The sequence below is a fragment of the Corylus avellana genome, chromosome 2 (genome assembly GCF_965113065.1).
Source record: "Corylus avellana chromosome 2, dhCorAvel1.hap1.2, whole genome shotgun sequence".
Taxonomy (NCBI): Eukaryota; Viridiplantae; Streptophyta; class Magnoliopsida; order Fagales; family Betulaceae; genus Corylus; species Corylus avellana.
The window spans coordinates 34988995-35041673 of record NC_142491.1 but is presented as its reverse complement, the minus strand read 5'-3'; the positions used below and the strand labels follow the sequence as shown (position 1 = coordinate 35041673).

Sequence of the window (52679 nt, the reverse complement as noted above, 5' to 3'; positions counted from 1 at the left end):
TCGCTAGAGATGGCTTTCAATGGATAACGGACCATGCAGCTAGAGGACTGAACCCACTCTCTTGTAATAATACCCAATTTTTTAATAGATAGGCCACACAAAAAATCATGCCAATATATATATATATATATATATATATAATAGCAGTTAGTGTTACATAGGCATTCAATTTGCGAATTAACTCTACCTTAGAAACTCTACGTTCACAACATTGAATCACAAATTATTATTTAAAAAATAAAAAACCAAAATTGAGTTTTTTTTCTTTTCTTTTCTTTTCTTTTCTTTTTTTCTATTTTTAAGGGTATTTTCATCATCAAGAAAAAGGACATTGTCAATTGAGCCATAATTTAATTAGGATATGTGGACTTTCTCCAATAACTAAAATAAACTAATTAAAATGGAGTTAAAGGAGACAATTAATTCAAAGGGCACTAGAGCTTCAAGGATTCACTTAGCATTCTATTACATATTCTTGAGACATTTTTAACTCAACTAGGTAGAGAATCAACTTTCCTACTTGAAAAATACACAATTGAGTGTTAATTACAAATAAAATTCATTGAGCATGGATTTGATTAAAAATTTGATTTCAATGATATGTTACAAGAGAGATAAAAACTTGCCATATTGAAAATTTTCTCAATTTAAAAGTCATTCCCCACATTCAATTATGAATATATGAATGGCATTTCACAAAATCTCAAAAAACACATAATAAGACTACTAGGCTTCACCCCTAACCCTACCTAGAGGTTTAGAAACTCATAAACATGAAAATATATTCTTTAATCCAAGTGTTAAGTAAACATCAAATTCAGTTGTAATACCGTAAAATTTTAAATAATATAATTAATTGTTAATTAATTTCACTTTATGAAAACCAATCCTCATAATTTAAAATTTAAAATATGGCATGAAATGAGGGTGTAGTATGTAGCCCGATTAAAAGAAAGGTTCAGATTCTGAGAGAAGCTCCCGAAGTCTCAAGACGCTTTCTGCTAGGGTTTCATCTTTCGCAGAGAGCGCCGTCGGAAGGGGAGAACCCCTGTTCTCCCCCTTCCCCCTCCTCCCCCTCATCCTCTTCTCCCTCCGCCCTAGAGCTAGCCTATTTACTTGATGTCCCTTACTCTTTGGACGTTTTCTTCCTCTCCCTCCCTCCGCCCCTTTTCTGATTTTCGAGTTTTTTGGATGTCAATCTTCCACCCTTCTCCATCCGCCACGCCTGTTGCTAGGTCGGGTTTGGCTCCGGTTCTTGTCCTGCCCGATCGACTGCCTGTCGCCTGGTCCACCTCGACGCGTGCTCCACCACCTTGCTACCCGGATTCGCCAGTGCCCATCACAGCTTTTGCACTAGATCCATCTCTTTGGATGTGGTTTGATTTCGGTTCTCTCTGGCTATTTTTTATTTCGTTTCTAGTTGTTTTATTTCCCTTCCTTTATGTCTGTCTTTTGCCGTGTATTTTGGTGTGTTGCTTTTGTTGCCTAGCCTGTTTGTCACAGTTTGTTGGTGATACTCTTGGGGGATTCACTCAAACTCCCCCTAATTTGTTTTGTATGCGACGCCGATCTCCTTTGCACCTGCTCTGCCACCCACAATCCGCTGTTGAGTCTTTCCTCGTGTCTCCCCTCGATGAGCTCCAACGCCACCTTCCGCGTCGGTTTCCGGCCAGTACGCAATCAGCTTCCTTCCGGCTGCCGTTTCCCGCTTAGTGTGATTCTCCGATTTTTTCCCTATTCTGTTAGTTTCCATTTGTTGTTTGTCTGATTTTTTCTATTCTGTTTGTATTTCTGTTTTAGTCCCTTTATTTCCCTGTATGCTTTTATTTCCTTTTTTTTGCTTGTAATAAGGCTTTTTCCCTTCTCGATCTGCATGTGTGATGCCCTTTAGATTATTTGCTATGGTCCAGACATTTGGGTTGTGGATGTGAACGTTACCCTGGCTTTCAGGTCGAGGAGGGAGAGTTTCGGTTGGGGGTTTGTCTACCCTCAGTTCCGAGAAATAAGCACTATCTATGCATTAGTTTTGATCTGCTTAGCACAGATCTGTTTTTTAATATGTAGATTAGTCATGGGTTAGTGGATTAGTTTTGGGTATGGAATGTTATATGTCATCTGTGACGCTTGTAACCTCGTAACTTTGGCTATGGCTGCTTATAAGAACTTTATGCTCATAATGATTTCTATGAATGAGACTAATATAGATTCCCTTAAAAAAAAAAAAAAGTGTAGTATGTAGCATTACTCTTGGCTTTTATTATGATATTAAGAGACATTTGATATTAATTGTCCTTTTGTAATAATTGACTTATATTTCTTTTTTGTTGGTAAAGATTTCTTTTTTTTTTTTTTTTTTTGACATGTTCGCACAAGAGTAGGGGAGGGGGCTAAATAGAAAACGGCGACCATATCAGGGACATGGTCATAAATTTATTAGGTTTTCCCATCTTATTTTATTGGTTTTGGCTATATTGTGCTCACTAACTTTTTGTTGGTCTACAATACAAAGGTCCCTATTTATAGGGTAATGTCTAAATACAAATATAGTAATCAAATCCCATTGATTTCATTACAATCCTAATATTTAATTACAATTAGCCAATAAATAGAGAATATTTGATATCAACGTAATTATGGATTATACGAAAAATATATTATATTTTCGGTATATTCTAACACTTTCATTTCAGATTATATACATCTACACACACACACACACACATATATATATATATATATATATATATATATATATATATATATATTCCATGTAAGTTGGACTTCGTAGACAATGACTAATCCAATCCCGACGCGTATTATCATTATCATTTGTCCCCACCCTGGCTGCGTCTAACAACTTGTTTATCATTCACAACAAATTTCTTTTTTTGTTCTTACCCGATCCACCTCCATTATTGGCAGAAGTCTTTTTGTTCTTTTTTTGTTTTTTGTTTTTCTTTTCGGATTGTTGGAGGTTTTCATTTTGCATAAGAGGCCCCCTTTAATTGGCATTATTTGTAATTTGGATAGAGTTTCATAAAGAAGAAGGTTGTGAAAGCTCACTTAAATTTACATTTTTCTATTACGAACCTTCTTTAGGAGAACAAAAAAAAGATTTAACGGAGTCTAAAACACAAGAACAATAAAGAAGTTGCACAAATACAACACTATCATATAATTGTGTTTCAAATTCAATAACATGTCACGTATAGATGGTGAATTAAAAACCACACCAAAGACAAATCAAAGACAATATCATGTGCAGAAGATATAATTATCCCACGCATGCGTTTCTTTCGGCGCAATCCAGGACTCTAGGGCAGAAAAATCCAAAAATTTCCTTCTAACTTTCTTGCATATCTTCCCAACTGATGTCACAGCTAATGGCCATCAAATGATTGCTAAATTTACGAGACCTATTCATGGCTGAATATGAAGCAAGTGATGGTTACGTATATATAATAGGTTATTTAATTAATATAGCCAACTATTGTGGACTATATATATATATATATACGTGTCTCTTTTATTAAATATGAAGAATTTCTTAACCATCCAACTGTACATATCATATACTAATGAATCTCTATCTTGAAGCTTGTGGTGATTACCATGCAGAAAAATAAATGGTGGTCTAGTTGCAGAATTGACTTCACCTGGTTGCCAATAGAGTTGTCGTACAACTTGGACCAAGCTGGAAATTCCCAACTAGAAGATATACTTATCCTTATTATAGGGGATATATAATATTATCTTATTCTATCACTCATTTCATACAAAACTATAAATATAAAATTCTTGGAGGGTGCATTTCATAAAAATGCTTAAGATTTAGAAGAAATTTTCAAATTTTTATAACAATTTTTTAGATTTTGGGATGGCACTGGACTCCCATAGCTGGAGGTGGTTTTGCCCCTACTAAGGTGCTTGGAGTCTAAGCAACCATCGAGCCCTCGTCCATTTATGTTATTCTTATTGTAGTCGTTATTTGATGTTCAAGTGGTAGTATTTTGTTTCGTCGACGGTATTAATTAGGTCAAAATCCTTGAACGTGATACATGTATGGTAGTATTTCACAATTTTGCCGTTTTCTATTTTGTGTCCCGTGTAGTAAAACCTATGTCATCATGCACGTATGCCTCTAAATAAAAGAAACACAAAAAAAACGAAAAAAAAGTAAAAAAAAAAAAAAAAAAAAAGAAAAGAAAAAAAGAAGAGAGTGGAGGGGTTGATCGATCTAGTAAGTACCCTCCAATTGCGAAACTAGCATTTGGAGTTTGGAGAGGTAAAATTAAAAAATTTAAGAGTAAATTGAGTTTGGAAGGGCAAAATTAAAACATTTAGGAGTAAAATTTTAAAGACTTTTTTTAAAAAAATTTGGGGAGTACATGGCCCCTTAGGGGAGTTGGGGCCATGTAGTTCTGCCCCTAGTACCCACTAGCATCACAGTTCCTGTGGTTGTAGATGGGGTGGCCCCACCCCCACAGTCGAAGGTTGTTGCCACTAGCCACTCCCTCTATAACACTCCTATCCCATATTGAAAAGATGAGGAAAAGCTCACATAGAGTGAGTGATTTATTAGTTTGAGGAGACCTTCTCAAATCGTGTGGTAATTCAAGAATCTAAAATGAAGTTACCCCTAATTTATTTATGCGAGAACTTGTACTCGTAATATATACGAAATAGAATACATTATTATGTATTAATGGGTCCAACTAAGGTGATCGTTTTTTTTTCTTAATTATTTTTTGGAATTCTCATAATTTAGCCAATAAGTATGTCTAAATATGCATTCCCTAATTCTTATAAGCTAAACCACGCTTCTCTGACATGAAGGGTCTAATGGAACTTTCTTAATTGAATAAGTGACTGGACTTGATTTTTCATGGGATTTAGAATTTTTTTAGTGCATAAAATGTTTTGTCAAGATAGGTCCGAGTGGTTATTTTTTTTAAAAAAAAAAATTATTATTTTTGCTTTAAAAAATGAATTAATAATTTTTTTGGTACCTAGGTGTTAAGGTTTTTTAATTTCCACCCTTAGGTTTTAAAACATGACAAAGCTAATACATTAGATTTTGGAAAAAACCGAATGACTACCTCCAGTTTGAAAAATTCTATAGGGGTTGCCGAACCATCTCAGGCCACCCTTGTTTGACCTTCAGCCACCCCCAAGGCCGGTCGAGAGTGCGTACGTGGCTCCCCTCCAATTGGACAGCCTTCCATTTTCTCCAATATAACGTCAAGATGGTGCCACGTCAACTAAGTATAATATGAAAGGTCAAAATTAAATCAAAAATTTTCATTCCATCCACACATAAATGCATTAATTTTTCTCCTTCGTTACGCCTAACCCAGCCCCAAATTGTCGCAGCCGCCATTAGAAAGAATCATGACAATGAAAAATTATATTTGATTCAAATTTTTTGATTAAAAAAAAAAAAAAACTAAATCGATAAGAATTAGATTATCATAGAGCAAAATTCCCTATTTATTGTATGGTTAAAACGGGAGTATGGGATAAATTCCTTTTAATTTTTTTTTTTTTTTTTTTTGAAAATATTAGGTGTTTTTCTCGTGTTCTTTTCGTGTCCTTTCAACTGTGATATGACTTTTAAAATCACCGTTAAATTTGAAATTATTATTATTGACTTTTAATATATTGATGATTTTAAAAGTCACAGGAGAACATTAAAAAAACACTGTTCTTAGCGTTTTCCAAAAAAAAAAAAAATGTTATCCAAGTGGCAAAATCTCCCAACATCGTTTCTTTTCTTTTCTTTTTCTCCAAAATCTTACAAAATCTTCAAAACACGACTAAAAGAAATGAGAATCTAATATAAAATAAAATAAATTTCTTAGCACCCAACCTTTTTTCATAAAAGAATACTACACATTTTCTTCACACTAGCATAAATTTATGTGGAAAAATAGCTGTCTCCATCTATACTAGATAAAGGAGAAGGCTCCCAACGAAAAAAAGATGGGAGGCAATGGGAGACAAGAGAGATATACGACAGCTTACCGCAAAACCTATAAAATTGTGATACATGTCCGCACAATTAATCCCACGTTGTAAAGATTAATTATCCACATTGAAGAGATGTAACTACTAAGTCTGATATTAATTTCTTAAATGGATGACTGTTGCAAACTAATGACATCTCCATCTCCTCAATGGTCCTTTGAAAAAAAGAAGAAGAAAAACTAGAAAAAGACAAAATGGATTACATTTCGTGGATACATTAATTTGAAATTAATGTGAATCAAACTCTAATCATGTTGCATGTGGTCCACTTGCCATAAAAAAAATAAAAAAATAAAAAAATAAAAAATAAAAAGCATATGCCCATTTTAGGTGAGATGCAATGTTGATTATGGACCACAGAACATGGTTCCAGCGGCAAGTAAAGTAAGTTCACAACTAATACCAACCTTGAAAGTGATGAAGACAAATATTGTGGCCATACATCCACCTTTCTCTTCAATTATATTACCATTATTTTCCCTTTTCTGGACCTCAATAAATTCTGAATTTGAATGCCCACCTACTATACATACCAACAATTCTTATTCAATATTCACTAGCTAGCTTACTCCAACCAAGCATTCAATTGGCATTGATCTGTCCTAATATCAAATATATTTTTTGGTTGTACATGCACTTGTATTAACCCCGAAAAACAGAGATAGGATTTTCATCCATCTTTCGTCCTATTTGTTTTGCGGAGAAACACGTGAAATTAAGAAACAATTATCATGTATACCTTATATATCTCATTAAAAAAATTTATGGGGGTGACTCAAGTTGTCCCGTTTGACATAATGAGGGTGGTCAGCTACCCCATTTGACTAAAGTGGAGGTCGTCTAGAGAACTCTAGCCACCCTCTATTGCAGGCTAGGGGTGATTTTTGTCACTCCTTATGGCCCGCCAAGGGGTGGCTAAAATTAAACCACCCCGGAGGCCATTTGGGGTAGACGAGTTACCCCCTAATTTTTATTTTTAATTTTTTAAATAATATTAATGAGGCATATAAAATACATGGTAGTTGTTGATTGGTATGAGTCACGTGTCTTTCAGTAAAAAAAAAAAGACGGAAGATGGATGAAAGTACCTTCTCCGTTTTTCGGGTTACTACAATTACCTCCGCAACACTTTTGGAAACAAAATGGTCTATTTGATAGAAGGCATTAATATAGGTATTGAAAATGTTTCAAAAAAAAAAAAAAAAAGGTATTGAAAAAGTAATTAACTCTTCCTTTTAATGGTTTTTCTCCTCTAGGTAGTAGGAACCTGAATATTTACTTTATCTCTACTATTTATTATGTTTTCCGACGCCCTTATGAGTTGATGTTATTGTAGACTAAAACCTCGTTTGATTTGTAGAATAGACTATTAGAATGAAATGATTATTCTCATGAAATAGTCATTTTTTTGTTTGGTAAAAGTTTATTTTTAGGAATAGTTATTCTCATGGGAATAACTAATCACTGACATACATGAATAGCTATTCCCGAGAAAATGGACAAAGTTTTCCAAACAACCCGTAATTTTTTTTTTAAAAAAAAAAAAAAAAAATTCTCTCAAACTTAAAAATTAAAAAATAAAAAACAAAAAATCTTGTGGGTGGCTGACCACCCATTGGGGTGGTGGCCAACCACACACAGTAGGCCCTGGGAGTGGCCACGCTAGCCCCGGTGGCAACAGGGCCACACTCAAGTGCCGTCTGGGGTGGCCTAGCCACCCCAGATTCTTGTCACGGGTGGCATGGCCACCCCCATACGGCCACAAAGAGACCCCTTCAAGGGTGGCACCCACACCTTTAATTTTTATTTTTATTTTTTAATTTGAATTTTGAAAAAATTAGAAATTGTATAGGCTTTTTGGTGATTTGGTTTAATTCTAATTATGAAATATGTGTTGCTACCAAACTAAAGAATTTAAATAAGTATTCTATTCCAACATCTTCTATTCTCAGTAATACCTATTCATTTTCCTAACGAAATACCTATTCCGCAAACCAAAATAGGCCTAAGAGTTTCTTTGCAATTGCATTGGGAAATAAAATTTGTCATATAAAAAGTATGAAAGAGCTTTTTAAAAAAGTATTACTTTCAAGCTTCCCCAAAACGCAGTTTTGGACCTTTTTAAGGGTTAATAACTTTTTTGAAACTTGGGTTTTGAGGTTTTTTAATTTTTCCCCATAAGTTTTAAAACATGACAAAACTAGTACCTCAAATTTTGGGAAAAACCGAATCACCACTTCTAGTTTGAAAAATTCTATGGGGGTGGCCGAACTACCCCTAGGGGGTCGCCAGCCACCCCCAGTGTGACCTTAACCACCCCCAAGGCTGGTCTGAGGTTAGCCAAACCACCCCCAGTTTGACCTTAGGCCACCCCCAAGGCCGGTCTGGGGGTGGCCAAACCATCCCCTAAGAGTTTATATGCAATTGCGTTGGGAAATAAAATTTGTCATATAAAAAGTATGAAAGAGCTTTTAAAAAAGTATTACTAACAAGCTTCCCCAAAACCCAGTTTTGGACACTTTTAAGGGTTAATAACTTTTTTGGTACTTGGGTTTTGAGGTTTTTTAATTTTTCCTCCTAGGTTTTAAGACATGACAAAACTAGTACCTCGGATTTTGAAAAAGATCGAATCACCACTTCCAATTTGAAAAATTCTATGAGGGTGGCCGAACCACCCCCAGCCACCCCCTTTTTGGCTCTTGGGAGCCACCCTTAAAGTCAAACTGGGGGTGGCCGGGGGTGGTTTGGCCACCCCCATTCAGCCACCCCCAAGAGCCAAAAAGGGGGTGGCCGAAACCACCCCCATGGCCCTTGAGCCACCCCCAGACGGGCCTTGGGGGTGGCTGAAGGTCAAACAAGGGTGGCCTGAGATGGTTCGGCAACCCTTATAGAATTTTTCAAACTGGAGGTGGTCATTCGGTTTTTTCCAAAATCTAATGTATTAGTTTTATCATGTTTTAAAACCTAAGGGTGGAAATTAAAAAACCTTAACACCTAGGTACCAAAAAAGTTATTAATCCATTTTTTAAAGCAAAAATAATAATTTTTTTAAAAAAAATAAAAAAATAATAATAACCACTCGGACCTATCTTGACAAAACATTTTATGCACTAAAAAAATTCTAAATCCCATGAAAAATCAAGTCTAGTCACTTATTCAATTAAGAAAGTTCCGTTAGACCCTTCATGTCAGAGAAGCGTGGTTTAGCTTATAAGAATTAGGGAATGCATATTTAGACATACTTATTGGCTAAATTATGAGAATTCCAAAAAATAATTAAGAAAAAAAAACGATCACCTTAGTTGGACCCATTAATACATAATAATGTATTCTATTTCTTATATATTACGAGTACAAGTTTTCGCATAAATAAATTAGGGGTAACTTCACTTTAAATTCCTGAATTACCACACGATTTGAGAAGGTCTCCTCAAACTTTAAAACCTTTTAATTTGGACCCCTGAACTTTCAATTGCAGATTTAGACGATAACGTTCCTGATTTACCCGTAAAATGACCAAAATATCCCTAATTTTTTCAAAAAAAACTTTTTTATTTTTTAAATTTGGAATTAAGGGTAAATTTGAAATTTTATAAAAAAAAAAGTCAGGAGTATAAACGTCATTGTCTCACTTTTAATGTTTAAAATCTGACGGAGATGTTCAAATTGATTGCAATTGAAAGTTCAGGAAATTCAAATTTAGAGGTTTTGAAGTTAAGAGCGTCTTGGGTACTGAGGTTGCACAAAAGGTGGCTTTTGTGCCACCAATTAAAAGGTGACACCTAAGCCAATCTTACCAGACTTAATTTTAGAAAGAAAAAAAAAAAAACCTTGCTGCACCAGATTATACCAGGTTTTGTGGAAATAAAACTTCAAAAATTAATTAAAACAAAAAATAAAAAACAAATTAGAAGTGGTGGCTACCAAGTGGGTGGGGGGGGGTGGCTTGCGCAGCCACCCCGCTACCCCACCCAGGGAGAGAGTTCTAGCGGAGAGAGATCCGGCCGAGAGAGAGAGAGGGGAGAGATCCAGGCCACAGGGGGTGGCTCGCGGCCACCCCTAATGACCTAGGGGTGGCGGCCAGCCACCCATCTCTATTGCAAAACCATTTTTTTTTTTAAAAAAAAAAAAAATGATTAAACCTAATATAATGAGGTGGCTTGATTTTATTTTGGTAATGTGTTCCATGTTGAGGTGGCATATGATGAATGATTGGCACAAAAGAGGACTTTTGTGCAACCTCAGTATATAAGTTATTATTTTTAAAGTTTGAGGAGGTTTCTCAAATCGCATGGTAATTCAGAAGTTTAAAGTGAAGTTATCCTAATAAATTACTTAAATACTCGTTTGTCAATGTTTTTAAAACTTCATTTTACTTTTTCTTTTAAAAAAAAAAATTAACAAATAATCCAACACATGAAACACCCGAAAAATCATTTTCACATTTATCCCATTGTAAAAAATAATAATAATAATAATAAGGGAAAAATATAAAAAAACCCTCTAAACTACCAGTCGTTTTCTATTTAGCCACCTAATGTTCCAAAAGTGATAAAGTAGCCCCCCAAACTACCAAACTATTGCATTTTGGCCACTCCGTTAGTCAAAACCGTCAGTTTGGACGAAAATTGCAAAACGACGTCGTTTTGTTATGAGTAAGTTACTACAATGCCCTTTTATGAAAAAAAAAAAAAAAAAAATTCGGGAAAAATATAAAAAAGCTCCCAAAACTATCAGCCGTTTTCATTTTAGCCCTCTAATGTTCAGAAAGTGATAAAGTAGCCCCCCAACAAAACGACGTCGTTTTTCAGTTTCCGTCCAAACTAACGGAGTGACCAAAATGCAATAGTTTGGTAGTTTGGGGGGTTACTTTATCACTTTTGAAACATTAGGGGGCTAAATCGAAAACGGCTGATAGTTTGTGGGGCTTTTTTATATTTTTCCCTAATAATAAAATTAAAAAAAAAAAACTTATAAAAAACTTATAAAAAACTATAACAAACGAGCTATAAATATTTTCATGTAGAAGTCGCTAGCATGGGTCTTAAATCCCTTAAATCCTCGGACAAGGATCCTATTCCTAAATCCTCGGCCTCAGAAATGACAATTAATGAGGATGTTGATTGAAAATCAACTTAACGAACCGTTTTGACTTGCCTGCCTATATCTACTACTTCAATCCAAAGAAGATGTGGCATCCGCAAGTCCCACGTTGAGTTGAGTAGATGATATATGGGCAAAAAACTTTCCAAACTACTCTGAAAAAAATATCTTTTAATTTATTTAAAATAGTATCAAATGTTTATAAATATTTAAAAGGTACAATAAATTTTTAACAGTTTACTAACTTAAACTAAATTCAATGTACATTTAAAAACACTTGACACTATTTTAAATGGATTTGAGGATATTTCCTCCAAAGTTGTTTGGAAGAAATTTCTATCCATGATATATATAGGGTTTTTTTTTTTAATAATTATTATGAGGTGGGCTATTTATATTATATCTTATAATCCATTATCCACACGTGAGAGATAATATTAGAATATAAATTTAAATAAATAAATTTATCATTGTTAATAAGCTTAGCTTTCAAAATAAGTAGGGATTAAAAAAAATAAAATAAAATAAAAAGAAGAAGATAATGATTAACGTGATTCGATGTCGATGGCTTATATATATATATATATATATATGAATAGTAACTTTCGAGTAATGATAGGAACCATCTTTTTATACATTTTTTTATCTTTTTATCTTGGAGAGACTCAAGAGTGACACAAAAATGACTTTTAAAATTACTCTAAAATATGGTTCCTAGCATTACTTTTAAATTTCCCTAAAAGAAAATAAATGCTACTTCTAAACTACTTTAGTGCTTATGCAGCACCCACCAAGTTACCAACCAAAATGCTTGGGCTACAAAAATTAAAAAGGCCAGAAGAAAAAGTCTAAAGAAGCCCAATAAGAGTAATATGGGCTAGCATGTCTAATGGGCCTGAAAAAATTAAAGTAGAAAATATGTACTAAAGAGTACAAAGTAACACTTTCAGTCAAATTTTTGGGGCTAATTTACAAGAAAAACATGTTCCATCAAACTCCTGCTCGTTAAATCTGAACCAAATCCATTATAGTATTTAAGGTTGTAACATATAGACAAATTCTAAAATAATGCTTGTTGTCTCCAAGGGGTAGCTCAATTAGTTGGGGATCACGTCTTATGAAACGAAGGTTATTAGTTTGAATCCACCCTCTCCTTCTTGTGTGGACATGTCAAAAAATAATAATAATAATAATAATAATAATGCTTGGCCACTAAAACCCAGGTTCTAATATTGAAGCCCTTTGTTGCTACAAAAATTCATAATTAAATTACCTTTAACTCAAAATTGCATCAAACCAATTTCGTAACTTTCTTGACTCCTTGTACCAAATTTTCTTAGTAATTTGTAAAATCCTAGTAATTTAGTCACTAGTCTCTGCCAACATAGTGACAAAACGCTAATCCTAATTTTAGGTCTTTTTTGTTTTAATGACTTTGGCCCCTCAAAATGTTTTTTTACTACAGTTTGTGGCCTCCCTAAAATTATCTTTCTAGTTCCGTCCGTGTGACAAATTTCCCTTTATCTTATTGACCAATGCAGAAACATGTGCAGCGTGTTTTTTTTTGGTCAACAAGATAAAGGGGATCCGTGTGATTCTTGCGTTCTAATTAATATTCTATAACCTTAAGTGTAAAGAAAAAAACCATTTCCACTCCTTAATATATAATCTATCATCGAAATTGCTCCTAATGTGTATTACAATGTCACTTTCCTTAAGAAATTATTTACCCCCACCAAAAATGGTATGCAAAAGGGTAAGGTTTTTCTATTCTATTCAATGACAGACTCAGATGAAATATTGAAATATTAAAAATATAGAGAAGAGATTTTAAATTAATTATATAATTAAATATAATTATCCACTCAACCTCTTAATTATAGTCCATTCAACCACTAGATCTATCTAGAAGCATCCTAGGATTTACATCAAACAATCTTAACCGTCCAAAAATGAATGGTCATGACCAAATCGCTTCTATGATTCGTGCCAAGTGCGCCACTAGCACACATCCGGTGTGAAGTATATACTAGTGTACATCCAAGCTTTTTTAATAGCTTAGATTTTGTTGAGCTTTATAAATGTCAATTTCACTTTCTCTCTTTCCAATGTGTGACTCTCTTCATTCAATACTCTTTAAAACCTTCTATTTTAAAATATTACCAAGACACAAAATAATATTTAGGAAAAAATACAAAACCAGTCCTTGTGGTTTACTTGATTTGCAATTAACTCATTGTAGTATCAAAATGAACTCTAAAGTCCCTAAGGTATGCCAAAAAAGTAATTTAGTCCTTACAGTCAAATTACGTTCATTGACTTAACAGATTATGATAACATGAAACATTAGAACCAATAAAATTGTGATACTTGTCATATTTAAGTCAGTGTCACACTAATAGAATCTGTTAAATTAATGGACGAAATTTGACTGTAGAGACTAAATTATTTTTTTGGCATACTTCGAGGACCTTTAAATTCTTTTTGATACCACAATGAGTTAATTGTAAATCAGGTAAACCACAAGGACTAATTTTTCATTTTTCCCTAATATTTAATAACTATTAATTTTGAAAGTATTTCTACAATATATTCTTAAAACACAAAGGAAATTAAAGAGAAAAAAGAGAATGCTTACCTAAATATGTGAAAATTGATTTTGAAGATGTGGAAAACACTTTTTATATCATTGTAGCCGTATGGAGTTGTAGAGAAAAAGAGATGTTCTAGATTGGATACAAGTTTTTCATGATTGTCATGTCTATGTGGCAAATCCAAGGGATAGAGTTTTTAGTAGGATGTTTTTGGACCATTGATGAAGGATTTGTGCCTTACGTATGGAAGAGTAGAAATTTTCAAAATCAATGCATGACCGTGCACATCGATTGATTCTCATTTCAATGCATACTATTTAATTCCCTAAGAATGTGGACAAATATAAGACTAGGTTCATAAGAATGAATTTAAATTATAATTACACCCATTTACTATATTCAACTCAAGGTAAAATTTTGAATTTTTTTTTTTTTTTTGGTGGAATATTCTAAACAGGGCGGCTAGGGTAGATGGAGCTAGGGCTGTCTTTTTGCTTTTCCCCCGTCTAGAATGTACGTAGGTGAAATTAGTGAAAAAGAAGAAGGATTTTGGCTAGCTTTTGTAGAGATTTGATCATATGCCCTCCTAATGTGAATGTTGATAATTAACTACTCCATTAAGCTTCTCATTTCCATCTCTTCTTTTGTGCGGAGATAGACAAAAGATAGGCAAAATTATAGAAACTAAACATTTCTCTAAAATTAAATTATGTATTTTATGCTTATGTTCTAAATCTGATTCACTTAACTAGAGTAATACAATCTTATAATAACCTACCCCCTCTAAGTCCATCTGCTTAGCTTAAGTTAGGGCTAGCAATTTTTGACACAACTCGCAAACTATATACGAACTTAACACGAAATTAAAGGATTAGGGATGATGAGTCTGACTCTTATATACATGTTTCGACACAATCGAACCCGACACACAATGTATTGGCAGGTAATTTTTGACATCATCCACTAATCAGACATGAATTAGGGGGTTAGAGTTGAGGGGTTTGACTCATTTAATTAAATGTGTCGGATTATGATTGATTTATATAGTACACACATATTTCAATACGACCCAAATCAAACACAAATTACCACTCCTAGCTTAAGCCTATGCATCACGTTTTCTTAAGCTTGTAATTACATGGTCTATTAGGGGTATAATAATATAGAGGTATTTTCCCTCATAACCTAAAATTTATTCCCGTTACGTATTCACGTAACATGGTCTATCATCAAAACAGTGATCATGAATTTGTATGCAATGAATATGGTTTATATATATATATATATATACATATATATATATATATATATATAGTGAGAAATGCAACAATCAACATCGGGGTATACACAATTGAGCCCGTCTCATTTGCCATTATACTGTGGTTGAAGTCAATCGTGCACTAGAGTAGCTTATAAGTTTAAATAAATTAATAATTAATTAATACAATAAATAAATTTAAAAGAAGATATAATTATCCCATGCATGCGTTTCTTGCGGCGCAATCCACGACTCTAGGGCAGAAAAATCCAAAAATTTCCTTCTAACTTTCTTGCATATCTTCCCAACTGATGTCACAGCTAATGGCCATCAAATGATTGCTAAATTTACGAGACCTATTCATGGCTGAATATGAAGCAAGTGATGGTTACGTATATATAATAGGTTATTTAATTAATATAGCCAACTATTGTGGACTATATATATATATATATATATATATATATATATATATATATACGTGTCTCTTTTATTAAATATGAAGAATTTCTTAACCATCCAACTGTACATATCATATACTAATGAATCTCTATCTTGAAGCTTGTGGTGATTACCATGCAGAAAAATAAATGGTGGTCTAGTTGCAGACTTGACTTCACCTGGTTGCCAATAGAGTTGTCGTACAACTTGGACCAAGCTGGCAATTCCCAACTAGAAGATATACTTATCCTTATTATAGGGGATATATAATATTATCTTATTCTATCACTCATTTAATACAAAACTATAAATATAAAATTCTTGGAGGGTGCATTTCATAAAAATACTTAAGATTTAGAAGAAATTTTCAAATTTTTATAACAATTTTTTAGATTTTGGGATGGCACTGGACTCCCATAGCTGGAGGTGGTTTCGCCCCTTCTAAGGTGCTTGGAATCTAAGCAACCATGGAGTCCTCGTCCATTTATGTTATTCTTATTGTAGTTGTTATTTGATGTTCAAGTGGTAGTATTTCGTTTCGTCAACGGTATTAATTAGGCCAATTCTTGTTGTAATCGAGTCTTTTATTATCCATGAATGAATTGAATGAAGTAATTTTTATTGAAGCTTTAAGCTATTGAGATGTGATTTCTTTTCGTTTTAATGGTGAGATTTTATCATAACTCATTGTTTGCCGGTGAAGCTTTGTTCAACATGAAATTTATCTGTCTTTTCTATTATTCTTTCTTTTGTACGTATTGCGTCAGGTCTAGCGTAAGAATGGTAGATGTTAGGTATTCTCATGCAAAATAAGTTTGGCCATCTTATTGACATGTACATATAAAATGTGTCCAATCATATTAGGTTGAATAGTAGAATTAAAAGAAGAGAAAGTGACCACCTTTATGTCTATTCCAAGCCCATGGTATTAATATTCTGGTGAATCAGAAAGGGAAAGCAGGATTAGCTTTAGGATTCATAGAAACCAAGCATGATTGAACACTTGCTCTTTTGTGGCCCCTTTATCCAATTTCTAGGATTATATATATAAAAGATGTAGAACAAAAATTATATAGAGCAAGCTTACTGCATAAGATGTCTGCTAACTAAAGCTTCTAGACGCTGGATTGATCTACACGCAATTTCTAAGATATATATCTGCTTAATTAGTTATATCTTATATTTAGAGTCTACAATATTCTTAGTAAGCAGTTTATTTATTTATTTTACTTCTGCAGATTTGCATCAAAAGCTTTGAAAACTTTACATTTCTTCTATCCGACCTTGGCCATCAGGTTTCAAACATAACAGCATTTCTTAAGGTTTTTAGTTTTTTGTTTTTTGTTTCTATTTCTGAAAATCAAAGAGGATATTACTGGTTCTCCCAAAATGGAAATTCAATCATGTTGGACCAGACTATATACAAATGTAGTGTTGGCCTTAGAATTTTGGTTAATTATGGGGAAAAAGAAAAATGCTATGATGGTGTGGCTCTAGCTCGACTCTCATCATTACCAGATTCTATTTAATTTTCTTTCCTCAAAAGTGGTTTACACTACTAACACATGTATCAAGGTGACAATACTTTTAAGTAAACTAAGTGATTAAAGCTTCAATCTCATCCTAGAACATGCTAGGAGGCCTCCAATTTTATATATATATAAACTTCTTTGTGAGCAGGCAGGACAAGAAAGCAAGTGGGGGATGTAACATGTCTTCGACTCCAAATATATATATATATGGGACAACTTGCAATTTTTATGCTTATTTTTAAGCAAATTATTTCGTATCCTATGAAGTTTTGGCCTTGTGAGAGATAAGGACTTTAATTTCTAATTTTGACAATTAAAGATCTAAAAATTTATAATTTTTTTTTTTAAAAAAAAAAATGTGAAGGGGTGATTATATTTCACCCCCTGCCGCCACCCCATTGCAACCTTCTGCCGAGGTAGGGGTAAATGAAGTCACCCACTCTAACCTTGCAAGGGCCTGCGACAATAGCCTAAAATTGCTGAGTGTGGATTGTACCGCTAATTTTCAATAGTGAGAATAGCTTCCATAATCGAACTCCCAACAAAAAGAGTGGCTTGCATGGCTACCCCCTTTTGCACACGCCACCCCTTTGTGGCCCAGCCTCATTAAAGGGTGTAACGACCCAAGAAAAAGAGCTAATCATATTTGCGCTATTACCCAAAAAAGACTAGTTAATTTGAAGTTTCCCTAAAATTCATTATAAAGTCTAATTTCACCTAGTAATTAGGCAATGTGAGACTTAGTACTCATGACTATCTTTATAAACCACTCACTCTATGTGAGCTTTTCCTCATCTTCCTAATATGAGAACGGAGTGTTACAGAGGGGGTGGCTAGTGGCAACAACCTTCGGCTGTGGGGGTGGGGCCACCCCATCTACAACCACAGGAACTGTGATGCTAGAGGGTACCAAGGGCGGAACTACACGACCCCAACCCCCCTAAGGGGCCATGTACTCCCCAAATTTTTTTAAAAAAAGTCTTTAAAATTTTACTCATAAATGTTTTAATTTTGCCCTTCCAAACTCAATTTACTCTTAAATTTTTTAATTTTACCTCTCCAAACTCCGAATGCTAGTTTCGCAATTGGAGGGTACTTACTAGATCGATCAACCCCTCCACTCTCTTCTTTTTTTCTTTTCTTTTTATTTTTTTTTTATTTTTTCACTTTTTATCTTTTTTTGTGTGTTTCTTTTATTTAGAGGCATACGTGCATGATGACATAGGTTTTACTACACGGGACACAATATCATTGGTTTTACGTGGAGAAATACTAGTTGGCCTCTTCTACTGTTAAAAACTTGACAGAAAAATTGACGGTAAGACCTTCTTATCTCATGGTTAAAATTCAAATGTATAACTCATGATTTCTTTATTTACGACGTACGAGAGTGCGTACGTGGCTCCCCTCCAATTGGACAGCCTTCCATTTTCTCCAATATAACGTCAAGATGGTGCCACGTCAACTAAGTATAATATGAAAGGTCAAAATTAAATCAAAAATTTTCATTCCATCCACACATAAATGCATTAATTTTTCTCCTTCGTTACGCCTAACCCAGCCCCAAATTGTCGCAGCCGCCATTAGAAAGAATCATGACAATGAAAAATTATATTTGATTCAAATTTTTTGATTAAAAAAAAAAAAAAACTAAATCGATAAGAATTAGATTATCATAGAGCAAAATTCCCTATTTATTGTATGGTTAAAACGGGAGTATTGGGATAAATTCCTTTTAATTTATTTTTTTTTTGAAAATAGTAGGTGTTTTTCTAGTGTTCTTTTCGTGTCTTTTCAACTGTGATGTGACTTTTAAAATCACCGTTGAATTTGAAATTATTATTATTGACTTTTAATATATTGGTGATTTTAAAAGTCACAGGAGAACATTAAAAAAATACTGTTCTTAGCGTTTTCCAAAAAAAAAAAAAAAAACTTATCCAAGTGGCAAAATCTCCCAACATCGTTTCTTTTCTTTTCTTTTTCTGCAAAATCTTACAAAATCTTCAAAACACGACTAAAAGAAATGAGAATCTAATATAAAATAAAAAAAAATTTCTTAGCACCCAACCTTTTTTCATAAAAGAATACTACACATTTTCTTCACACTAGCATAAATTTATGTGGAAAAATAGCTGTCTCCATCTATACTAGATAAAGGAGAAGGCTCCCAACGACTAAAACAAGATACAATCCCAATCAATTGATCGCTTGTCGTGCCGGGAACTCCAACTTGCTTTTATTTTCAGACGTGTTGGCATGCCCCAAACATCTCTTTTATATATATATATATACACACACATGCATGTTTATTGTTCATCTTTCTCTTATCTAACACCATCTCCTACAACAAGACTCTCACTGTCCCATGGCTTCCAGTGATAAGCCCGACACAGATTACGGAAAGGAAGTCCGGCCACCCCCGCCGGCCACCAAGAACTATTTTGCTGTGGATGTGGCCCTCAGGGTCCTATTGTTTGCATCGGCTCTGACAGCTGTCCTCGTGATAGTCACTAGCAACCAAACGAAGCTAATTCCCGGGTTAGCAGGAAGTCACAAGGCCAAGTTTAGTCATTCCCCAGCTTTCATGTAAGTAAAGTTGCACGCCATGCATTCAAAAAGATCATCTCCATTTCAAAGGAAATTAATGGAGAGCTTTGAAATGGAGAGGAACCGATTAGACAAAAATACGAGGACAAAATGGTCTTTTCAATTAAAAATACCATTTTGCCCTCTTAAATTGTACTAATCGGATTATCTTCATTCCGCCATGCATGCACTCTTATTAATTAGACCAAAAATTTGGGTCTAATTATATAATTAGATATCCATGCATGCAATGTTTAGTTTTATTTCCTTTAAAAATAAAATAAAATAAAAAGAAAGATTACAGTATAGGAGCATATATAGCATATGATTTAATTGCCTGACGTATGCATATATAGAAGGGTAGTAGGGTCTACGGTAGAATTAATATAGAGTCGTAATTACAAGTACAAAGCTTGTTCGTTAAGTAAGTGCAGAAAGGTTCAAAAGATGAAAGGAAAGACATTCGGACTTGTTTTAAGCTTATCCATTAGTGTCCCTGTCGTTTACCAGTTTCAAAATGTATGCTATAAAAAAAATAGCAATTTTTTTAAACACAATTAATAAAAATATAATTTTTGAAAATAAATTTTATTTTAAAATATTAAATAAATAATTGAATTTACTATTTTTTATCCGTTTAAACTCTTAGAATAAATGATGATTTAACATAATATCAGAGTTCAAAATCCTCAATTTGAATATTATCTCTATCAATTTACCTTATATTTTAATTAAATATTTCATGCAGATATTTTGTGGTGGCGCTTTCCGTAGCTGGCCTCTATAGTATCCTCACAATATTGGCATCAATCGCGGTCCTGTACAAACCAATCTCCTCAACAAAGTTCTTGCTCCATTTTGCAGTTTGGGATGTGGTAATTAAGCTTTCTTTTTCAATATTCGTTGCATATATATATATATATATATATGAGGATTATGTATCTAATCCATGTACAATATATATTACTTGTGATGCAGTTGATATTAGGGCTGGTAGCTTCAGCAACGGGCTCTGCAGGTAGTATTGCATATGTGGGGTTAAAAGGCAACGACCACGTGCAATGGGGTAAGGTGTGCAGCACCTACGACAAATTTTGCAGACATCTGGCAGGCTCCCTTGCGGTCTCCTTGTTCGCTTCCGTTGTGCTTGTCCTGCTCATCTGGCTCTCCATTTTCACTCTCCACCGTCGGATCCCCAAGTAGATCGAGCCTCTGAAAGTCCAAAAATATATCCAATTTTCTGGCCATGCACAACCCTCCAGAAAATTGTGTTGCATGTATAAAATCTCTCAACGTTTGCTATTTGTGTATATCTGTACGTGTTGTCCACTTGCCTATTATCTGCACATGATATTGTCTTTGATTTGTCTTTGGTGTGGTTTTTAATTCATCATCTATATGTGACATGTTATTGAATTTAAAACACAATTATATGATAGTGTTGTATTTGTGCAGCTTCTTTGTTGTTCTTGTGTTTTAGACTCTGTTAAATCTTTTTTTTGTTCTCCTAAAAAAGGTTTGTAATATAAAAATGTAAATTTAAGTGAACTTTCACAACCTTCTTCACTGTGAAACTCTATCCAAATTGCAAATAATGCCAATTATGCAAAATGAAAATCTCCAACAATCCGGAAAGAAAAACAAAAAACAAAAAAAGAACAAAAAGATTTCTCCCAATAATGGAGGTGGATCGGGTAAGAACAAAAAAGAAATTTGTTGTGAATGATAAACAAGTTGTTAGAGGCAACCAGGGTGGGGACAAATGATAATGATAATACGCGTCGGGATTGGATTAGTCATTGTCTACAAAGTCCAACTTACATGGAACGCCAGCCTTGATTTGATATATATATATATATATATGTGTGTGTGTGTGTGTGTGTGTGTGTATGTGGGTGTATATAATCTGAAATGAAAGTGTTAGAATATACTGAAAATATAATATATTTTTCGTATATTCTATAATTACGTTGATATCAAATATTCTCCATTTATGGGCTAATTGTAATCAAATATTAGGATTGTAATCAAATTAAGTGGATTTGATTACTATACTTGTATTTAGACATTACCCTATAAATAAGGACATTTGTATTGTAGACCAACAAAAAGTTAATGAGCACAATATAGCTCTTAGGGGTATTCCGAGTGGTGGACGTAGGTGTCTAACACCAAACCACTCGTAAGTTCTTTGTGTTCATGCTCTATATTGCTTCCACTCAATATTCTGCATCATTATTATTTCAACATGGTATCAGAGCCACTTTCTTGTGGCCTTCAACGTCATTAACGTTTTTGGGTGTTCTCTCCAACAATCTCATTGTTCCACTACATCCACCTGCCACGCTCCTACATACGTCACCACGCGCGCCACACACCGATTAGGTTTGATGCGCCAATTCGTCCAAGTGGGCTCATTAACCTTCTTCTCTATGAAACTCTATCCAAATTGCAAATTATGCCAATTAAAGGGGGCCTCTTATGCAAAATGAAAATCTCCAACAATCCGAAAAGAAAAACAAAAAAACAAAAAAAAGAACAAAAAGACTTCTCCCAATAATGGAGGTGGATCGGGTAAGAACAAAAAAGAAATTTGTTGTGAATGATAAACAAGTTGTTAGAGGCAGCCAGGGTGGCGACAAATGATAATGATAATACGCGTCGGGATTGGATTAGTCATTGTCTACAAAGTCCAACTTACATGGAACGCCAACATTGATTTGATAAATATGTGTGTGTGTGTGTGTGTGTGTGTGGGTGTATATAATCTGAAATGAAAGTGTTAGAATATACCGAAAATATAATATATTTTTCGTATATTCCATAATTACGTTGATATCAAATATTTTCCATTTATGGGCTAATTGTAATCAAATATTAGGATTGTAATCAAATCAAGGGAATTTGATTACTATACTTGTATTTAGACATTACCCTATAAATAGGGACCTTTGTATTGTAGACCAACAAAAAGTTAATGAGCACAATATAACCCTTAGGGGTATTCCGAGTGGTGAACGTAGGTGTCTAACACCAAACCACCTGTAAGTTCTTTGTGTTCATGCTCTATATTGCTTCTGCTCAATATTCTGCATCATTATTATTTTAACATGGTATCAGAGCTACTTTCTTGTGGCCTTCAACGTCATTAACGTTTTTTGGTGTTCTCTCCAACAATCTCATTGTTCCACTACATCCACCTGCCACGCTCCTACATACATCACCACGCGCGCCACACACCGGTTAGGTTTGATGCGCCAATCTGATAACCGTCCAAGTGGGCTCATTTTCTTTTTATTTTTGTTCCCTTTTTCGATTTTGGCCCCTCGTCGACCCCTTTCTTTTTGGCTCATGATCAGCCCTGACCCATTGTCGGCCCCTTTTGGATTTTAGCCGGTCGTCGGCCCCTTTTGAAGTTTGGCTCATTGTCAGCCATAGCCCGTTGTCGGCTCCTTTTGAAGTTTGGCTTGTTATCAACCCTAGCCCATTGTCAGCCCCTTTTTGGAGTTTGGCATGTTGTCGACCTTTTTTTGAATCTGCATTCACCAGCCACCTGCCGCCGTTACTGGCCACTCGCCAACCTCTATCTTCTCCAGTAGCCTCCACCATTTACAGCTCGTTCCCAGCCTCCGCCACTGCTGTTACCATTGTTTCGGATTTCAAACTCAAGGTTCCAAAATATTCCACCTTAAGTTTAAGATGAGATGTTAGAATATACGGAAAATATAATATATTTTCTATATATTCCATAATTACGTTGATATCAAATATTCTCTATTTATGGGCTGATTGTAATAAAATATTATGATTGTAATCAAATCCCTTACTATACTTGTATTTAGATATTACCCTATAAATAAGGACCTTTGTATTGTAGACAAACAAAAAGTTAATGAGCTCAATGTAGCCCTGAGGGGTATTCTGAGTGGTGGACATAGGTGTCTAACACCGAATCACATGTAAGTTCTTTGTGTTCATTCTCTATATTGCTTCTGCTCAATATTCTGCATCATCATTATTTCAACAAATGTTGGAATATTTTATAAATTAAGTTTATTGATATTTTCCTTAACAAGTTATTTCTCTTTATGTTAGAATATTTTTATTCTCCGTTATTACATTTTCTTGTAAGGTTTATTTTATTCCTTAATTAGTTTTAGGTCTACTTTAGGGTTTCTTGGTTACTACTCATTGTCTCTCTATAAATAAAGAACTATGTAATATTGTTTGATATAGTGATTATACAAGATGTAGCTCATACGTCTCTTTCCGCTTCCGCGCTCTCTCTCTTTTCTTTCTCTTTAAAAGTCTTATGACACTTCTATGGTGTTTTCTAACATTCTCTTATGACGATCTCTCAATTTTGTTGTGATCGACGGCTTTATTTATTGGCGAATCTTGGCACAATGTGGTTTGGCCCTTCATAGGATTTTTAACAACTAGTTTCCGTTCTCCGGCCTCATTGTCATGAGTTGTGGCTTTGCCCTTCACCAGATTCTTTTAGTGGCTTGTCTCCGTTCTCTGGCATCTCTCCAGCCATCACTTTCAGCCTTTCTAGCTGGCATTGCCTTGATCCAACTATCAACTTCAGATATCTTTAGTTTCTTCTATTTTTCAAACTCAAGCTTACACCTTGAGTTTGAAGGGAGATGTTGGAATATTTTATAAATTAGATTTATTGATATTTTCCTTAACAACTTATTTATCTTTATATTAGAATATTTTTATTCTCCGTTATTATATTTGCTTATAAGGTTTATTGTATTCCTTAATTAGTTTAGGACTACTTTAGGCTTTCTTGGTCACTACTCATTAACTCTCTATAAATATAAAGTTATGTAATATTGTTTAATATAGTGAATATATAGGATGTAGTCTATACGTCTCTTTCCGCTTCCGCGCTCTCTCTCTTCTCTTTTTCTTTCATATTTTAGTATTTTATATTTTATATATATTTCAACAGAAAGGATATCCTTGTCCCCATCTCAGCCTCCGGTAATTTGTGCTCATGACACTACAAGAAAATGAGGAATTAGGGCTCTTTTAGAAAAGTCTACAAATATAAAAAAAATAAAATGTAGTTAAAGTAGTTAGTGACCTTTACTTTAAATGAATACACTTGCAAATGTATATATATCAAATTTGAAGTCTTTAAATAAATTAAGAAGACCTTTTATCCTAAAGGTGTAGAAACCATGACCTTTTACCACAAAAGTTGCAACTTTATTGCAAGACCTTTCTCAAAAGGTTTTTCAAATATTACCAATTTTTTGTAGAAACTAAGCCCAGACATTTGTCAAATGTCACAATTTTATTGCAACCTTTTATCCCAAAATGACCAAAAACAAGACCTATCTCAAAGGTCACAATTTTATGGCTCTTTGGAATGTGACAACTTTTACATGCCTTATGGGTGGAAAAGGCCTAGAATAATAAAACCTGATATAATAATTTTTTGGAAAAAATGCAGTTTACCCTCCTGAAGTTTCAAGAGTTTTTCAATTTTAACCTAAAGTTCAAAAATTGGCAATCTACCCCCCTGAAGTTTCAAAAATTGGCAATTTAAACCTTCCATTACTAATTTTGGTTAAATTGGACGAATTTTTTTAAAAAAAATAAAAAATAAAAAGCCTGAGGATAATGATGTAATTTCATAGATTTCCGTCCATTTAGACGGAAAAATTAAACGGAGGGTTTAAATTGCCAATTTTTGAAACTTCAGAAGGGTTGATTGCCAATTTTTTAACTTTAGAGTTAAAATTAAAAAACTCTTGAAACTTCAGGGGAGTAAACTGCATTTTCCCCTAATTTTTTTGTTGATATATATAAACCCAAATCAAACCAAGTTGCTATTGTTCAAACGACTTGGATTTTTTAAAATGATTTTTTTTTTTTCTCAAAATTCTCCATTAAAACCTGAAATACCCAAATATGAAAACCTGATATATATGCATTTTTTCCCACATAGTCAATAACACTAAAATTAGAACCACAATGCTAGATATATAATACAATATTGTAACATTATACCAAAATGGCTAACTTAATTATTACAATGATAAAAGATTGAGTAATGTTGCACCAAAATAGTGAAATTCAAATTACAATATTTAAGGCTTTGGGTTTACAATAGGAATAACATCCAGCCAAAGTTCAGCAAAGCAAAAGTAAATAACATTCTTCTCAAAAGTAAAGCAAAGTTCAGCAAATAACATCCTTCTCAATTAGCAAAGCAAAAGTTGACATAGCTAATGGTTTATTTGTCAATTTTTTTCTCTCTTTTGTGTGAGAGTGTGATTTGGGTGTATTGGGGCTTTGAATTTTGAGTGATTTTCTCTCTGTTATCTTTGTAGTCCATCTTTTTATAGTGAATTTTCTTCAAGTCATCTCCACTAGTGGATGTAAGCTTGTTAAGCCGAACAACTTAAATCTTGGTGTCATGTGTGATTGATTTATTTTATATTTTGTTCTTTTCTGCTCCTTTTGGATCCTGTATTAATTTTGTGCACAACAAAATTGATATTGTGTGTTAGAATAGTAATTACATGATTGAAAATTACATTTTTTTTGAGCTATCCGTCTTTCCCCTCCCCTCTCTACTAGGGTTTTATCTCTAGCAGAGAGCGCCGGCCCTCCTCCCCTCTCCCTCTTCTGCTTCCCCCCTCCCCTCACATTGCCCGCTTTCTCTTAGCGAGCTAGCCATTTACCTGATATCCTTAGCTCTTTGGGTGATTTTTTCCTTTCCCTTCCTCTCCGCCTCTTCCCCCTCCTTTGGTCCCCTTTTTTTGCTCTAGGCTTTTGGATCGGCCATTCTTTGCCCGATCTACTACCCTTGCCGAACCCACGTCGACGCTTGCCCCTCGGCCTATCCTCTTCGACTCCATCAGGGTTCTTCGTGTTCCGGTCATTTTCCCTTGGCAACCTTCCTCCCCGCCATGGTTTCTGTTTTGGATTTCTTGTTTCTTTTCTTTATTTTCTTGTATTCTCTCATTTTCTTGTTTTTGATAGAGTTTGTGTTTGTTTCTTCCCGTGTTTACTTTTGTTGTTTATGCTTGTTTAAGTACTCTTTGTGGGTGATGCTCATGGGGTTTCACTCAAACTTCCCCCTCTGTTTGAGTGCGCCGCCGATCTCCTCCACGCCTGCTCCGCCGCCCACCGTCCTTTGCTCGGCCTTTTTCTCGCACACCCCATCGCGATGAGTTTCCAATGCCCCCTTCCATTTTTGGTTCCCGGCAAGTGCGCGATCGACTCTTTTTTCCGGTTGCTATCATCCTCTTAGTGTGCTTTTTTTTTGTTGGTTATTTCCCTATAATTTTGTCTGGCTTTCCTTTTTCTGTTCTTTCTGTCTTATTTTGTTTCTCTGTATCAAATTTGTTTTTACTTGTAATAATGCTCAGTCCTCTCTCTCGATCTGCCCGCTTGATGCCCTTCGGGGTAATTGATTTGGTCTAAACCTTTAGGTTGTAGATGTGAACGTTATCCTGACTTTCAGGTCGAGGAGAATGAGTTTTGGCTTGGGGTTCTCTACCCTCAATGTCGAGAAATAAGAGCTACCTATGCATTGGTTTGAGTCTATTTGACTCAAAACTGCTGTTTAATTTGAAAATTAGTTATAGGTTAGCGAATTTTGTCTAAGTCTAAAATGTAATACGTCATCTTTGACGCTTGTAACCTCATAGCTTTGGCTATGATTGCTTTAGAGTTTTGCTCTGTGTTGTTTGAACTTTATACTCGTTTTATCAATTAATGAGATTGAACTGTTTTAAAAGTAAGGGAAAATTACACTTTACCCCCCCAAAGTTTGGGATGATTTTCAATTCAACCACCAATGTTTCAATTTTTGCAATGCACCTTCCCAAACTTGCAAATTTTTTTCAATTCGACCAATTTCATCCAAAAATTCCCATATTGCCCTTAATTTTTTTTACTTTTTTTTATATTTTTTATAAAAATTAAAAAAAAAAGGAAAATTTGGGGGTTGTAAAAATGGCCAGATGGCCAAAGGGGTGGCCACGGCCACCCCGAATATATTTTTTTTAATTTTTTTATAAAAAATAATAAATAATAAATTATGGGTAATATGAGAATTTTTGGATGAAATTAGTTGAATTGAAAAAAATTTGCAAGTTTGGGGGGGTGCATTGCAAAAATTGAAACATTGATGGTTGGATTGAAAATCGCCCCAAACTTTGAGGGGTAAAGTGTATTTTTTCCTAAAAGTAATTACATGGTTAAATTTACTATTTATCATCAACTTAAACTTTTGAAACAAGTGATTTAATATAGTGTCAGAGCAAAAGTCATAAGTTCAAACATTGTCTACGTCATTATTCACCTCCAATTTCAATTAAATAATCTCAAAAAAATTGTAAAAAATTTTACCACAAGATATCTGTGAATCATCTCGTTTTGCCAATTCAATTACTCTGCTTTTCTGTATCTCTTTTCCTTTCTTTTGTCTTTCCATATAAAAAGTTTGGGGCCATGATTCAGAGCACACCAAGCTAATTTTTTTTTTTTTTTCAAAAAAATTAAAATAATAAAATAATAATAATAATAAAAAATCACGGCCGACATGCTTCACTGTTGAAGCACGCCGGGCGTGCTCTATATCTTTACCCGTAAGTTTGGTTAAGAGTTAATACTTTCTCTCCGGATGCCTTTATTCTATTTCCTTCTGATCTCTAGTGGACCAATTTGCGGACCCAACTTAGCAAGACGGGATACCAATATGGATCGGACCAATTGATCTCTATATGGGCCTACCAAGGGCCCAGGCCCAGTACCCAATTGGCATAGTATTTGCATGATTAATGATAGGGGAAAGTCCATATACCCCCCTCAAACTACCACTCAATTGACAATGTCCCCCCTAAATTTTTAATTGTGACAATTGCCACCCCAAACTGCCAAAAATTGTCAATGTTCCCTCTAATGACGAAACTACCCTTAGTAAAATAAAAACAAAAATACTAAAACTTCTAGAAAAAGCCTAAAACTAAAATAAATAAAAAAAAATCCAAAGGGTGGCAAATTTAAAATTTAAAAAAAAAAAAAAAAAATCCACTGTATAAGAAAAAAATTAATTTTTTTTTTTGTTATGAAAAATATTTTTTTTTATAACTTCTTAAAATAAAAATTTCTGTTTCTAAAAAAATTAACAATTTTCGTTTAAGAAAATAAAAAATTTCCGTTTCTTTTAAAATAAAAAATCGCTTTAAAAAAAATTCGTTTAAAAAAAAAATTCGTTTTTAAAAAAAAATTAAAAATTTTCGTTTAAAAAATTATTATTATTTTTTAAAAAAAAAATCTTTCTTGTTAAATTAAAATTTTCGTTTTTTAAAAAAATAATAAAAATTTATTTATTGAATTTATAGGGGTATTTTTGTCTTATTGAGAAATACATAAAGGCATTTTTATCTTTTTGCTAGCTTTAGGGGGGACATTGACAAGTTTGGGGGGGACATTGTCACAATTGATAGTTTTTTAGGTACATTGTCAATTGGGTGGTAGTTTGAGGGGGTATATGAACTTTACCCCAAAAGATAATATAGTAAACATGATGAAAATGATAAATTATAAAGGTCGTAAAGGTGGGACAATAACACTCTTTATTTCAAATGAAATGAATATAATTCATTTTATGGTTAGAATTTAAAATTGGTATATTTAACGGTTTATATAATTTCACATTATTTAAATTGTTTAAAAGACGTGTCAACATTAACTTCATCTACACCGTTAAATATACTAACTTTAAATTTTGACTACGAAATTGATAATCTCCATTTCATTTTACTTATAAATAAAAATTACATGCCTTAAAACATAATTTGCATTCAATTTCTATGGCTAGCTCGCTAAGTAGACTCTTACATTTACTGACTTAATAGCCCACCATTCGGTGGAAAAGGATTCTCTCCATTTCAAATTCACTCCATTTCCTCCCGTTAGTGCATTTAGAAGGGTAGTGTTATCCAAAAATTTTAACCTCAAAAACATTTGGACAATTTTCCCCTTCTAAATGCACTATCGAGAAAAAATTGATGGAATTTGAAGTAGAGAGATCAATTTCCCCATTCAAGCCATTGACCTTAATTGTCTTCTTTCTTTTTTTTTTTTTTTTTTTTTTCTGTGGAAGGGTTTAAAAAAAAAAACTATATTAACTACAGACTAAATATTGCACTATTCATTATGGATTTTTTATACCGATTTTATTCATTATGGATATTGCACTAAATATTGCACTATTACACTATTTCATTTTGTGGTTCGAAAATCGGTATGAATTTTTTATACTCATTACTCGCTTCAGTTAATCAGTATAAAATTATTTTTTCAGTTAAGCGGTTTTGCATAGTAAAACGGCATCGTTTTGACATTTTTTTTTAAAAAAAAAAAAAAATTGCAAATGAAACTCAAAACGGCGTCGTTTTAAGCTTGAATATAAATTAAACTTTCATTTCCTAACTCCTCGCCCCTGCTGCCCTCTTCACTCTCCACTCTCCTGCGGCCCTACCTCCTGCCCCCCTCTCTCACGCCGCGCCGCCGTCTCTCTCCGGCTGCCTCTCTCTCTCTCTCTCTCTCTCTCCCCTCCGCGGCCGTCTGTCGACTCTCTCTCGCTCTCTCGTTGCAAGCGGCAAGCCGTTGTGTGTCTCTCTCTCTCGTCTCCCGTCGTGTCCGGTGGCCTAACTTCACCGTCGTCTCTCTCGCTTTCTCGTTGCAAGCGGCAAGCCGTCGTATATCTCTCTCGTCTCCCATTGCCTCCCATCTTTTCAGGTATAGATTTTTCGAGTTACTTCATTTTCTTTGATTTTTATTTTTTGAACTAATTGAGGGTTTAGATTTTGATTCTTTGATTTTGAACGCTTGATTCTTTGATTTTGCATTTATTTTCGAGTTTGTTTATATTATTAGGATTTAGGAATACTTAGGAATGAAAATGATAGATTTTTAGTTTTTTACGCAACCTTGATCTGATTTACGCTACCTTGATTTTTCCTGCAAATAAATTTTCTTCTTTTGGATAAGGATTTGCTAATTGCTGTAATTATTCTTGAAATTTGTATTGCTGTTGGGCCCTTGTTTTTCTTCTCTGTTTGTGTCAGGTTTTTGTTTTTTAGGACCTTTAGGTATGATGTATAGTCTGGGTGCATGGGTTGCATTCATTGGCTATATATATATATATATATATATATATATATATATATATATATTTTTTTTTTTCAGAAGATTGATTGTTGTTTGATTAAGTTTTTTGCATCTTATATTCTTTTTACTTTCTTACTTGATATTAATTATTTGTGGTATTTTAATCTTTTATATTGATCATGATATTTATGTTTTAATTTGTTTGATTATTAAAGGAAGAAAATTTAAGGAATTGAAGGTAATCCATGTTGGAGGTGGCATAGTTGAGACTTTATTTATTATTCTTTGATAGATTCTAAGTTTGCCAAGGTTTGAGAAGAAAGTTCTTCTGACCTATGCCTACCAGTGCTAATAGATGGTTACACTGGGCTCTATTTATAGGTAGGTCGGGGATCCTCAATTTAGTTGGTTAGCTGATTTTTTTCCTCCCATCAAGGAATAAAATCATAATAAAATCAAACATCGTAATTACAATTATTTAATAATTACAATTATGGTGAAACCATAATTGTATTTATTTATAATTATAATACATGTGACATAGGTGCAGCCAATGTAAGAAATTCAATTTATGGCCCTATGTCACATGTATTATAATTATAAATATATACAATTACGGTTTCTTATAAATAAATACATGTATTATTATAATTATAAATAAATATTTTATTTATTTATAATTATAATACATGTGACATAGGGCCATAAATGAAATTTCTTACATTCTCCCACTTGGCCCTTATGACACATATAATTACTTATGTTGTTCGATTTTACAATATGGCCATTACTTTATTTATTTCAATCATTCATGGAATCCTGAAACTGTAATTGTATTTATTTATAATTATAATACATGTGACATAGGGCCATGAATGGAATTTCTTAGATTCTCCCACTTGGCCCTTATGACACATATAATTCCTTATTTTGTTCGATTCTACAATATGGCCATTACTTTATTTATTTCAACCATTCATGGAATCCTCTCTCACATAAAGAATGCTACACATGAATCATGGGGGTAAAACATTTATATAATAAGCCGCTCCTTCCATGCATTACATATATAATATTCCCTAAATTAGTACTATATGGGCAATCAAACTTTATGAATAAACTTTCCATAAGTTATTCGGGTCCAACTTTATTATAGTAACTTGATGTCTATAGACTAAAAAAGACTAAGTACAAAATGAATCAATGAACCCCGTATGCTCCACATGACTTTTAAACAGCTTTACCACTAAACCTTTAGTCATAGAATCTACAATCATCAATTCAGTACCTATATGCAATTAACACTTCATGCCTTTTAATGTTCTCTCTCACATGAAGGTACTTGATGTTGATATGCTTACCTCTGCTTCCACTTTTATTATTCTTTGAGATGAAAATGGCAGCTCGATTATCACATAAGATTGTGACTGGTCTCTATATAGAATCGACAATTTTGAGACCACCAACAAAATTTCTCAACCATAATGCCTATGTAGTGGCTTCATAGCACGCAATAAATTTTGTCTTCATTGTAGATGTAGCGACTATAGTTTGCTTGTTGCTTCTCTAGGATATAGTCCCTCCAGCAAGAAGAAAGATATACCCTTAAGTAGACTTCCTGCTATCTACACATCCAACAAAATCTGAATTTAAATATCCAATCCAAATGGTCAGTGTGTCTGTATGTCAAACTGTAGTCATTGGTTCCTTGCAAATACCACATGACTTTCTTTGCAGCTTTCCAATGTTCAAATCCTGGGTTGCTTTGATATTGACTTAGCATTCCAACTGTCATTGCAATGTCAGGTCTAGTGCAAACATGTGCATACAATAGGCTGCCGACTACAAATGCATATAGAATATTTTTCATTTGCTCTTCTTCCAATGCATTTCGGGGACATTGATCATTACTGAATTTATCCCTTTTAATGATAGGTGCTGCAGAAGCTAAATAGTTCTTCAGTCTGTATCTCTCTAAAACTTTTTCAATGTAGGCATTTTGAGACAGTTTTAATATTCTTTGTTTTCTATCCCTATGAATCTTTATGCCAATGACATAAGAGGCTTCACCCAAATCCTTCATTTCAAATTTTTTGAGAGAGGAATTGTTTGGTCTTGTGTAGCAAACCTAAATCATTACATGCAAGCAAAGTTCTCAATAAAACCATATCATCTACATACAGGACTAGAAATTACTTTACTCCCACTGACCTTAAGGTATATACATTGATCAACAAAGTTCTCAATAAAACCATATGAGGTAATAACCTTGTGAAATTTGATATACCATTGACTGAAGGCTTGTTTTATCCCATAAATAGATTTCTTTAGTTTGCAAGCTCTCTGAGTGTTATCATCAAAACCTTCAGGTTGTTTCATGTAAACCTCCTCTTCAGGATCGCCATTTAGAAAGGTTGTTTTCACATCCATTTGATGTAACTCTAGATCAAAATAAGCTACTAATGCCACAATTTTCCTAAATGAATCATTCTTTGATACTGGAGGTATGCTCTGATACCACATGTAGGGCTTGTAATAATCAAATGTTAATTAACACTAATTAAACAGCAGGGAAATGATTGATTATATAAATACCTCCAGCCATTGCTTTGCTCAAGTAAAGTGAAAAAAACTTTTCTGCAACAATCAGAGAACCTAAAAAACAGAAATTTAGAGAATAGAAGTTCTTCTGACCTATGCTTACCAGTGCCAATAGATGGTTACACATGACTCTATTTGTAGGTAAGTCAGGAACTCTCAATCTGGTTGGTTTAGCTGATTTTTCTCCTTTTGTCAAGAAATAAAATCAGAATAAAATCAAATCAGTTATTCGGTTTTCACATGATTTCTTTATATGGAATAAATAATTTGAACATTGTAATTAGTAATTACAATTATTTAATAATTACAATTATGGTGAAACTGTAATTGTATTTATTTATAATTATAAATAATTAAACCAGAAGTTCATTTACTGACCATTTATCCTTACGTGAATTATAAGATATTTTAAAATGACTATATTCAGAAGGGAGAGAGTTCAATATGAAATGAACCTAGAATGACTCAGATATATCAACTTCTAGGGACTTCAGTTGAGCAAACATGTCCCTCATTCCCATAATGTGCTCTCGCACACTTCTGGAATTGTTGAAGGTTTTGCTTGAAAGCTTCTTCATTAGGGTGCTGGCTAAGACCTTATCGGAACTCACAAATTGTTCCTTAACAGCCTGAATAATTTTTTGCTTTATAGCATTCTGGGATAGAACCCCTAATGCCCTTAATGACATGAGATTTCATTAACATGAGACTTAAGCAATTAGATCGCTTTCACCGTTCATGCTTAACAATCTCTTGTGGCGTACTTATGTCCATGAGGGCGGGTGGTTCGTCTACACGGAGCGCCAAGTCAAGTTCCATACACCCCAAATAAAAAAGCAAATTTTCTTTCCATTCAAAAAAGTTATTTCAATTCAGCATTAGAACAGTACTTTCAATAATAGCGGTAGGAATAGCTGCAATTATCAAGGAAAATAAAAAATACTTTAATGCTATGAATTAACCTTATTTTAAATTAATCAATGCTAATTTAATAGTAAATTTCAACCTACCTATAGGCAAAAGTTGCATCACGCATGAAATTTACTCTGTATTAATATGGAAAGTCTTGGGATTTAAGAGTGTCCAGTGTAACCCCCCTCACTTACCTAGGAACTTACCTGGTTGTATTTAGGGAATATTGCTTACATCACCTTCATATTGATTTGTTCATAAAGAGTAAATTTCATGCGTGATGCAACCTTTGCCCACAGCTAGGTTGAAATTTACTATTAAATTAACATTGGTTAATTTCATAGCATTAAAGTATTTTTTATTTTCCTTGATCATTGCAGCTATTCCTACCCTGTTATTAAAAGTACTGTTCCAATGCTGAATGGAAATAACTTTTCTGAATGGAAATAAAATTTGCTTTTTTATTTGGGGTGTATAAAACTTGACTTGGCGCTTCGTGTGGACGAACCACCCACCCTCACGGACATAAGTACACCACAAGAGATTGCGTAGCTTGAACGGTGGGATCGATCTAATCGCTTAAGTCTCATGTTAATGAAATATTATGTCATTAAGGGTTATATCCCAAAATGCTATAAGGCAAAAGAATTTATTCAGGCCGTTGAGGAACAATTTGTGAGTGCCGATAAGGCCTTAGCCAACACCCGAATGAAGAAACTTTCAAGCAAAACCTTCGACAATTCCAGAAGTGTGCAAGAGCACATTATGGAAATGATGGACATGTCTGTTCAACTAAAGTCCCTAGAAGTTGATATATCTGAGTCATTCTTGGTTCATTTCATATTGATATATCTACAAATAGAGCCATGTGTAACCATCTATTGGCACTAGTAGGCATAGGTCAGAAGAACTTCTTTCTTTAAATTTCTATTTTCAGGTTCTCTGATTGTTAGAGAAAAGTTTTTTTCACTACGCTTGAGCAAAGCAATGGCCAGAGGTGTTTATATAATCAATCATTCCTCTACTGTTTAATTAGTGTTAATTAGCATTTGATTATTACAAGGCCTACATGGGATTGTCTGAATCTACCCATTTTTGTAACCAATTTGTGAACTGCATACCAATTTAAAACCATGAGAACAGAAAGAACTTTACACTTTAGGACTGAACTGGAAAAACGAATTTAAAACCTTCTTTAAAGCTCCAATCCTATACATTAAATTTGTTATTTAGCCCAAAAAACATGTTCAATAAGTTATTTTTTGCCCAAAAAACAAATTTGGGCCCTCAAGATTGATCTTAGTCCAAAAAAACATGTTTAATAAGTTATTTTTGTCTTTTTAGCCAAATAATAATAATAATAATTTTGAGCTCCCAAAAGAACCAATTTTTGGCCAATTTAAAAATAGCATTGGCCCATTTAAAAAGGCTCACGTTTAATTGATTAACCGATCGAAAATTTTGAAATACTTTGTTATTGAAATGTAATCGGTGAATTAACTGATTTAACTGACAATTTCGGTTAATCGACCGAAAATGATTTTCCAAATCAAACCGATACCATCCCTAGACTTATGAATTCTAATGAAATTAATGTTATTTTTGAGTTTAGTATTGGACTTAGAGGACCTTTGCCTTTTCCTTGGCCTCTCTTTAATGAAAAAAATGAATAAAATCCTTGATTTAATTAAAAAATAGCCCTTTGCCTCTCTTTCTCTCAATCAAGCGTAGAATACCCTAAATTACAGGGAGAGGCCGTCTCTTTGTCACACAATCTTGGTATACCATCACACGTAGCTTGGAGCTCTGAAGGAGAAGCTCAGATCACGCCATTGCTTCGCCGGAACGATACTGCCAGCACTTACGACCACTTCTGTCCACGGCCAGCTCGGAGCTCTCTGCACCAAATACGAGCACATATGTGAGTCTCTCCCAGCTCTCTCATCCTCCCCTCCCTTCTCCCTTCCCACTCTCTCTCATTGCTTAATCATTTCTATACATTCCCTTGAATAACATTAGGGATTTCACAGCCATTGAAGAGAAGGTGCATTTTTATATATTCACGGCCATTGAATAACATTATGGATTTCACGGCCATAGAAGAGAAGGTGCATTTCTATACACTCACGGCCATTGAATAACATTAGGGATTTCACGGCTATTGAAGAGAAGGTGCATTTCTATACACTCACGGCCACTGAATAACATTAGGGATTTCACGGCTATTGAAGAGAAGGTGCATTTCTATACACTCACGGCCATTGAATAACATTAGGAATTTCACATTACTTCCGAGGGTGCGGCGGGATCGGGATTTACTCTGCATGGGTGGGTCTCCCCGACATAAAAAAAAACGTTTAGTCAAGGTGAAATGTTGTTCTCAATAATTTCCCTTTCTTTCAAATAATTCATGTTTGTAGTTTCGTTCTCAGTTGTCCTCCGTAATTTGTATTGGTATATTTTTTTGAAGCTTCAAACTTTAGCCTCTACTTAAGAACAAATTTATTTTATTTTGAGTGCATTAATTGTTTATTTGTTGCTGTATATGTGTGTGAGTACGTACTTACATACCTCACAGTTCAATGGTGGTTCATAAGGATCAAAATTTCTTAGGAAATCTAAAAGAAGATAAACTTCTGAAAAATTCTGGGATTTAAATAGCGCCAGGATGGTGATTTAGGAGAACCTAATTCTACATGGATGGTTTAGTAAAAGCTGGTTTTTATGTGCAGAACAGAATCAATTGAGCATGGAATAAGAAAAGAAGTAATTCATGTACCATGGCACCAAAATAATGTGCTAACAAGCCATACCACATAATGCCTGAATGTTGAAAATAACTATTAAAAAATAAAAAGATCAGGAGACCACAATATTGGAGCAGTATTCAAACTCTAAGCTTCCCCCCATGCATTCTTGAGTTCCTTTCAAGCTCATAATGCAGAGAACAAGAAAGCTTATAATGGAAGAAGGGAAGGCAAATATTGTATTGATTTCATGAATATATTTTCCATTTCAATTCTGTTTTTTTCTTCTTCAATGTTTTAGGTACTTATCTGAATTGGGTTGTCACTGTTTTTTGTCATTTTTGATATTACGGTACTGTTATATATGCAGGGGACTCCCTTTGTTGTTAGTTCTTAGCTTGGGAATTCCGTTTGTTTTCTCTACTAGGGTTCTTTAAAATATGGAGTTGGTCATTATGGATATCTCCTTCGAGGTTGTCAATGTAGCATTTGTGATAGCTTTTCTGACATGGGTTTTGCTAGAAGTTTGTGGACAAAGGAGAGACAGTGGGGATATAAATTTGGAAAAGAGACCAACGAGAGGATATGGAAGAGGTTTCACTACAATTACTGTTCTTTCTAATGTCATAATCTTAGTGTGCACCAATAGCCAACGTGTGACACATGTTTTAGTGTGCAAGAAACCAATAGCTATCTCAACTTTTGCTTTGCTAATTGAGAAGGATGTTATTTGCTGAACTTTGCTTTACTTTTGAGAAGGATGTTATCTACTTTTGCTTTTCTGAACTTTGGAAGGATGTTATTCCTATTGTAAACCCAAAGCCTCAAATTTTGTAATTGTAATTAAGCTAGCCATTTTGGTGCAACATTACTCAATCTTTTATCATTGTAATTAAGCTAGCCATTTTGGTGCAATGCTACAATATTGTATTATATATCAAGCATTGTGGTTCTAATTTTAGTGTCATTGACTATGTGGAAAAAAAATGCATATATATCAGGTTTTCATATTTGGGTATATCAGGTTTTAATGGAGAATTTTGAAATGAAAAAAAAATAAATAAATAAAAAATAATAATAATTTTAAAAAATCCAGGCCGTTTGAACAGTAACCACCTGGTTTGATTTGGGTTTATATATCAACAAAAAAATTTTATATCAGGTTTTATTATTCTAGGCCTTTCCCACCCAAAAGGCATGTAAAAGTTGTCCCATTCCAAAGAGCCATAAAATTGTGACCTTTGAGAAAGGTCTTGTTTTCTAGTCATTTTGAGATAAAAGGTTGCAATAAAATTGTGACATTTGAGAAAGGTCTTAGTTTCTACATCCTTTTGGGATAAAAGGTTGGTGATATTTGCAAGACCTTTTGAGAAAGGTCTTGCTATAAAATTGTGACTTTTGTGGTAAAAGGTCATGGTTTCTACACCTTTAGGATAAAAGGTCTCTTTAATATATTTAAAGACTTCAATTTTGATACCCTTTGCAAGTGTCTCCATTTAAAGGTCACTCACTACTTTAACTACCTTTTTTCATGTTTGTAAACTTTTCTAAAAGGACCCTAATTCCTCATTTTCTTGTAGTGAGTCCCGTGTTGCTGAGTCAAGGATCATGCTTGGTTTACGTGGATCAGTAGGAACTGTTTCCGAGATTGGTCTTCGACTCCTTCAAAATTTATCAGTAAGTTTCCATAATCTGCCTTCAATTTTCCCCATTTATCACATGATTTTGCGTTGTTATTGTCTGCAATCTGCATCGCATTTGTGATTGAAAAAGAATTAGGGTTTTGGGTTTATGCATTTTTGAATTATGTTCTCTCTTCTCTTATGTCTTGTTAATCTGAAATGCTTGCAAACAGAAATGGGTCACTAGGGTACTTGTGGGTCTGGTCTTTGCTTGTCTGTGACGCTTTTTGGTTCGCTTCGTTTTTTTATATTCAAATTCTTATTCTTTGTTTGCTTGCCGAGGAAATATATCATGATAAATATTAAATAGGTGTCTAACAATTGTCTTTCTCAACCTATGTGCTCGGCTTCCAAACAGGGTTGAAGGGTCTTATATTTTTTTTTTCTTGTTTGTTGTTGATTCCGGAGTAATTCATTCCTCATTTGCCAAAACAAAACAAAAAAAAAAAACAAAAAAAAAAAACAAAAAAGAAGAAAAAATGAAAAGAAGAACATATAATTCATGTGTTTTGATGTCCCTCCTATCGTAGATGGGTCTGCCAAGTCCATTGAAGTTTGGGGACGGTTAGGTTTGAGAGAAGTGTTTCAAATTGGAGGCCGTGGGAGTGGCCAATTTGGACAAGAAAGCCATGAGGTTGGACAAGAGGAAAGTGGTGGAGGCACCAATTCGGGGTATTGGAGATGCTCGAAGCTTATGCACTCCCTTTATGCATCTGGAATGGAAGTCTTGTGGTGGGTGGCAAAATGGTTGGTGAGAAGTGAGAAGTAAGAAGATAAAGTAGAAAATTAGAAATAGGTGGGGTTAGTTAGGGTGACAATTATTTCGGAGTTCTGTTTCCTTTCCTCTGTGTTTAAGTACTTTAACCACAAGCAGAATTGATTTTCTTAAGGTAAACCATGCATGTATTCTTTTGTTAGAATGAAACATGTGGAGGACCAAAACTCAGCTGCACCACACGAATTTTATTTTGTTTTTTAGAGCCAGCAATTTGCTAGTGAATTCATACCATATTAAAATAGAAGATGGTGGTCAATAGAGTGGAAGAATTGTTCATATCATTGTATAAATCTTTAAACAGTTTATTTATCAAAAAAAAAATCTTTAAACAGTTAGCCAAGGATGGTTTCGGAAAATAAGTAAATTGAATTCATTTCTTTCATATTCCAAAAAATAATATAGGATCCTATCACTTCTTTGCTAATTTTATTCCAAACAATAGAGTTCAATCTGATGTCTACCAGAGTAATAGATTCACCATGATAAGATTTGGTTTTCATGTTATTGCCATATCGTTTGTGTCTATTTTATGGTCTATGTAGTTCAAGCTTAGGCAGGTTAAGGTTTTAGATTTCCAGGGTTCCAAATAACCTAAAATTTTAAGTTTCAGAAATTGGAAAGGTTTTCTTTTCATGCATTTACTTTGCATTCAAGTTGAAGATTACTGTTTCGAGTGTTGTGTTGGCGTCTTCTGTTTTATGCAGCTTCATGGTGTACGTGTCCAATGCATTAATATTGGAGGAGGAGTTGGGGAGATTCCAGACGGCAAGCGCCTGAGAATCGCTCTTCAGCACATTCATGGAATTGGCCGCTCTAGAGCGCGCCAAATTCTCGCCGAGCTTAGCATTGAGAACAAACTCGCCAGGGAATTAACAGGAAGAGAGGCCTACTCTCTCCGAGAGGAGCTCTCTAGGTACATGACTGGGCATGACTTGGTAAATCTCTCTCTCTCTCTCTCTCTCTCTCTCAATGATGTCAAACAATAAATGTTAAAATTATTACGTTATTCACAAAATTTGAACTTGGATTTTCAGCACAATCAAGTGACAAAGGACATAGCAAGATTGATGGAGATTCAGAGCTATAGAGGGATAAGGCATAGTCAGGGGTTACCATGCAGAGGACAGCGCACTCACACCAATGCCCGGACCTGGAAGGGTAAGGCAGTTGCAATTCCAGGAAAGAAGAAAGCTTAAGTATTGGGATGCTTCTCTTCTCCATTTCTTCGGTTTTGACATGTAACTCACTTTGAAGGGTGTTTTATTTGTAGCTCTTTCCAAACTTTACTTCTTTCAGTTTTATGATTTCCTCATGGAATAAGTTTTCGGTTTTTCCTGAATTTGTAAGCATTGGATTTTTTGTATTTTCGCATTAACTTTAATAGCGGTGGCCTAGAAATCGGTCCAAGCCTCATGGGTGCAGCTTTATTGTTCGTGGTGGTTTGGATTTTCATAGTTGTACATCTCCCAAGTATAACCAATACATATGGGAAAATGTTTTGGTGCACAATTAGCCAGCATTTTTTTTTTTTAAGGGAAACATTTCATACTCATTCATTGATAAAAGTTGCAAGCAAGAGCTCTTACAAACAGAGCAAAAAATTATGAAGCAAATCATAGCCGAAGCTAAAGATACAAGAGTCAACAGCATACTAATCAACCATAACAAACATCATCCTCTAATCCATGACTATTCATCAGGTTTAATATCAAATCTGCACCAAAATGGACACAATTCAATGCATAGGTAGCGCTTATTCCTTAGCCATGAGAGCAAAGAACTTTTATGCCAAAATTCATCCTCTTCGACCTGAACGCCAGGATATCATTCACATCTACAACTCAAGGGTCTAGACCAAAGCAGTAATAGACTGATCAAATAAAGAGGACATAGCCTTATTATAAGCAAAAACAAGAGAGAAAAATGTACAGGGAAATAAATGGATAAACCGAAATACAAGCAAATGCAAGGATAAACGTAAAAATAACAAAAGGAAGCCAACAATACAAGAAAAAAAAAAAAAAAAAAGGAAAAGCACACAATGCGGATAACGCCAGCTGGAAGAAAGCCGATCAAGTGCTGGTGGAAACCGACACGGAAGGTGGCGTTGGAAGCTCATCTCGGGGGGATGCGAGAAAAGACCCTGCAACGGACGATAGGAGGCAAAGCGTGCATTGAAGAGATCGGTGGCGTACACAAACAAACTGGGGGGGGAGAGTTTGAGTGAATCCGCCAAAAGTAGCACCCACAAAGTGTCAAACAAGCAAAAGCAATAAATAACAACACACCAAGATAAACGACAAATAAACAGGCAGAAAAAGGAATGCAAATAAATCAAACCAGAAACGAAATCAACCCACAGCCGGAGGGAATAAAAATCAAACCACAACCGAAGAGACAGATCCAGTGCAAAAAGTGGGATGCGCACAAGTGGATCCGGTTAGCAAGGTGGTGGGGCACGCATCGAGGTGGACCAGGCGAAGAGCGGTAGATCGGGCAAAGACGAACAGATCCAAAGCCAAGCCCGACCAAGCAAAAGACGCGGAAGATGGTGATGGCGGGGGAGAAAAGTGGCAAGGTGGAGAAAGACTAGGTAGCCACAGCAGCAAAGGGAGAAGGGCCACGCTAGAGAAAAAAAATGGAACAGAGGGTGAAAAGGGCAGCAGAGAAGGGGGAGGGAGGTGGCAACGAGACTAGGGGCATCAGGTAAACTGCTAGCACCCGGTGCAAAGAGGGTGAGGGGAGGAGGGAGGCTGCCAACGGCCATCCCTCCTCCCCTAACCTAGGGGTACCTTACCTGTGCGGCTGCGGCGCTCTGAACAAAGGTTGCTCTTAAGAAAAGTAGCAGTGTTCCTCAAAATAAGGTGTAATCTTGACCATCTTAGAGCATCTTCGATGAGCTTTCTAAAATTTCTTTGAATTTTAGCTAAAAAATCTATTTTTTTAGTTTAACTAGTAGCTATGCAAAAGTACCAAATAATAAACTCTATAAATTTTACTATATTCTATTTAAATATAATTTTTATTCTAGCTTCATTTATTTTTTATTCTCAAACGCACCCCCACAAAGTTACAAACTCATAAAGGTGAGAGAGAGAGAGAGAGAGAGAGAGAGTAAGGGAAAATATAAAAACATAAAAAATAGAGTAGAGAAATGATTTTGTTCTCCAAATATGGGAGAGATATGACAAGCACGAAAATAGAGAAAGGAATAGAGAACTTGATAGAACTTCTGTTTTTTTTGTCTTTTTTCTTTTTTCTTTTTTTTTTTTTATCTTTCTGTGTGTTTAAGAATTTAACCAAATTTTAGCTAAGAGTTGATTTTAGAGAACTTATTGAGGATGCTCTTAAAAACCAGGAAGGTGACTGATTTCACTTTTCTTTCTAGACAATGCTTACTTCTTAGATGAGGTTGCACATTGGGAAGAGCTTGCCCAACCAATGATTTAAGTGCCCTCGCCCCCCCTCCCCCAAAAAAAATGGTCCAGGGGATTAATAAGAGAAATAATAAAATTCATTTTTCGTCCATCTTTGTATGGTGAATGAATAAATTCACCATTTGATTTGTTGGATCTATATGTGGTCCTACAAATATGATGGTAATTTTGCCAAAAAAATAAAGAAAGAAAGAAAGAAAAGAGATGAGAAATAGTTAGAAAAATGATGTGTAACATAACTCCATTAATAATGACTCTGGTGGTGAACTGTGAAGGATCCATACAACCCATTAGAGCATTAGAATATCATTCTTTAAACCGTTATTTTCTTCAAATTATAGCTGACCACGCCCTATAATGCCTCTACATCCATTTCTTTACCAATGTTTTTTTTCGCGGCTCTTTACCTTTCTTCATATAGTCTCATCTATTCTCAGTAGGTTGGTGGTCTAAGCATCAAATCTGTTCGTGTTGGAGGAGTGAAGGTCCCAAACAAAAAGAGGGTTGACTACTCTCTCCACTACATACATAGGATTGAATGGTTTATATATTCTCAGTTTGTGGCCATTCTTTGTTGCTGTATAAAGAGTAATTCTTAAACTCCGTTCTGGAATAGTGGCTTGACTGCTTCATAATTGTGAATATATACAGCAAATGGCCATTCTCAGTTTTAAAAAAATCTCAAATCGGAATTTCATACAACATGGGAGGGCTCGAGCAGAAAAAAAAAAAAAAAAAAAAAAAAAAAAAAAAAAAAATCCACCTGCTTCCTCCTAATCAGACTTCCTTTCCACAACCCTCTTGTGAATCAACCAAAAACCCCTCATCTGAGAAATCACAAACTGGGTCTTCTTTGTTATTCTTCCGGATCCTAGAGATTGATATATACACGCAAACAAGCCCAATAGATGTCCAAATATATAACATACTTGAGCCAATTAGGAGAATGTAAAATGAACCACATTGATTTGAAAATCCAATAAAAACTTAAGACTTTGTTTGGGAGGGGTGCGCCAGGCCCGTGCTTTAGTGCAACGCATGGGCGACGCGTGAGAGGCCCAGTAGCAAGCTACTGTTATGGACTCTCCCCCTAAAAAGATTAATTTAATATCATGTGGCCCGATGGGCCACGTATCAGATATTAAACTGATAAGAACAGATACTACACTTGATCTTAGCCAAAAGGCCGAGAAAGGTATGACTTGCAACGTGGCTTGCTTCTCCTTTTATAGCTTGCCTCTGCGTTGCTCTTGTGTTGCCTATACGGTGTGGGAGACGAAAACTAAAGAAACAAACCAAGCTCTATTTGCTCGCAACTCGCAAGGCTCAACATCCTTATACTATGCGTGGCTGTACGGTGTAGACTTGCTTGAGGCTAATCCAAAATTGGCCGCGCAATCGGCTTTAGCTTCACTGATTTTTGCTCTACCAAAACTATAACACTCTTTTATATATATATATATATATATATATATATATATCTTTCGGAAGTCTCCCATTTGGCCCTTGGGGATGGCCGGACCACCCCCAATGGCCATAGGGTGGCCCTTGGGGTGGTCCGGCTACCTTCAAGGGCTAAACGATTTTTTTTTTTTTTTAGTTTGGCTATAGGGGGCCATGGGGTGGTCCGGGCACCCCTGGCTAGCCATTGGGAGTGGCTTGAGCAATTAAAATAGGGTCGTCTAACCACCTCTTATGCCTAAGATGAGGTGGCCAACCACCCCTCTTTTTTTTTTTTTTTTTTTAATATGAAATAATATTTTATTATTATTTTTTGCTAAAGGGACATGTATCTCATTTGTGGCTCTAAAATTTCTAAGAAGAAATTCTAACCATGAACTAAATATTCTCTAGTCCAAAATGAACTGGAGATGATCCTGTTCTTGAGTTGGTAGCCATGTTTTGAGCATTAAATGAAATGCTGCAAATGAAGCTATGATTATGGAGCTTACCCAACACTATGACCAATCTATCCACACTACACGCAGTCACACTTGCAGCCAGACCATTGGCTATGCATTAAATTTTCATTGCAATGAATGCCTATACGGCTCCATGTAATATGAAAGGATTATTAACTGGACACAAATTTTCTTCAAATTGATTTGGATGAAATTTTTTTCAATCTGTTCTAATAAGTGTCAAGTGTAATTTAACAATTATTAATCTATCTACACTACACGCATTCACACTAGCGGTCAGACCATTGGCTATGCATTAAATTTTCATTGCTATGAAAGCCTACGCGACTCCATATAATATGAAAGGACTATTAACTTGTTAGAAAGAAGAAAAAAAAACTTACAGATGGAGAAGAAGAGAAAGACGAAGAGAAATCGCAAAGTATGGATGCTAGAACCGCTATTTAAAAAAATAAAAATAAAATAAAAATGACGTCGTTTTTACGGTAATACGGTAATATATATATATAGGCGGTCAGCGGACGGTTATAAGACCCTACTACAGAGTAGTCTGAGACTCTAAGCGTAAGAGAGCTTTCACTTTCAGATTCCATTGCTTCAACCTAGTAGCAACGAGGAAGAAGAAGAAAATTTGAAGGGTGAGAGATAAAAAGCGTTATCAAATGTGTCATTTTAAAATTGAATCTTAGTTTTTTGGCTGGGTTGATTTAGTTAGAGAATAGCCCAAATTTGAAGGCATCTCAATTTTTAAGGCAGGGGGAAGATATGGATAGAGGCGGGCAAGGACGTGCCCCTACAACTACTTTTTTTACTTAAAAAACCAAAAACTTAAGTTTTTTTAAGCCCAAAACTATTCTTATAGACTATTGCCCCTATATAATTAAACTCATTCGGCCCAAACCTCCTAAAAGTTGTTGGAGCCCCTACAAAACTAACTAGTACAACGACCTAATAGTTGCATTTCATTTAATCCTCCAAACTTTTCGGAGGTCTGGGCTGAATGAGTCTAATTATATAAGGGCAAGAGTCTATAAGAATAGCTTCAAGCGCCCCTTCCATCACTACCTATATCCGTCATTGCTTCTTGTTGTATTAGACGAAATGGGAGGGCTCTGATATATATATATATACACATATTGTTCATCTTTCTCTTATCCAACACCATCTCTTACAATAAGACTAGCTAGCTATATTACTTGCAATACCATTAACTAGCCACGTCCCATGGCTTCCACTGATAAGCCTGGCACGGAATACTACAAGGAAGTCCGGCCACCCCCGCAGCCTGCCGAGCAGTATTTTGCTGTGAATGTGGCCCTCAGGGTCTTATTGTTTGCATCGGTGCTGACTGCTGTCCTTGTGGTAGTCACTAGTGACCAAACGAAGCTAATTCCCGGGTTAGGAATAAATCTCAAGGCCAAGTTTAATCAATCCCCAGCTTTCATGTAAGTTGCACTACGCCATGCACTCTTAGTAATTAGACAAACTTTTGGGTCTGATTATGTGTATGAAATTGTTACATATCCATGCATGCAAGAAAGACTATGCACTCTTATTAATTAGACAAACTTTTGGGTCTGATTATGTGTATGAAATTGTTACATATCCATGAATGCAAGAAAGACTATAGTATAGGGGCATACATGGACACAGCCAGAAAGTATTATGGGCATGTGCCAAGACATAAGCTTTATATATATATATATATATATATCATCTAAGATAGTGCTTCAATTGCTCAAGAAAATCTCCAACTGGTTAAGTATACACTAGGGCATAAACTAAAATAAAAAATAAAAAATAAATAAAATTAAAGACCCAAATTGAAAATCACACGAAAAAAAAAAACAATAACTATGAGACGAGAACTGAGTGAGTTCAAACCACGTTTAAGATAAAAACAAATTACCTTGCACCGCTTCTGTGTTGCAAATTGTGTTTTTTCATTTGGAAAATTGAATCAGTATAGAAAAGTAAGCTTTAAATTTCAAATTTTAAGTTCTTGATTTTGGACTTGTGCTTGTTTAGGGTTAGAAAGGTAATGAGATGTACAACAGAATGCTCGGGAAAGATAAAATTTAGTTGGTAGCTAGGGCCAAATCTCAAATGGGTAATCATCTTAATGGGTTAGAGCTAAAAGTAGGGTTACTACAGTTTTTAATGGGTAATGACCAAAAGATTTGAGAATGAGTAATCATCTTTTAGGTTTTAATCGGTATGACCCAAAATATTTTTTGAATATTATGAGCAATAGGGCCAAAAACATTTGTGGGTGGGCCAAAATTTTTATAAGGTAAGGCCAAAAAAATTATGAGTAGGGTCAATTTTTATTTTTTTCTAGCTTGGGTAAGGGCCAATTGACTAAAAACTATAATTTTGACCTCAAAATTTTATATATATTTGGGGTTGGTGGCCAGACTATCCTTAAGAGTCTAGAAGTAGTCCTGAGAGGTTTTCAGTGGTAACCGATCCACCCCCATTAGTTTTGGAGGTGGCCTGGCCACCCCAGACACCTAGGTGTGGCCTGACCATCCCCAAACACTTGGGGTGATTGAAAACCCCCCCAATTTATTTATTTATTTTTTTATGTTTTGCTTTTGTTTTTGTAATAATTTTTTAAAAAAATTATATTTATATTATTTATACCATTTAAAGATAATATCAATTATTTTTTTCTCTTCAGTATTCACAGTTTTAAAAATAATACAAAAATATCACACATCCAAACAAGCCTAGCATCCCTTTCGTCTATGATCAATTTTAAAATGTGTGGTATGAAAAAAATAACAATTTTAAAACATAATTAATAAAAATATAATATTTAAAAATACACTTAAGCCTTTAATCGTGGTTCGACATTTAAAAATCTATACATCACCTTTGTATTACCCCTAAAGCAAGTGTGATGTGGTAATTCACTAGCATGTGTACCGATGCATGAAAATGGATATTTTTGTTGGAAAACCACACCCTATAAGCTTTGGGATAATATAAGGATGATATTGTGTAGCATTACTCTTAAAATGATGCATTTTTAAAAATACATCTCTTTACCCGCAATTTAAAACTGCGAATTTTTTATATAATTAAATTTATTATATTTTATCAGCTTAACGTTTTAGGATAAATGATTATTAAACATGGTGTATAGCCAAAAGTCATCAACTCGAACATTAATTCTATCAATTCACTTCACATTCCAATTAAATATTTCATACAGATACTTTGTGGTGGCGCTTTCCGTAACTGGCCTCTATAGTATCATTACAATATTGGCATCAATCTCCGTCCTGTTCAAACCAATCTCCTCAACAAAGTTCATGCTCCATTTTGCAGTTTGGGATGTGGTAATTAAGCTTTCTTTTTCAATATTCTTTGCATATATATATATATATATATATATATATATATATATATATATATGAGGATTATATATCTAATCCATGTACAATTAATATACATTACTTGTGATGCAGTTGATATTAGGGCTGGTAGCTTCAGCAATGGGCTCTGCAGGTGGTATTGCATATGTGGGGTTAAAAGGCAACGAACACGTGCACTGGGGTAAGGTGTGCAACACCTTCGACAAATTTTGCAGGCATATGGCAGGCTCCCTTGCTGTCTCCTTGTTCGCTTCGTTTGTGCTTGTCCTGCTCATCTGGCTCTCCATTTTCACTCTCCACCGTCGGATCCCCAAGTAGATCGAGCCTCTGAAAGTTCAAAAAGATATCCAATTTTCTGGCCATGCACAAGTGACGGCACAACCCTCCAGAAAATTGTGTTGTGCACTTGTGATCTACTGTTTGCACATGATCTTGTCTTTGATTTGTCTTTTATGTAGTTTTTAATTCATCGTCTATATGTTACATGTTATTGAATTTGAAACACAACTATATGAATATGATGCATGTTGTATTTGTTTTTGTGTTTTAGGCTAGTTAAATTTTTTTTTTTTTTTTCCTCCTTAAAAAGGTTAGGTAATAGATAGAAAAATGTGAATTTAATATTTGAAATGAGAGAAATATTATAAAATTAAGGTTTAAATTGAGATTATGAATTTGATATATATATATATATATATATACCACGTGAATCATTTGTTATTCTTAAAATTTAAATTAATTAAAGATAGTAAATTTAATTATTAAATTAATATTTTAATAAGATTGAAACCAATAATTTGTGGTGTTTCGGATTCCAATTCCAAACATAGCCTCCTAAAAACTCTCTTCAAATTCGGATAGTTTCACAAAGAGGGAGGAAGTTGTAAGATCCACTTGTCTAGAATACATGAACGTTGCACCTTAAACCACTCAGAATAAATGAGCTTTAGAACTTGTTTTTTTTTTTTAATAAAGCTGTCCAAATTGCATATAATGCGAAAGGAAGCCTCTTATGCTGGATGAGAATCTCCAGCGACTCGAACTGCTCTACAAAGAGAGGGATAGTGGGATTTACTTGACTATGATAGATAGATCTTGCATTCCCTCTCTCCCGCTTTGAATAGGAAAAAAAAAGAAGAAAAGAAAAGACAAATAGATCTTGCACATTATACTGCTTAAATCAGCTGAATTTTATAACCACCTTCCATGAAAAGGTGTCCAAATTATATATAATTCCATCAATTAATTATAAGAGATCTCGATCTGGTTACAAAACAACCTTTTGAGGAGATAAATGCATCCAGGGTGGGGACAAATGATGATGTGTAGGGATTCAATTAGTCATTGTTTACAAAAATTTTGTTTGGGATTGCATTTGAGAAATATAACTTTTAGGTTTTGGCTATTTTTAGAGTTAAAAAAAAAATTAAAAAGTATTTTTAGAATTTTTTACCAAACATGCCGGCTTTTATTTGGCACGACTTTTTAGATACTAAAAGTATATTTTAAGCTCTCTAATGCAGTTACAAACAGACTCAAAGCCCAACTTACGTGGAACGCAGCCATTATTTGATCTCACTGTCTCATCTACTTTCATATTATATATAGGGGAAGATATCATCTGATTGTGCAAAAGATCTACAATTGATCAAGTTGTTGTTGGAAATATTAAAATTGAAAAGCCAAAAAAGAGACAACCGGCAAAGATTTGTCATTCTTTGGGATGAAGTTGTGGAAGTGTATATGAATCAAAATATCAAAGTACCAAATCACATGATATCTTTTCCAAAAAATAAGAAAAGAAAATATAAAAACACTTATGAATTGGAATCTATACAACAATTAGGTGTTCAAATTGGACACATTTTGTGAGAGAGTGATCCAGCTGCTCGAGTAAGTAGTCAGACTGCTCAAAGTTTATTTGGGCAACTGAATTCTACATTATTTGATCTCTCTCACAAAAACTGCCCAAATTGCTAGCTAGTGATGCGGATCCTCATCCGACAGTCCTACATAAAACTATGATTCATTCAAAATATGGGTTTAAAAAATAATAATTTTAAAATATAGTTAATAAAAACACAATTTTTAAACTTCATTAAGCATGTGATAAAATTGCGATTGTACCCTTAAAATCATGTATTTCAAAAAAAAAAACATTTTCTTTACCTGCTAAAATCGCCAATTTTTTCAAACGCACTTGCACTTTTTGGAATTTTGTTTAAAAACACACCCAAAATCTTAAAAAGCTTGAAATGCTACACTAATTAGCACCCCATTAGGAAGATATTTGTTTCTAAAAATTAAGAGCACCAAAGGTATGATTGTAGTTACAATGGAGTTTGGAGGAGGATGTATTTGTACTTCAATTCTGCATCTGTACGTTTTTAACAGTTGAAGTACCAATTGACATATTTTACGTAAAACCAATTAATTAATTGTGCCAATGTATCAAAATTTATGTCATCATACCACATATTTTCATAATAATAATTATAAATAAACCTAAGCGCTATCCCTGCCGCCTCCACTAATGCGAGTGGCTCACATGGCTACCTGTTGGAAAAACATAAACATAAAATCGTAGGGTTCTATAGTGTGTACATTTTCTTCTAGAACTCACAAACACGATTTTTTTGGTAAATGTTCTACACTGTATAATGATACCTCTTACGTCCAAATTTAAAAGAATTCAATTGTGGTGTTTTATTATAAGAACAAAACACATATGCATATAACCTAAATGCTATTTGAGAGAGAATGGAAGAGAAAATTGAGAGAGATTCAGAATTTTGAATTCTGAAATAATTGAATGAATAATTTGATATTTTAACTTTCATCCCATGGGTAATTTATAACCAACCAAAAGACAACTCTTGGTTATGAAAGTTACAAATTCTAAGAGATACAACTCTTGGTATTATATGGACCAGCTCCACTTTATGTATTGAGGTACAATTACCAACACTACCCTTCAATTCAATGTTGGCGATGACTTGTGCAACTACCCTACAACGCAACAAAAGCGGTGACTTGCACAACTAACCTCTAGCAGTTTGGAGGTGGCCCTTAACAGAGAACCATTCACCCATTTGTAGGGACTAGGGAGTAATGTATGACACTCCATGGGGGTGGAGTCACCCCTCCACCACCACTCCTTTTTTTTCAACTTTTTTTATTATTATTATTTACATGTTGGATGGTAAAGTCATCCCTCCACCCCTTTCTTTTTCTTTTTTACATGCCAACGAACAGTCTCATCTATCAAATGGTCAAAGCTCAAAATAATAAGAGAATTTCCCAATTAAAACAAAAAATTGAAACCCTTGTGTAAAAGTACAAGTGTTAGTCTTAACCTAATACCAATACACGTACACAATAATAAAGCTTTTGCCTTTTTTCTTTTTTCTAAAATAACTGACACAAATTACAATCCCATGATTCCATGAACATCCCTGTCCACGATCCTCCTATGAATCAACCAAAAACACTATCTCAGAAATCACAAAACTTCTACACGTAAAGACAGCAACTCCAAAAATAGGCAAAGTGGGTCTTCTTTGTTCTTCCCCGTCCTAAAGATTCATATACATCCAATTTGGATATTGCAGGGAAGCGCTGAGATTCTGAAGGCAAGAGAGAAAAATTATACCTACATTATCCCATAAAAATTTATTCAATAAAACTTAAGACTTTGTTTGGGAGGGGTGCGCCAGGCCCGTGCTTTAGTGCAACGCATGGGCGACGCCTGAGAGGCCCAGTAGCAAGCTACCGTAATGGACTCCCCCCCTAAAAAAATTAATTTAATATCATGTGGCCCGATGGGCCACGTATCAGATATTAAACTGATAAGAACAGATACTACACTTGATCTTAGCCAAAAGGCCGAGAAAGGTATGATTTGTTTTGTTGCTTGCTTCTCCTTTTATAGCTTGCCTCTGCGTTGCTCTTGTGTTGCCTATCCGGTGTGGGACACGAAAATTAAAGAAACAAACCAAGCTCTATTTGCTCGCAGCTCGCAAGGCTCAACAGTCAACATCCTTATGTCCTATGCGTGGCTGTATAGTGTAGACTTGCTTGAGGCTAATCCAAAATGGGCCACGCAATCTGCTTTAGCTTCACTGATTTTTGCTCTACCAAAACTATAACACTCTTATCGTGTGTGTGTATATATATATATAAAGATCTTTTGGAAGTCTCCCATTAGGGTGAAAATTCTATGGAGGACTTTTACTCTATTTATAGAGTCTTGATATAACTCTTGATGAAAAGTTATATTTTATCACTTATCATAACCTCCATGAAAGTTATTTACCTTTCGTGAGAATAATTATATTTGGAGATGACCACACTAATTATAGTGTGATCATCCTTAAATCATCATCTTTCACTTGATCACACTATAACACCTAGTAGGTAACTTAGTTGAACATTATCACTTTAGTACCAATGATTTTTCCATATGTCAAATCTTATCTGTAGAGACTATATATCAACGTCAGATTATGACAATTCTTAGTGT

The 52679-nt window shown here is 34.5% G+C and overlaps 3 protein-coding genes and 2 non-coding genes across 14 annotated transcripts; 3 read left to right on the top strand and 2 right to left on the bottom strand.

Moving 5' to 3' along the window:
• Window positions 1-19279: 19279 nt before the first annotated feature.
• LOC132166916 (CASP-like protein 1D1) lies at window positions 19280-20998 on the top strand. Its single transcript, XM_059577774.2, has 3 exons — window positions 19280-19544; window positions 20293-20419; window positions 20523-20998. Exons 1-3 carry the CDS (start codon window positions 19324-19326, stop codon window positions 20745-20747), a joined length of 573 nt encoding a protein of 190 aa, XP_059433757.2. The 5' UTR covers window positions 19280-19323; the 3' UTR covers window positions 20748-20998.
• A 9035-nt stretch (window positions 20999-30033) lies between these two features.
• Window positions 30034-40836, top strand: LOC132164432 (small ribosomal subunit protein uS13m). 10 transcript variants are annotated; one of them, XM_059574970.2, is made up of 6 exons: window positions 30034-30323; window positions 35957-36129; window positions 36228-36574; window positions 38536-38632; window positions 40120-40350; window positions 40450-40836. In XM_059574970.2, exons 4-6 carry the CDS (start codon window positions 38564-38566, stop codon window positions 40609-40611), a joined length of 462 nt encoding a protein of 153 aa, XP_059430953.2. In that variant the 5' UTR covers window positions 30034-30323; window positions 35957-36129; window positions 36228-36574; window positions 38536-38563; the 3' UTR covers window positions 40612-40836. The 10 variants fall into 10 exon arrangements, with proteins under 10 accessions (XP_059430953.2, XP_059430999.2, XP_059431005.2 ...); XM_059575000.2 differs by lacking the exon at window positions 30034-30323 and having other exon boundaries at window positions 35899-36129; window positions 36239-36316; window positions 36356-36574; XM_059574984.2 differs by lacking the exon at window positions 30034-30323 and having other exon boundaries at window positions 35899-36129; window positions 36228-36316; window positions 36356-36574.
• Window positions 40837-43855: 3019 nt separating this feature from the next.
• On the bottom strand, window positions 43856-44051 carry LOC132168257 (U2 spliceosomal RNA). Its single transcript, XR_009438780.2, has one exon. It is a non-coding gene; the product is annotated as a U2 spliceosomal RNA (small nuclear RNA).
• A 1947-nt stretch (window positions 44052-45998) lies between these two features.
• LOC132167962 (CASP-like protein 1D1) lies at window positions 45999-48610 on the top strand. Its single transcript, XM_059579017.2, has 3 exons — window positions 45999-46219; window positions 47995-48121; window positions 48251-48610. The coding sequence occupies exons 1-3, from the start codon at window positions 45999-46001 to the stop codon at window positions 48473-48475; spliced, it is 573 nt and encodes a 190-aa protein (XP_059435000.2). The 3' UTR covers window positions 48476-48610.
• A 3249-nt stretch (window positions 48611-51859) lies between these two features.
• LOC132168254 (U2 spliceosomal RNA) lies at window positions 51860-52055 on the bottom strand. The gene has a single exon (XR_009438778.2). It is a non-coding gene; the product is annotated as a U2 spliceosomal RNA (small nuclear RNA).
• Window positions 52056-52679: the final 624 nt, after the last annotated feature.

Coding starts and splice junctions, on each gene's coding strand:
- LOC132166916 (XM_059577774.2), top strand. CDS start 19,324: ATGGCTTCCAGTGATAAGCCCGACACAGATTACGGAAAGGAAGTCCGG. Junction 19,545..20,292: donor AGTCATTCCCCAGCTTTCAT/GTAAGTAAAGTT, acceptor TATTTCATGCAG/ATATTTTGTGGTGGCGCTTT. Junction 20,420..20,522: donor ATTTTGCAGTTTGGGATGTG/GTAATTAAGCTT, acceptor CTTGTGATGCAG/TTGATATTAGGGCTGGTAGC.
- LOC132164432 (XM_059574948.2), top strand. CDS start 40,048: ATGCATTTACTTTGCATTCAAGTTGAAGATTACTGTTTCGAGTGTTGT. Junction 40,351..40,449: donor ACATGACTGGGCATGACTTG/GTAAATCTCTCT, acceptor TTGGATTTTCAG/CACAATCAAGTGACAAAGGA.
- LOC132167962 (XM_059579017.2), top strand. CDS start 45,999: ATGGCTTCCACTGATAAGCCTGGCACGGAATACTACAAGGAAGTCCGG. Junction 46,220..47,994: donor AATCAATCCCCAGCTTTCAT/GTAAGTTGCACT, acceptor TATTTCATACAG/ATACTTTGTGGTGGCGCTTT. Junction 48,122..48,250: donor ATTTTGCAGTTTGGGATGTG/GTAATTAAGCTT, acceptor CTTGTGATGCAG/TTGATATTAGGGCTGGTAGC.